We start from the raw sequence: 72,089 nt of genomic DNA on the forward strand, positions 1-72,089 counted from the left end.
TCCCTGAGCCACCTTCCTCTCCTGCCTCTATTTCTCCATCTATAAAATGGGATAATGATCCCCACCCCCACCCCCAGCAAGGATAGCATCAGATTAATGAGATGAAGCGATCTCGGGGCTCTGAGCTTCCTGTGAAAGGGTGGGGCCGGGAGCTGTGGGGCTGGGATGTGCCTGCTGCCCGTGACAATGTGGCTTTCCTTCCTGCTCCCTGGCACCCAGGAACCCTGAAAGGATACTCAGGCCCCCTGGGGTAAAGCCTGAAGGGGCATTGGAAAGGGTCAGGGTTCCAGGGTTCCAGACCGAAAGGGGAGAAAGGGTGATGCACATGCATTTGCCTCCGGGTCACTGGTTCCAATGGAGCCTGGCAGCTCTCAACTGAAACTTACTGCCATCTGCTCCATGACCTCAGTGCACCTGCTACTGTGCACACCGCCACTGGCAGCCCCAGCGGGCAAGCTGGCAGTGACGGAGGCTGAAAATGGGTCACTCCCAAGAGCCTCAAGAGGCACGAGGCGAACAGGGAGGGGCCCAGAACTTTCCTTCTAAAGTATGAGCTGTGAGAGTAGTGTGGGTGGTGAATGTTTTATCCACCAGGAAGCTTTGCAGACTCTCCGCCATCTCTCAGCTCTGGGTCCCAGCAAGCCATGCTATGTAGCATCCCCATTCCCAGGACCTGGGTGTCAGATAAATCAGAGCAGACCATAAAAGGGCACACGGTCAGTTTCCCATGATAATAAAAGCTGCTTATTAAGAGCCTGCAGTGTGCTCATTATGTGTGTCACTTTATGCAATCCCCAGCCCAAATCCAGGAGCTGTGTATGTTTATTTTCTTTACTTTTTTGTTGTTATTGTTAAAGATTTTATTTATTTATTCATGAGAGACAGAGTAAAGCAGAGACATAGGCCAAGGGAGACGTAGGTTCCTGCAGGGAGCCCGATGCAAGACTCAATCCCAGGACCCCAGGATCATGACCTGAGCCAAAGGCAGAGGCTCAACCATTGAGCCACACAGGTGCCCCTGTGTACATCAATTTACAGACAAAGAAACTGAAGCTTAGAGAGGCGTAGATAGTACCCAAAGGCACACAGCAATAGGTGATGGACCAGGATTTGAACTCAAGCAGTTGTTCAATGAGTACAGAGTTTCAGCTCTGGAGATGGAAGGCTGTGCAACAATGTGAACGTACTTAATGCCACTGAACCATACTGTATCCTTAAAATGTAGTTAAAGTGGTAACTTTTGTTATGTACATTTTACCAGAATACACTTAATAATGAAAGATATAATTCTCTAAGGAAAAAAGATATAAAGTGTAGAGTCCCTGGGGGACCCAGCAAATCCACTTACAGAGGTGATAATGAGCAAGTAGAAACAATATCCAGGTCCATCCAGAAGAGAAGGACCACATGGAGTGCGTTCATGCAGTGGAACGCTATAGAGCTCAGGTCTGCATCACTCACACAGAAAAGTCTCTTAGGAATATTGTTAAGCAAAAGAAAAAAAAATTAGCTTCAGACTTCTGCAGGCAGTATGCATCTACTTATTATGCAAGAATACTAAGGCATATACCAAGAGAAGTATCATTTTTTTAAAAGTATCTTTTTTTTTTCTTTTGGTTTGTGTATGTGTGTGGAGTCAGTTTTGTTTGTTTTGAAAACGTAAATTTGTTCCAATGTGATTGATATATTTGGGAACAATCTGAGCATAACCAAATTTTGTGTTTGCTCATGCATGATTTCATCCACAAAAAACACTGGGTCATTGCAGAAAATTGCACCCAGCTGAACTGCCCACACAGGAATACACCAAACAAACACCCCTCCAACACGTACCAGCTGCATCAGGGTGTGCTGCGAGCAAAGCCGCACCCCTCCACACCTGCTTTACAATTGTCTGATTTCAGACAAATCTCTTTCAACCGCTTCATAAGACTCCACAAGCTGCAACCCTTCTGATGCGACTTCCACAAAAGAAGTTCAAGACTTTTCCAAAGTCAAGTCCCCTATTTATGGTGCCGACTATATATTTCTTAACCATGTACTGTATAAAATGTTTTATTATTCTTATTAGGTTCCTGCTTTTTATATGTCACTGAGGTTTTGGAATATTGCCCTTAGCCCTATTTTTCTCAGAAGTCTTGTTTTTATTGTGCCATTTTGCATGGCCCAGTGATTTTAAGAATGCAGATGTCACATTTGAGCAGAATTGACCATACACATGTAATTTTTTTTCTAAAGACATATATGCGCCCATGCACATATATATATGCATGGATGTGTACATAGATGGAGTCAAAATTGATAAAGTGATAGCAGTTACTTTGGAGCCGTTATGGTTGAAGAAGGTAGCTGACAGGACTTCAGTCTTATCTCTGTAGATTGAACTTTCTACGAGAAGGGTCATTACATTTCACAATACGTACAAATATTGAAGTATGATTTTGGGCACCCAAAACGAATCTAATGTTGTATGTCAACTATACCTCAACAAAAATGCATTTCATCAATTCATTTAAAAAGAAGTGTTGTTAATTTTATTAATTATGTAGCTAAATTTTTTCATTTTAAAAAAAGGATCCACTATTCCATACCCAATGTACGCAGCCATGTTATCCACAACAGCCAAGAGGTGGAAAGAGCCCAAAAATCTGTCAAAATGTGATATATCCATACACTAGACTAGTATTCAGCCTTTAAAAAGAAGGAAATCCAGGCAGCCCCAGTGGCCCAGCAGTTTAGCACCAACTTCGGCCCAGGGTGTGATCCTGGAGACGCAGGATCGAGTCCCATGTCGGGCTCCCTGCATGGAGCCTGCTTCTCCCTCTGCCTCTCTCTCTCTCTCTCTCTCTCTCTCTCTCTCTCTCTCACTCTGTCTCTCACTCTGTCTCTCTCTCTTCTCTGTAATGAATAAGTAAAATCTTAAAAAAAAAAAAAAAGGAAATCCTATCACATACTACAATGTGGACTACTTGAGGACATCATGCTCAATCAAATCAGCCAGCTACAAAAACTAAAAATATTGTCTGATTCCACTTCTGCAAGGTCCCTGGAGTAGCCAGATTCATAGGGGACAGAAGGAAGAGTGGTGCTTGCCAGCGGCTGAGAGGAAGGAAGGATCAGGTGGTCTTTGTTATTTAATAGGTACAATTTTAATTTTGCAAGTTTTGGAGATCTGTCGCACAAATCCACCATATGACAAGACCAATATCCTTAACGCTTAGGTGGACTGAACCATCCACCTAAAAATGGTACATTTTAAGTTGTATGTTTTTTACCAAAATTTAAATTTTTAAAAAAAGAGTTCCACAGCAACAAATACACCACATGAAAAGTCCCTTTAATAAAGCGACACAAACAGAGGCTACATGAAAAAATACAGAACAGCCCATTTCCCACAGCTTCTACAACAATCTTTGGCCCTCTCTGTAAGAGAACATAAAACTAGCTGGTTAACCCTGGTTCATCAGCCCGTAGGGTTGGTTGGTTGATTGATTGGTCAAGGCCCAGTGCCCCAGTCAGAGGCTTAATATGAGACCAGAGTCAGGAGGGCGCCATAAATAACATGTTAACCACACGACTCTGTAGGACCAGGCATCCAGCTAAGCACGTCGTGGCTTTCGTCCTTCCAAATTCTCTGTGAAACCAGAGCCAGCCCGTCCTGTCCTAAGAAAGTGCCCCCCAAAAATTGACGACCCAGACGCACAAGCAGGAGAAGCATGGGACCCAAGGGCTACAGGTTATCCAGGGCCCGCAGACCCCACTCACCACCCGCAGATCCACCGGTGGCCGTGCCAGCTGCTCAGGGTGACATCGCATGCCTGCGTGCGTGTGTGCCTGCTGCATAGTGTGAGGACGGTTTTGGCAGGCCTGTGTGGGAAGCTTGCAGAACACCTGCCTCTGGGGTGTGTGGGGGCAGACCCTCTGCAGGGGCCCCGCTTCCCCAGGGGACCCCCAAGTAATCCTCAGACGTGCCCTGGGCCCCAGCCACCGCTTTCAGCGGCAATCAGAGTAATGGCCCGCATCTGCCACACTGATGAGCGGGTGGGCTGAAGAGATACCATTTCCAAGCACTTGTGCTTCCAGGGGAAGGAAAGGCAGCTCTCGCCAGCTCCATCCCTGCCAAGGGGATTGGGAAGCACTATTACTCACTCAGCCCTTCCCACCTCTTGGCCTGCCTGGCTCTCACTAGATTCGGCTGGCACCTCTTCCAGGAAGCCTCCCTGACCCCAGGGCTCCTACCCTCTGCTCCCAAAAGAAGTGCTCCTATTTGTATGTTCAGGCCCAGCACACTGCCTGGCATAGGGTAGGCTGGTTGAAACCAGCTAAACAAGACAGGAAGGAAGATGAATATAAAGCCACTGAGCTGGGGGTCAGAAGGGCTCATTGCGTCTGAGGCTGCTTACCCTTCTTGGAGAATCTGATTTAAAACAACGAAAACAGGGGCACCTGGGTGGTTCAGTGGCTGAGCGTCTGCCTTTAGCTCAGATCGTGATCCCAAGGTCCTGGGATCAAGTTCCGCATTGGGCTCCCCACAAGGAGCCTGCTTCTCCCTCTGCCTGTGTCTCTGCCTCTCTTTCTGGGTCTCTCATGAATAAATAAATAAATTTTTAAGAAAATAAAGTAAAGTAAAACAACAAAAATAAGTCAGACCCATCTCCTTACTTGTACATGCTCAAATACATACAGAACATTTCAGGCCCTGCCCTCACCACAGGACCCAGCAATTCTACTCCTGGCTACATACCCAAGAGAAATGAAAATGTGTCCCCAGAGAAACTTGCACATGAATGTTCACAGCCCCATTGATCCTAAGAACCAAAAAGTGGGAACAGCCACTTCTCAGATGTGTGGATAAACAAAACATGGTCTATCCATACAACAGAATAAAGAAACAAAGTACTGAAATAACATGGATGAGCCTCAAAGCATGATGTTAAGTGGAAAACATGTATAGAAAACGCCACATAGTGCACAATCTCATTTGTAAGAAATGTCTGGAACAGGCAAATCCATGGATATAGAAAATCAGTGGCTACCAGGGGATCGAATCCCACATCAGGCTCCTTGCACAGAGCTTGCTTCTCTCTCTGCGTCTCTCATGAATAAATAAATAAATAAACAAACAAACAAACAATTCAAGTTTTCCATCTTAAAGCCTCAGTTTTTCCATATGAAGAATTGGAGTTTGAGACAAGACATGATACTACCATATGATATAATTTACAATGGCACCTGGATGAGCCTTAATCAATTTTTATTCCAATAGTTGTTATCTTAGCACGTAGTAGAAAAAAAAAACTGGCAAATCAAACTGTAAGTGATACAGACTCAAGGATGCATATGCAAATGTTTTCCTTTTTAAAAATGCTTCATGAATGCTTGTCTTCCTCTATAAAAAACAAAAATCAAAACAAATTCTTGCATTTGCCGCACAAAAGCTAGAGGGGTTGAATTCATCTGTATCCTTTATTGGTGAGGAAACTCAGGCGTGCCAACCTTAAAATAGATGTTTATTTTTTTTCAAGTGAGTCAGTTCAGAGGAAAATATTAAGAGAATAATCCTACAGGTGGTGTAATCATGGGAAAAAAAAGGCCAAGAAAGAACATGACTAACCAGGGGAGTTCAAGACTCGCTGAGCAGCAGCTGTGACATGCGACCCTATGACAAAGTCTGGGCTTCCCCTGCTCCTAGCATGGTTATTTAGGGTTCCAGCCTAAAACACACCAGTCGAGATTGGCAACAAGACAGGTGGGCTCCCTCTCTCTGGGAAACACACAGACTTTTGTCTGCAAACGGCCCCACACCCCACACTATGGTTGCTCAGTGGCCTTGGAGGCCACCACTGGCCTCTCCACCTCCCTGCTGACCACCCGTCTCCCAGGCCCCCCACCCCTCCCACCCCCCATCTCCCAGAATACCTATACCATGAAGCCATGGGACAAGGCCAAATCCTGGCTGGCTGCCCCGCCGAGAGGGGCAGGGAGAGTCTAAGTGGAGGGTGGAGATGTATCCTCTCCGGGGGGAAGTGTCTCCCCTTAAACTGTGCCGAAAAAAGTCTTTAATTGAAGCCCAGGGGCATACCTCTCTGATGGTGGAATTTGAGGCCGTGTGACAGGTGGCAGGGGGAGACATTTGTGAGCCCTGGGGGACTTGCCAACATCTTCCAAGCACACCCCCGAGGCAGCTGCTGGCTTGTCCCACATTTGGGAAAGCACGTGGTTCTTTTCCTAAGCAAGTTCATTTCAGGGGGTGGACAAGTTCAGCCTGGCTGAGAGGGCTGGCAGCTTCCAACACTGCCAAACCACCACCACCACCCTCTGCCCCAGCCCAGCAAAGCTACCTTGCCACATGCCCTGTCCCTCTCAAGTTGATTTAAAAAAAAAAAAAAAAGCTTTTGGGGCCAACCAGACTTGAGTCTGAGTTAAGGCTCCTCCACTCACCAGCACTGTGGCCCTTCACCTTTCAGAGCCATGGGCAACTCGCCTCCAAGCCGGGGTGAGTACCTCCAGCCTTTCAGGGTTACGGCTGGGAATGGCCATGACCTGAGCCCAGCACAGCTGGCACACAGTAGGTGCTCAGCAAGTAGTCATTATTCTTTTAAGGAAACATGATTATTCTTTTGGACAGACTCCCATCGATCCGTGGCTTGGGAACCACAGACAGAACCCCACAAAATATAATCGTGTGTGTGTTTGTGTGTGTGTGTGTGTGTGTGTGCGCATGCACGTGTTTGGAGGTGGTAAGAGACAGAAAGACGAATGGATCAAGACAGAGAAGCAAATATATCACCAAAAATGTTTTTTGTACTTCGGGTTATTGAACCAGGCAACTGTACGACTTATCCCTGAAACTGATTTACAAACTACACACGACAGGGGAGATGAGCCTGATGCCCACTTCATTCTCCCCTGCACATCGCCACCCCCACCCCTGCCCAGAAACCAGGGCACTCCTTTGTACCTCCTCTTGATTTCGTTTGTCAAAAGCCGCAGTGAGAAGCGAGAATGAGGACAACCTTCAAACTGGCTGTTAGATTTAGCGAAGCAACTGGTCGCCCCATCGCTAATTAAGTTAATCCAGTGGGTTTGTCTTTGCTTTCCTTGCCTGATTTCCTCTTGCGGAATCAGCAGAGACACCAGAGAGAAAAGTGCATCCTACCCTGGCCAAGCAGGCCTTTCCTTCAGCTGACAAAATGCATTAACGCAATGGAGGAGGGAAGCTTTCCTCTCCGTGCAACCCAAGTCGTAAAAAACTTATTTTGCTTTCAGCTGACCGTATGGAGCATATGCCAGGGTAAACGGATCTACTTTCTGTGGCTTTGCCCCCACTCCCTTTCCTATGGTCGCCCCCCCCCACCCCCCGCTTCCCATGTTTGGGCAGTTTTGATATGTCATAACATCGTGTCTGTTTATCTGAAATATTTCCACTCAAAATGCTTGTTTCTTCAACCCCGCTGACATGTTGATGCAGCTCCTGACAGCTGAGTGACTGAGATTGAAATAAAATGTAAAGTAAACAGATTTGCATACAGTTTATACACAGCCTGGGTCTGCGGAAGCAGAGGAAATTAGGAGATGGAAATCTGGATTTCTTATCTCCCATCACCACCACCAGCCTCCCCCCCACCCCTTGCAAGGGCCCTGCCTTTGGGTTTTCCAGCTCTCTGCTCCTGGAATGCCTCAGGAGTTCAAGAAACTTCCTTCATGGTCTCTGCTTGATCTTCTCCCTTCCTGGGCTGGTGCTCTTGAAGGCCTGCCTACTTCTCCCGCAAATGTCTTCTCCCATGTGTTTTTGAGATAGGAGAGCTTTAGCCCGCGCCAGTCCGAACAAATGAGTTGTGTGAATGTGTATCGATGGAGCCTGTCCCTTTGTGAGGCCGTTTCTCTGGGATGGGGGGGTTCCAGTAAAACAGATCTCTCCTGGAGGACTCTTCTGAACTGGATTTTCCACACTGACTTTCTCACATATTCCTGAGCACTGCTCTGAGTAATTAAGATGGCCTGTCACACTGAGCTGTTCTCAACTCCTCTACGTCCTCAGAAGATGCAACTCCATCTATCTCCCGTTCCTTCCATTTTTCATGAAGGAGCCATAAAGCAGCACTCAGAGATCTGGCCGGTGCCTCCATCCCATGCCCATGGCAGACATGACTAATTGATCATGGCACTTTTTCTCACTAAGCCTCACACAGCCTCAGGAGCCTACTCAATGCTGCCTTCCAAGTAGCTACAAATTGATTCGTGTTGGCTCTCAAGATGCCGTGTTTGCAATCTCTCATTTAACCTGGCAGTTCTCAAAGTGGGGCCCCTGGAGTAGTAGCCTGGGCATCGCCTGGAGACTTGAGAGAAATATAAATTCTCAGGTCTCACCCCAGACCTACCTAGTAAATCAAAAACCCGCAGATGTGGCCAGTGGAGCCAGCTTGCACTGGATCACCAGAGCCACAGTGAGAACATTTACACCACGGACACTGGCTACAGGTCGGTCTTCTCCCCCAACCCCACCCCACCCACCCCATGCCCACCCCAGAGACTCTGTGGTTAACAACATTTACCAGACTACCGCTGGGTGGGGCCCAACTGTTTGTGTTTTAAGATGCTTTCCAAGGACTCTGAAGCCTCTGAAGCATGCAAAGATTTAAGAACCATAGCTCTAAGTAAAATCAGCAATTCTCAATCAGGATTATCTGGGGAGTTTTGGGAGCACGTTGATGTTAGGGCCACATTTCAGACCAATGAAGTCAGAATCTCTGGGGTGGGATCTGTGAGTACTTTTCAGAGGTCCTTGGGGATTTCTAATGAACAGTGACGTTTGATATCCACCAGTCAAACCAGTGCCTCTGGAGCTTTAACATGTGCCCACAACTTCTTCATCTTGTTAAAATGCAGATTTAGATTCCCAGGTGGCCAATGCGCTGGTCTGAGGACCACACTTTGAGTAGCCAGGCTACTATAAATGTCACTTACACTGTCCCTTCCCCAAATGCAGTCATCCTCGTGGATGCCCACCGGCAGATCCACCTTTATCCTTTGCCCTCAACAAAAAATTGGTCCTGACTCATCTGCCCGCCACATGGGTACATCTCAAAAGTGTATTTGCATAGGCTATAAAGAAAGGAGGATCAAGGCACAGCATTTGCCTATAGAAACCCAAAGGCGGCAAAAGGGCCGAAAGATGTACCTAGTCAAATATGTTTGCATACAGTTGGCAGGCCTTTGCCAGGACCCAAACTGCCCCCCACGTGGGCAGGGCCACAGTTGTAACTGGCCTAGAGGTTGGCAGAGCTGGGCATGGGGCAGGTGGCCAGCCTATGAAAGCAGTGCCTGTTCAACCACCTCTGCTTCCTGCTTCCAAAGCCCTCAACTCATAGATTGGGACCCTGTTGCAAGGAATCATTCCTTCATCCTTGCCCATTCTTGAGGGACTGGCTACAAGCAGGATGGGCAGCCAGGAGCTGGTCTTGCAGTCACACCACTGGTTAGAAGCCTCTTTCCCAGGGCAGGTGCTCATGGGCACCCTCAGACCCCGTGAGCAATACCAGATGGGAAAGCAGATAAGAAAGTCTACAGAAGGGATCCCTGGGTGGCGCCAATCGGGCTCCCAGTGCATGGAGCCTGCTTCTCCCTCTGCCTGTGTCTCTGCCTCTCTCTCTCTTTGTGTGTGTGTGTGTGACTACCATTAATAAATAAATAAATAAATAAATAAATAAATAAATAAATAAATGAAAGAAAGAAAGAAAGAAAGAAAGAAAGAAAGAAAGAAAGAAAGAAAGTCTACAGAAGCCTCATAAGTTTATTTAATCATGGGTTAAGTGATGCATCTGGGAGGCAGTGCACTCTCACACCTCCTGGCCTTGTCCCATGCCATTCCCTGCAACCAACCAAGATGCCATCCCTATTCCTATCCTTGTCATCATCGTACCAAACATGAACTGAGCACCTAAAATGTGGCACCGACTGGGTGGAGGATTTTACATGATTCGCTCACAAAAATGCCACCAAGTATTATCGTTAACCTTTTTAACAGATCAGGAAACAGACTTGAACAGAGAGAGTGGCTTTCCCATGGCTACATCACTTCTAAGTGACAGAGCCAGGATTGGACCTAGGTCAGCTGGACTCAAGAGCCAGGGTTTTCAAGAGCCAGGCTTTGTGGGTTTAGTCCAAGCATGCACTCCTCTAAGAGCTTTTCCAGGGCTACCCACTCTCAAATGCACCAACCCTCCTGTGTGTTCCCATAGCGCACTTTTCACTATCTCAATCACAGCACTTGCTGCTCAATCTTACATCATACCTCAGGGCCTTTGCATTTGCTGATCCTTCTACCTGGAATACTTTTTTCCAGAGTCTAAGGTCATCTCCTCATTCACATCTATATTGATTTTTTTTATGGCTGCTATAACAAATTACTAGAAACTTAGTGGCTTAAAACAGCACAACTTTAGGGGCACCTAGGTGGTTCAGTTGGTTAAGCATCCAACTCTTGGTTTTGGTTCAGGTCATGATCTCAGGGGCATGAGATCAAGCCCCATGTCTGGCTCTAGATTGAGCATGGTGCCTGCTTAAGATTCTCTCCCAGCATGCCTGAGTAGCTCAGTTGGTTAAGCATCTGTCTTCAGTTCAGGTCATGATCCTAGGGTCCTGGGATTGAGTCCTGCATCAGGCTCCCTGCTCAGTGGAGAGCCTGCTTCTCCCTCTCCTTCTGCCCCTCCCTCTGCTTGTGGTCATTCTCTCTCTCTCTCTCTCTCTCTCTCTCTCATAAATAAATAAACAAAATATTTAAAAAAAAATTCTCTCTCTCTCCCCCTCTGCCTCTCCCCTTGCTGTACTCATTCTCGCACTCTCCCTCTTAAATGTTTTTTTTAATTATTAAAAATTTAAAAATAAAAACTAAAAACCACACACTTTATTATCTTAGAGTCCTGGAGGTCAGAAATCTAAAATGGGTTGTCCAGGCTGCATTTCTCCTCCAGGTTCTAGGATACAATCTGTTTCCTTGCCTTCTCCAGCTTCTTTTCTTTTTAAGATTTTATTTATGTATTCATGAGAGACACAGAGAGAGGCAGAGACACAGGCAGAGGGAGAAGCAGGCTCCATGCAGGGAGACTGACCTGGGACTCCATCCCAGGTCTCCAGGATCAGGCCCTGGGCTGAAGGCGGCGCTAAACTGCTGAGCCACCTGGGCAGTCCCTTTCTTCAGCTTCTAGAGGCTTCTCACATTCCTTGGCTCCTGGCCCTGCATCACTGTGACCTCTGCTTCTGTCATTGCATCTCCTTGTCTGATTCTGATGCTCCTGTCCCCTTCTCATAAGTAACTTGTGATGATATTGACCTCCTCCCCATAATCCAGGATAATCCCTCCATTTAAGGTGCTTAACCTAATCCCATCTGCAAAGCCCTTCAAGCTCTGAAAGGTAATATATTCACAGGCTCCAGTGATTAGGAAGGAGACATTTTTGCAGGGCCATCATTAGGCTTACCAGAGGATGCCTGCATCTGATCCACGCCAGCGTCCTCCCTCGGTCTATCATCCTTCACTGCTCATATCCTCCAGAGCACGTGGCTACATTGGGGCATCCGGTAGCCCTGTCTATCTAAGATACTGACGGAGATAGACGGAGCTACTGGACTGTCAATCTCCATAATGAGAAGAGACACCACAAGGCAAAGACCTTGACCTTCATTGTTGACACCCAAGCATTTAGAACAAGGTAGGCACACCGTAGGTGCTCAATAAAGGTTTGCATGTGAATAATGGTTGATGTCACCAAGCAGAGTCCAACCTGCTTGTCCTGATTTACAGCTCTGTCTTCCAGGGTAGGGGTTGTGGGGGTCACTTAAATGGAAGAACCCGCCCTTCGGCCCCACTGTCCTGCATAATGGGAGAAACAGACAGAATTGGGGCCTCCATGTGCCCCTGCCTCCCACATCTGCCCGCAGGTCCACACAGCTGAAGAGTGTCCCAACACCCTGGGGGCTCTTGAGGGAGAAACTATAAACATGCAGAGGAAAATGGGGTGTTGGTGACGTAATTCCCTCCCTGAGTGAGCAAGCCTGTCCCCACCAGGCCACTCTGTCCCAGCTGTCCCAGCCCTGGGTTCTTTCCCAGCCTTGTCAAACAGCCCAGTGATTTAGCAAGAAAGCAAGTTCTCACCATGTTTGTCTGCACACCTCCTGGGCGTCCTGTCCCAGCACATGAGAGGAAATGAAACTCTTCCAGGACTGGTGACATGATTTTTTTTTTTCTGCCCTCAAATTTCCACCAACTCAAGTCCACCATCCCCCACCCCAGAGCTGGTCCTCAAAAATGATGTAGGAGAAAATGAAAGAAAAGCGAACAATTAAATCTGACTCTTGTATTTCTCTGATCAAAACCTTTCTGTGGGTCCCATTTTCCTGCCTTTGTCTCTTACCAGCTGTGTAGGTTTGGGCAAGTTGCTTAACCTCTCTGTGCCTCCATTTCCTTAATTAGGATATGGGATATTAACAGTATCTAACTTCATGGAGTTGTTACCAGAACAGAATGACCTGATATATAGCATTGAGGGGGGCACCTGGGTGGCTCAGTCAATTGAGCATCTGCCTTTGGCTCAGGTCCTGATCCTAACATCCTGGGATCCAGCCCCACACGAAGCTCCCTGCTCAGGGAGGAGTCTACTTCTCCCTCTCCTTCTCCCCTTGCTCGTGTTCACTCTCTTTGTCTCTCAAATAAATAAAATCTTTTTAAAAAAATTTTAAAAATAAAGCATTTAGCACAGTGCCCAGCACAGAAACAGCTCAAACACTGGGGAAAATAGTTTGATAGTTCCTCAAAAATTTAAACATAGAATTATATGACCCAGCAATTGCACTCTCAGGTAAATACCCAAGAGTAATGCAAACATATCCCCACTCATTGTATGTGAATGTTCATGGCAACACTCTTCCCAACAAGCAAAAGGTGGGAATAATCCAATGTCAATGATTTGGATACACAAAATGTGGTCCATCTGTTCAGTGGAATACTACCTATCTATAAAAAGGAATGAGGTACTAAAACACTAACATGGCTCCAACATGGATGAAGCTCGAAAACATGGCACCAAGTGAAAGAAGCCAGGCACAGAAGGTCACGTGTTGTAGGATTCCATTTATATGAAATGTTGGAGATGGGAAAATCTCAAGAAACAGAAAGAAGACTCGTGGTTTCCTAGGGCTGGGACGGGGGGACAGGGAGTGATTACTTAATGTGCATGGGGTGTTCTTTTGGGATAGTGAAGTTTTGACACTAGACAGAAATGGTAGATGCACAGCAGAGGAAAGGCACTAAATGCCACTGCATTATAGATTTTAAAGATGGTAAATTGCATATTGTGTGAATTTCACTTGAATTTCACAAAGTTAGCTCACATACCCAGTATTCAAGAACTGGCCCGTCTCTGTGTCACATTCTGGGGGTTCCCAATCTCTCCAGTCACATCTACCATGACCACCCCCTCTTCTTTACACTTCAGACATTCTAAGTTACAAATATAAATGATCATTTGGTGCCCTCTCCATTTCTAATAATAACTGTTCTATGAAGTCTGTTACATGTATTCTCAATAGAGTTAAGCCAGCTTGATTTTGTTTGTACTTGCTTTTGTTGTATTATATATTTTTTTTTATTTTTAAATTTTTATTTATTTATGATAGGCACACAGTGAGAGAGAGAGAGGCAGAGACACAGGCAGAGGGAGAAGCAGGCTCCATGCACCGGGAGCCCGATGTGGGATTCGATCCTGCGTCTCCAGGATCACGCCCTGGGCCAAAGGCAGGCGCCAAACCGCTGCGCCACCCAGGGATCCCTGTATTATATATTTTTATACAAAATTCTGTATACCTTTAATTTAGATGTGCCTCTTATGACCACATTTACTTAGATCTGAGCCAGAAAAAGGTGTAATTGTCATAACACAGCTGCCATTGCTGAGACTTTCCAAATGTCAGGCTAGGTGCTAAGTGGATTCTACTATTATTCTCAGCAACTGAGTCTCAGGGATGTTAAACAACTCCCCAGGGTTGTGTAGCTAGTAAGTAAAGGAGACTGGATTTGAACCCATGACTGACAGATTCCAGAACCCCAATTGCTAACTACTGTGCTATGTTACTTCTCCCACCCACCATATTTGTTCCTGATTGTCTCCTAGTTTAAGGTGTTCCTTTGATCCAAGACTTCTCAGCCTTGGCGCTAGTGACATTTTGGTCAAAAGGGATCATTGATAGTGGTAATTGATCACTGACAATTATTGGTAATTGATCATTCTAATGACTATTGATCATTCTTTGTTCTGAGGTTTGTCCTGTTCATTATGGGATATTTAAGATCATCCCTGACCTCTCTACCCACTGCATGTCAAGAGCACCCCCGGTTGTAAGAACCAAAACTGTCTCCAGACATTGTCAAATGTTAGTCAGAGGGGCAAAACCTCCCCTGGTTGAGAACCACTGTCTTGACTGAACACAATATCCCTGCTTATCTACCGAAGCAGACAGAGCCATGCCCCCAAAATACTCCATTTGCTCCCCTACATTTCCCACTTTCTTGTAGGAGGCTGATGCCTGATGACAAGTTCTAGCCAATGAACTGTGGGTAGAAGCTACATTTCAGGTTGAGGCAATGAAAAGTTTACCCAAGACCCCCCAGCCTCTCTTCTCTCCTATCATAGTGACCAAGAAGGCCAGGTCTCTATATGGCAGGGTTACAGGATGGCAGCACTTCTATCAGGCTGAGTCCTTGAACAACTGTGGGGAGCAGAGTTCTCACTGATCTGTATAGACACACAGGGCGTGCAAGAAGCTAACAACCTTTGTTGTATCAAGTGCTGAGATTCTGAGATCTATTTGTTACCCCATCATAACCTAGCCTGTCCTGATTAATACACATACCTCAGAAAAAGTCTTCTTCATCATTCAAATCCTAACTCAGAAGTTAACTCTCATGGGAGAAATGGGTTTTTTATTCTAAATCCTCCAGAAAAAGTTACATCCTCCTTCTTCCATATTCTTTTTGTTTAAGATTTTATTTATTTATTCATGAGAGACAGAGAGAGAGAGAGAGCAGCAGGCTCCACACAGGGAGCGTGTGATGTGTGATTCAATCCCGGGACTTCAGGATCATGCCCTGGGCCAAAGGCAGGCACTAAACTACTGAGTCACTCAGGGATCCCCACCATGTTCTATATTTTAGATACTTCTATTGATATTTTTATCATAAGACTATACATCTTCTAAAAGTCTCATCGTGGCCACACTACCATCCCTACAATCTTGTGGAAGAGGTGTGCTTAAGATAATTAGTACCATGTTACCATATTTCATCAGCCCACCGCTCTTCAGAATGGGAGTAGACCTTTGACCCTAGCTGAATCAATACACTCTTTCTCCCAGAAAACCAGAAACTCTGGACAATCTGGATCAGATACTGGAATTGAAAGCAATCATACATAGTTGGGGCTGGAGTGGCCATTGCTGTCCACTGGGGGCTGAATCAGAGACAACTACTCTTCAAAGAAAGAACAAGAACAAAGGAACAGACATACAGAGAGAAACAAAGGTCAGGTGCCATATGATCCTAGGGAGACAGAGTAAGTAAGAGCTAATCTTGGTCTTCCGGTTCCCCATTTGCATCCCTTCTGATGACAGCCTCATCAGTTTGTAGGAGCTTTTGTTTCTTACAAATAAGAAACCTTGATGATGACATTAATGATTATTTCTAGAGCAGGCTGCAATAGTTTTATTACTGCCCAGGGATCTTTTCCAGCCCTCTGACCACAGAATGGGCACATTCTCTATGCCTGGTCTATCACAGAACTCCACACTATGAGTGACTGGACAATGAAGATCACATGACCAAAATGAGGCCAATCAGTGCCCTTCTCTGGGATTCATACACTGCTGCTTCCCATATGGACCAAGATGCTGTTTAAAGATGCTGGAGGCCATCTCTCCTGTCACAAGGGAGGTGTTACAGTGGGAGCCTGAGATAATAATTCAGGCACAGGCCAATGAAAGAGGGAGAGGAAGAGAGAAACACAGCAAAAGAAGAGAAGGCAATGAATCCTGATTTCAGCCTCAGGCCCTGATCCCTGTCTTTCTTCTTTCCATCATGTAGGATGCCCTACTCTCCTCTCAAGGTATGTAAGCAGTTTTCAGAGTTAAGCAGATGGAATCGGTTTTTCTATTGATTGCTCACAATTAAAATGACTTGATCTTGTACATCTTTGTCTCCCTCATAGACTTTAGGTGTCTCAACACAAGAACTTAGTCCTATTCATCACTGCCCCCCAAGGTCTAGCAAGTAGATGTTGCCAGTGAATGTTACGGAACAAAGTTTTCGGACTCGTGGTGATGCTCAATATTCAACATATCAGGTTACCTCACAGTTTCATGAAAACACCTCTGACATCATAATGGAAGCTCCAAATTTCAGCATTTCAGAGGATGCCCTTGAATCAGACAGATGTGAGTTTGAATCCCAGCTCCTAGGCCTTGGGTGAGTTACATAGCCTCATTTTACTCATCTGCAAAATAGAGATATTAACAGTACCTACTCCAGAAGATTGTTGCAAAGATAAAATTATATGGTAAATGCAAAGTATTTTGGACAGTGCCTTACCCACAGTGTGCCCAATGCATATTAGATTTTATTAATATTATTGTTATTATTGCTATATGACTATTTCTTAAATCATTTAAAAAATATTCTGGCTCTTTCAATTCATGGGATCTTAACCTGAGCTTCAGGGAGAATTTGGGCAACCAATATTGCATTATATTTAGAGAACATGGACATATGGCATCATTGAGAGAAGAGAGAAGCTAACAGAGCTATTGTCCAATTCACCAAAGGCATCCAAGATCTTCAATTCTACTAGACATTCTCAAAATATCTATATGTGCCTGATCTAGCAATTCCACTTCTGGGTATATATGCCCAAAAGTACTAGAAGCAGAAACTTAAAACAGGTTTTCATATACAGGTATTCATAACAGCATTACTCACAATGGCCCAAAGGTGGTGGGGTGCCTGGGTGGCTCAGCACTTGAGCACCTGCCTTCAGCCCAGGGGTGTGATCTGAGTCCCGATATCGAGTCCTGCATCGGGCTCCCCGCATGAAGCCTGCTTCTCCCTCTGCCTGTGTCTCAGCCTCTCTCTGTGTGTCTCTCAAGAATGAATAAATAAAATCTTTAAAAAACAACAATAACAACAACAAAACGAAGGTGGAAAACATCCCAAATGTTCGTGGATAGATGGATAAACAAACACCATCTGTATATACACAGAAGAAGGAATTCTGGCTCCTGCTACAGCCTGGATAAACCCTGAAGACATGATGGTAAGTGAACTTAGCCAGTCACCAAAGGACAAGCATGAAATAATTCCACTGATATGGGGCAACCAGAGCCATCAGATCCATTGAGACGAAGTAGAAGAGCCTGGTTGTCCAGGGCTGGAGAGAGGAAATGGGAAGTTAGTGTTTCATGGGAGCAGACTCTCAGTTCAAGATGAAAAGGTATTGGAGACGGGCGGTGGTGATGGTTGCCGACAACGTGAATGTACATAATGCCATCAAAACGTATGCTTAAAAATAATGAAAATAATAAACTCTACATTATGTATATAGTTTACTACCATTGTTTTAAAGTGAAAAAAAAAAAAAAGGCCACCCATACACAGCAGCCCCATGTGTCTGGATCCCCCAATGATCTGCGTGGAGTGAAAAGAACCAAACGAAGCTCCCTCTTCAGTTGGCCCCACAGACCCAGGTCTTCCAAGATCATTCTGGGTTCAGCCAAGCCCCAAACACGTTTGGCCTGCAGCACTTCATTCCGGCTGTAATGAAATTACGTGTGTGTGCTTACAGGGAAAGGGAGTGGGTATGGTTTTAATTTCTTTACGCTCAGCCCTTCAGAATGCAGTAGGGTAGTTGCTGTTTGATGTCAGAGGCGCCCTGCATGGCCTTTGCATGAGCCTTGGTTCTCGAGGGGAACAAGAAACCAAGGTTAGCTCAGACTAAATTGTCTTGAAAGCCTGAGCGGAAAAGGGGCTCCGAACGTGGAACTTGCCAAGGGAACACATTCCCTCCTCCAAGTAGGCATGAAATAAGGATCTGGTTCCTGGGACCCAGGGGCTTCCCACAGAATTCAGAAACTCAGATTTGTTCCACAAAAATCTCAGGAGCATTGTGGTTGGAGAGGAGTTTAGGAAGAGGGAATAGAGAGAAGACCTTTACTGAAAACCTACTCGGGGTGCCAGGGACTTTAGAGAGATCCCCACAATCAAAAGTCTCCCATTTTTTCTGATGAGGAAACTAGGCTCAGAGAAGTCAATAGAGCAGATTAAGGCATTAAGTGGAACACCCTGGCTTGGACTCATGGTCTTTCCATAGGAACGTGTTTCACTTGCTATGGATAAATACCAAATCGCCCCCAAACTTGTGATGAAAAACAACTAGCATTTCATTATGCTCACAGATCCTGTGAGTTAGAAATTTATAAAAGTTACAGTGGGGGGGGGGGGGAGACACCTGGGTGGCTCAGTGGTTGAGTGTCTGCCTTTGGCTCAGGGTGTGATCCCAGTCTTTTGGGATTGAGTCCCGCATCGGGCTCCCTGCATGGAGCCTGCTTCTCCCTCTACCTGTGCCTCTCTCTGTGTGTCTCTCATGAATAAGTAAATAAAATCTTTAAAAAAAACAAAAGAAAAGAAAAGTTACAGTGGGTGTTAGGAGCTGAATGGTGTCCCGCCTGAAAAAAAAAAAAAAAAAACAACAACAACAAAACTAATAGGCTGTGGCCTTACTCCCAGTATCTCAGAATGTGATCTGGTTTGGAAATAGTCTTCGCAGAGGTAATCAGATTAAAAGGAGGTCCTTGGGGACACCCAGTCCAATATGACTGGTGTTCTTAGAGAGGGAGGAAATCGGGACACAGACTCACACACTCACACAGGAAAGACGATGTGAAGAGACAGGACAAGGAGGCCATGTAAAGATGGGAAGACTGAATGACGCATCTACAAGCCAAGGAATGCCAAGGAGTAGTAACAAACCACCGGAAGCTGGGAACAGGTAAGGAAGGACTCCTCTCCTACCCGTGTCAGAAGGTGCACGGCCCTACCAGGGTCTTGATCTTAAATTTCTGGCCTTCAGGACCCTGAGACAATAAAATTCCATCGTTTTAAGCAACCCACTTTGTGGCACTTCCATAGGGTAACCCTAGGAATCAAGCCCACAAAGGGCAAAGCTGAGAATTAGGGTACCAGGTCACCATACCCTCTCCAGCTCCACTCTTCTTTAATCTGCTTTACATATGGGATTTCTGCATGAGATTTTATTTGAAGAGCCATTTCCGTAGTTATAAAAGCACTTGCATGTTATGGGCGGGGAGGTGGAAACCGAGGTCCAAGAGGGCAGTGGGACTTGCCCAAGGTCGCCAATGACTGAGCAACAGTCTTAAGACAAGAAAGCAAGCTCCCTGGCTACGTTCCCTCTTTCCTTTCCATCCACCGCTCCCCTGGGGGGAGGCAAGCACATGGAGGTCGCTGTGCCATTCCGCGGCCCCTTTGCACGGCTCTGGTTCAGAAGTGGATCTTCCCCAGTCGGACCCCCGCCCCCCACTTGTCATCACTGCCCGAGAACAAAAGATGGTGCCCTGGTGGCAGGCGGGGCCAGGCTCCAAGGGCAGCCAGGCCCGAGGGCTGGCGCGGCGGCCCCCGGAGTGACCTTAGGAGCGCCCTCTGCGGAGGCCGGGCCGGGCCGGGGCGGGGGCGACCCTGATAGCCCGAGATCAAAGGCGCCCGGCAGCAGTGTCCGCTGAGAGGCGGCCAAGACAAGCGCGCGGCTTTATCTCCCCGCCGGCCGGGCCGGGAGCTGGGCCGGGAAAGCACCGCGGTGCCCGGGAACTATTTCTGGCGGCGCGGGCGGGTGGCTGCCCGTGGCCTGGGCGGCCCGGCTGGCTCAGGCGCTTCCACGGCCTCGCGGCCTTGCGCTTTGTCCCGCTCTTTGTTCCAGAACATTCCATGGTCGGAGATGCACCTGCACGCAGCTGCCCCTTGCCCCGGGCTCGCTCACGCTTTCCTTGCACCTTCCCCGGGACACACGCGCGCGCTCACACGCACGCACACACTCACACCTGCCCGGGGTTGCAATCTCCGAGCTCTCTGAAACACGAGTCCAGAGACAGCTGCCAATTAAAACAAAAAAAACTCCTTGCCTTCCTTTCAGCGATTATGAACTCGGGGCCCATTTCCACCAGCTGATGCCTGGGCCTTTTCTTGCGCGGTTGCAAGGAGGGGCGTGGAGGGGGTGCCTTCAAAGTGTCAACCCCTTCGTCTGCAGCTGGAGGAAACCCAGCCACTGCTCTTGCTCCAGTTGTGGCCTCTGGCAGCCAGGCAGCCCGCAACTGGCCAGTTGCAAAAACATCGATTGTAGGACTTCTGGAAAGGAGAAAGGAGGGATCTATCCTCTCAAGAGATTATCTGACAGATTCCAGAACCTTCCACATACCAAAAGTCTGAATTTCCCTCTCTATCCTGGAACTCACACCTGATGTCTCGGGTCCAGACTGGCTGTGGGGGAGAGGGAGAGGGACGTTGGTGTATACCTGTCACTTTCTGCCTCCAGCACCTGTAGTCTTTAGAATTTCATCCAAACAGCTGAGGTGGCAAGGACAGAAAAGGTGGGGGCGGTGGACCCAGCCAGAGACGGAAGATGGCTCCCAGGGAGCTACCCTGTTGCCCAGGAGCAAAGGGAAGGAACAATCATTTCTTAAGTCCCTGCTGTGTACTGGGTGCCTACTTCCTATGTGCAGTTGGGAGATGTCAAGGGCTCTTATCAGTGCCTGACACAGGATAAGCACTCCAGACCTTGCAACTATGTTTCTCTGTTTTAGCTACTGGTGGTGCAACTTTGCAGTGGATATTTTGTAAATGAGGAAAATGAAGGTCCAAGGGGTTTGGTGACAGCCACCTGAATACAGCCCTTAAATGCCAGCGCCTCCCCACTCTTCCTGTCCGTCAGCTGGCAAGGTGGCTGAGCAGGGGAAAATCATGTTGCATCCTTTTGCTTCTTCCACACAATGCAAAATCTTAGTTTCGGAAAGGTGCTTTTTCTAGTTTCCCTCAGGCCTAAATCAAAATTTCTGAGTATTATGTCTGAGTGGGCTCATACAGACCTTATAACCCAATCGCCTGGGTTAATCGCTACGGGTTAAAAGCAAACGGCACCAGGGGAAGGACAGAGAGGCCATGATTCATATACCCCTGGGTCAGTATCCCTTATCAGGGTGCCAGCTTCTCAGTGTTGCTTTGGAAGAACAAACGTCCTTTTATGGGAGATACTCATAGTGGAGCTGTCAATCATGACGTCACCACCAAAGGACAGGCTTATAGCCTGAGCTCAGCCCATCTGATGGGCTCCAAATCTGCATCCAAAGGCCTGAAGGTATGCAGCTCATTCTGGTCTGCAGCTGAGTGCCTGCATTCCTACCACCCAGCTCCCCCTGCTCCTGCTTCTTCAGAGACCTCATTCTTGTATTCCACAGGATCCCATATCCTTCCAGAAAATTCCTTCCTTGCATAAGTTTATGAGTCACTTTCTGCTCTATGCAGAGAATTACAAGCTTTATAGGTTAAAAATGGGCCAATATATTGGCAATATCATGTGCCATGTGTCCAGATCCCAATTCCAATTCATGAGAGGGTGACCCATACCAACCAGCAATTCTCCAGACACCAGCTGGGTGTTCTGCAATTTAACTCAATTCAGACACCGTCTACCTGGAGATAGCGTCAGACCCCACAGGTGGAAGGCACAATCCCACAAGCCTGCCCCTCCATGAAGATGCCAGCTGCAAATCCAGCTTGGTACCTGTGCTTCTGACTGACTGGCTATAAATTGGAGCAACGCCCTCCAAAACTGAGGATGTCAATCGCAAGCCCACGTGGTTACCTGTATTTCTGATCCACCTGCTATAAATCAGGGATTCCCATGACACCCCCACCCTCACCCCTCTATTTCGATCAACTGGCTAGCACAGCTCCCAGAACTCAGGAAACCCATTGTCTCACTAGGTTTCCAGTTTGTCATAAAAGGAGATAACTCAGGAACAGCCAGGTGGAAGAGATGCAGAGGGAAAGGTACAGGGAGATGCAGAGCTTCTGTGACCCCTCAAGAGAGGGTACCATCCTCCCCAAATCTTCATATGGTCACCAACTTGGAAGCCCTCAGTACCCTGTTCTTTTGGGGGTTTTGCAGAGGCTTCAGGACAGAGGCACAGCTGATTGAATCATTGGCCAGGTCTCTAGCTCCTGCACCCCCACACACACACACACACATACACCCACACAGCCCCAAACCCCTAGGTCACAGGGGTAAGAATTGAAAAGTTCCAACCCTCTAATCCCACAGCTGGCTTTCCTGGCCACCAGCCCCCACCCGTAGAACTTCCAAAAGTCACCTCATTCACATTACAAAAGACACCTTTATCGCCCTCATCAGTTAGGAAATTCCAAGGGTTTTAGAAGCTCTGTGCCAGAACCCGGGACAAAGACCAAATACATATTTCTTATTAGAAATTACAATATCACGCAGTTGCCAACACCGCCCTTTGCCTCACGGGGCCCTCATTTCTCGCTGGTTTTAGGTAGCCCTCCCATCCAAGATCTTAGTCACGGCTTTGGGAACGTAATGACTCCTATAACTCAGAAGTCTAGGAGTGGATGCTAGCCCTGGGCAGAGCTGGATCCATATACTCACTACACCAGCAGAATCTCCCTCCCCACCTCTCACTTAGTTGACTGTCTTCTGTTCAGGCTTTTTGCTCTTTGTGTCAAAGATCCTCAGAAGCTTGAAGCTAATACCCCATCAGTTGAGACAAAAAGGTGCTCCAGCTTCTGAACCATCCCATTTAAGAATCTCAGAAATGAATCTCCTTGTCCTAGCTTAGGCACACAGCCATCCATGAACCAATCGCCTTGGCCAGAAGTCAGAATGCTTGGATTGGTCAGGCATTGGTCATGTGCTCACCCCCCCACACACACATACAGGGATGGGGGTCAGCCTTACCCTAACTAATCACACAGAGCCGAGGAACAGTTTCTAGAAGGTGGCCATATGACCCTCTGGTGAGTTACATGTAAGGGGGACTCTATACACCCTGATGGTTCACAGTGTCAGAGGAGCAGAGTGTAATGTACAGATCTGCGTCATTCAGACCTGTCTGGAGCCTGCCTCCACCACTTTCCAGACCTTGGGCAAATGGCCATCTCACTGAATATCAGTTTTTTCATCTGCAAAGTGGAGAGAAAACAAGGATCAGCTCAGATTTCCAAGATTAGAAAGAATGCAAGTAGAAAAGGACATTTGTCACATAGAAGATGGTAAGATATTGTTGAATCCAGTTTTCAGTGCCCGTAAATGTCCTAATTCCTGCCTTCCAGAGGCATTTCTCTTGTCTTTCTCTGTCTTGTTTCTTCCTCATTTATATGTTGCTTTGCCTTTTTCTCCTTCCAGACAGCAGATACACACACACACACACACACACACACACACACACAGTCCAGCCCAAATAACAACACTTGCAGAAAACAGAGGAGGAAAATTCATTGATATCTAACTGTGAGCAACCAGACTAGTATAGTGGAAAATACGTAAAAGGCTTGGAGGAGGAAAGAGGATATTAAAATTGTTATTTTCCCAATCCTATCAAGACATCTCTTTAGCCCTAATGACAGGATGCGTAGCCCATCTGTCAAAAACTGCTGCATCTCCTAACAAAAACCAACTCAATTGAATGTCTGCTTGGTGAGAGCATAGGCTTGTAGGCTGAGGCTGCTGTCGGCCTTGTTCCAATTTTTTTTTTTTTTTTTGGCCTTTCTCTTTCTCCCCAAGGCAGTTTTTTTTGTCACTGTCTTTGTGGGATTCCCTTGTCCTTCTTCACATAAGAGTCAGCTAGGACCTTAGCCTGCATATACTGGGACAATGTACAGGGAAGTGGCTGGTGTCCCAACCCCACAGGCCCCAGGGTGCCATGTAAGGTCTGACCTGGATGCTGACCCCCCTAGCAGAGCCTATGTCTACTGCCGTTTCAAGTGGCCGGTGCTGGAGGCAATGATTGACTATGCAGGGGATGCTGGGATCTGCATTGTAAACAATATATGATTGAATCGACACTGGCCAGTGGTGGACAATGATGACGGGCTAATGGTATCTCCAGCCAATGGGAGAGAGCATGCCAGTTTCAGAGACTTCTTTGGGCACTTCCTTGAACCTCCAAAGCCTAGCTTGGAAGTCCAATCTATGATGGTTTTTAGGTGTGAGCTGGTTCTTGGAGCCCCGCTGGCTGAAGACGGACATCATCCAGGGGTTCTTGGATGAATATAGGGCTGGAACTCCACCATGCCCATGCCCAATTCACCTTACCCACATGCCTCAAGGTGTGACTCTCCCTCCCGCTTTGGAGGGGCAACACTAGAACACCAGCCACAGCGACAGGGAACAAGCAAAGCCTGGCGTCATACTTAACACACGGAAAGCTCACATCCTTGAACATCTGAAACCGAGTCAGAGGAACTTAGATTGATTAGATCCAAGGAAGAGACAGCTGGGGAACTTCAAATATTTTCCAAGCCAGTGGCGGCAAGAGATGAGCCTGGGGAGGGAGACATGGGTCAGATCTGGAAGGATTTGGACACTACCCTGGGCACACACGGGAGCCATTGCAGGGCTTAGAGCCAGAAAGCAAGAGTGAGATTTGCATTTCAGAAGAGCAGTCACATTGTGGGATGAAGAAAGAATGGGGGGAGGGGGCAGCAAGCATGGAAACAGCCAACCAATTAGAAGGCTCCTTCTAATTACAAGGATCCAGGTAAGAGAGGGAGGTGGCCTGAACCAAGACTGGGAAAAGAATGGAGACAGCTCCAAGGATTCAAGAAATAGAATTAGAGGGAGGCCTGGATAGCTCAGTGGTTGAGCATCTGCCTTCAGCTCAGGGTGTGATCCCGGGTCTGGGGATCCAGTCCCACATCTTCTCCCTCTGCCTATGTTTCCATCTCTTTTTCTGTGTCTCTCATAAATAAATGAATAAAATCTTAAAAAAAAATAAAAGAAATAGGATTAGAAAGCTAGGCAAATTCGTGCAGGTGAGATAAGGGGTGAACGCCTAAAAAGGCTCCTCCCTGGGAAGAGCTAGTCTAACCTATCCCCCTCCCTTTAGCTTCTCATATGCTAGGATCTGTTGAAATCTTTTTTCTTTTTAAGTTCTCGTGGACCTATTGTGACACTGCTCTGGGTGCAGCTCAAGCTGATAGATTCTGAAATCAGACTGGGCATGGTTATATTATTTAGGGTCTTCCTTAGAAGCAGGTGGAGGCTGGATGCACTTAATACTTCTCGTTGATCATCTACTTAGAAGGGGGTAAGAATGAAAGGGAAGAGGTTTTGAAGCCTCTAAAATGTTTAGCAACTCAGTACCCTGATCCAAGTAAGAAAGGAAATGATCTGAATGCAGCCCATGGCCATGGAGTCAGGAAAGCCCAAGCTGCAATTAGAGAGACATTGATCCATGCAGAGGAGAGAAAAAAATGCTTTCAGGATCCCAAAGCTGATCAACAGTACAAGCTGCTATGTTTATTTCTCCAGGGGATCTTATCCAGATTGTTCTAAGGCTGAGCAGGGCAAGAACTGAAAGCGTACCTGGGTGGGCAAATTCATCATCATGGAGTTAGCTGAGAGCTCACCACTCGCTCCAGATCACAAATGGAAACATTCCATATGGACACTGACCATCTTCCATGAGCAAGATAACTGACCATCCCAGTTTGTCAAGGACTTCCAATGCTAAAACAGAGAAAGTTCCAGGCAAGCCAGGATGAGTTGATCCCCTTACCCCTAAGCCCTCTACCCTAAGCCCCACTTTGAGCTCCTGTCACCATTTTGAATGGTATCCTTTTCAATGTAATTTCAAAAAAAAAAAAAAAAACATTATTAACCAATTTGGGATCAACTTTGTTGGGAAGGAAAGAAGATCAATTTGTTCAATTACATCTATTCAGGCCATCTTTTCCAATGGAAAGGACATTGGCGTAGTGACTACAATGGTGAGAGCCGGCTCCAAAGCAGGTGCAGTGGGTTTAAATCCTTGCTTTCCTCTATAAAATGGGAACGTTCATAATTCATGCCTCATATCTAAGAAACTGTATGGAAAGTGCTGACCACAGTGTCTGGCCTGTAGTAAGTATTCAAAACCATGAGCTGTTATTTTTAGTATATTCCATCTCACCCCACCCCAAACCCCAGTCCTCTTGATCGAAAGCTACTTAGAGCTTTTAATCTCTTTCTGGACATTTCCCATTTGGCAGAAGGCTTGGAGTAGCTTCCGATCCTCATCCTCCTACAAGGTGCCTTAACTGATAGAGTCCATTTATAAAGTTCCTCTTTGCAAATTTGTAACTGAGAAGATTTGGAAAACCTTTGACCAAGTGACTAACATGATGGAATAAGAAAGAGAAGCCTATTAATTGTGTCTTTCCTTAAGAAAGTATGGGTTATCTCCAAGGGAAGGGAGTTTTCTAAGAACCAGAAGACATTTGTTAACTGAGATAATGTATATAAAGAGCTTAAGCTGTGGTCAAAACAATGCTACCACCATATTATCTCCTGCCTAAACAATTGCAAGGAGCCCTCCTAGCTGGTCTACTGCTTCCGTCTTTTTGTCTTGGAGTCTGTTTTCTCCTTGCCCTGCAGCTAAGAGGGGATCATTAAAAAGGTAAGACAGCCCGGGGCACCTGCCTGACTCAGGTCAATATCTCAGGGTCCAGGGATCCAGCCCAGATCAGGATCCTTGCTCAGTGAGGAATCTGCTTCTGCTCCTCCTCCTCCCCCTGCTCGTGCTCTCTCTCTCTAAAATAAAATAAAATAAAATAGGTAAGATAGTCAAAAGCTAGAATCTGACCTGGTGAAATCAGCAAGAGAAAGGACAAATTGTGGTATGTCCATGCAAAAAAATGCATACAAGTTAGAGCACGTGTAAATCTCAAATGCCCTGTGCCGAGTGAAAGAAGCCTTACCCAAAAAAGTTCTGGAATACGCAACAGTAACAAGTGTGAAAAATCAGAACAGCGGTTCCCTGGAGGCAGGGCAAAGGGAAAAGAATGTGTAGATAATGTTCTCTACCTTGATAGGGGTGTGGGTGGCACAAGTATGTCAAAAATTCGTCCAAATTCAAAGAATGATACAATTTGTGCATTTCGCTGTGTGTAAATTTTCTCTTTAAAAAAAAATCCATAAACAAATATTGAGCTCCAGGATAGTGATATGCATGCCAAAGGGTTTGGGGGTGAAGTAACTGATCTTTGCAATATACTTTGAAATGCAACAAAACAATAGGATGAGTTGATAGCTGGGTAGAGGAGCAAATAAATGAGCAGATGTGTAGTAAAGCAACTAGAACAAAGTGTTGAGTGTAGAATCCACCGGGTTGCTGTATGGATGTTTCATACATTTTTTTCACCTTTTCTATAGGCATGAAATTTTTCATGATAAAATTTTGGTGTGTGTGGGGGGGGAAGCAGGATAGAAAAGGATATAGGTCACTCCTTAAAATAGCTTCCCCTTTCATTCAGATGGAAAGCTAAGCCCTTACAAGGCCATTGGGATCTAGGCCATCCGTTCCCATTTCTCCAAACTCATCTCCTGCCACCTGTTGAATAGTGTCCTTCTCCGTGGCAATCAGACCCTCTCGGCCATAGTACTTCCAGCCACCAAAGCCTCCTTGCTCTGCCTCAAACATCCGTACCATGTTCTGGCCTTGGCCTTCACATTCTCTGTTCCGTCTGCCTGGAACACTGTTCCCCTATATCTCACAAGTTTGATTCTCTGACTTCTACAGATCTCTGCCCCAATGCCATCTCTTTACTACTCGATATAAGATAGCACTCCCCACCTCCCAGTGTCTCTAGCCCCTTGCTTGTTTTAGGTGGTCTGGTTTCTAGCACCCACTGATCGAATATTCAGTTGTTTCCTGTCTATTCCTCCTCACAGCAACTAAGCACCTTGGCTGTTTCCTTGTGTTGTGTTAGCACCTGGAATGGCTCCTGGAAGGAGACAGCACTCAATCCAGGGCTTGGTAAGTGCCTGGCCCTGCGCTAAGCCATTTTCTTCTATTGTCTGGTTTCATCCTCCCAAGAAGACGATTGCTCTTTTCACAAATGAGAAAAATCATAGCTAGGAAGATTAAGTAATTTATCCACTGGCAAGTGTCAAGACTGGGAGAATCCAACCCAGATCTTTTGGTGCCAAAATTCAGAATGTTTCCATTTTGCCAGAGGGCAGAAAGGGTCCAGAAGAGGGAGCCAGATGGGGAAGGATGTGTCAGACTCTCACCAAGGCTGCCCTAACTGCAGATGTAAAGACCCAAGTGCCAGCAGATCTGGAAGCATCAAACTCTCAATCATAAAACTTCCAATGACACCTGGTGTCCCCTGTCCCCAGTCTATAAGAGTCCAATGGACTGACCAATGTTACTGGGCTTCCAACTTGATTAGCACTTCTATATCATGGTCTGTGTTCATCAATTGCCTTTCAGTGCAAAAATCATCTTAAGCTCCTCATCCAACATCCTTCTGTTTCCCCTTATACACGGGCTGTATATACACTGACCTTAACACAGAGAGTTTTTTAGTGAACAGATCACAGTTCTCATCCCATTGTGCAATATTCTTCTAAGTGCTCAAAAGGTTAGTTTTCTCCGTAAATAAATCGTTCCTATCTGACAATCAGGCTCATATATGGGAAAGAAAAGTCAAAATGTTTGCAATTATTCATAGATGATCAGTCAGTGAACAGGCATTCGAGGAGCAAGGGACATCTCAACGGTCCCCACACCTATGTTCTGAGCACCTCCTATGTGCATTGTACCAGGCAATAGGGGACCAGGAGGGAGGTGAGGAGTGTAGTAAGTTGCCTGCAGGGTTCGATCACCTCCTGTGTGACCCTGGCCAAGTTATTTGAACACACTGAAACTCAGTTGCCTCATCTGAAAAGTGGAGATAATTATACCTTCGTGAAAATGTTATCATTGTGAGGAACGCAAGAGACAATCTACATAAAGGGACCTAACATAGTGGCGAGGACCCAAGAGCTCGGGAAAAAGATGCTGGTTGCGTGCCTGCATCTCTCTCCCCTGTGACCCTCACTGCAAGGGGACCCTCAGACATGCCTGGGTAATTCTGACTTCTAAGCAGACTGGGTAAGTGCTCTGAGCAAGAAACTGACCACAAACTGTTTAGTCTTATGTTTAGGGATACTTACAAAGGAGATATTTTTAGCTCCTCCATTACAGATGCCAAAGCCAAAGTTCAGAGAAAATAAGTAACTTGGCCAAGATACTACCATTTCTAAATTTCAGAAGTCTCCTAGTTCTTATTGGTCTCCTAGTAGAGATGGAGTCCCATTGGGGAAATCCGGGAAGGCTACTTGGAGAAGGTGGTAGTCTTAAAGAATCTATCTTCACTGCATGAACATCTGTTTCCTCTCATACCAAACTTGGCTTCCCACTAGGAATCTGCATCCTGGATTCCGTAACCCACAGCTTCATGACTTTCTTCCCAGCTTTGGCTTTAGCCAAAGTGGGCACCAATCAGCAAAGATTCCCATTCCCTTCTTCTAAACATAAGTAACCCATTCAGATTCACGAGGACATCTATCCAACACCACCCATCCCCTTCTCACAATGTCCCCGCATCTAAAGAGATTTGAGAAAGATCCCTCTCGAAGACTCTTTGAGAACCACCCCCCACCCCCACCCCAGCTGGTCATGTCAGACTTCCTTTTTGTCACTTGGTGACAGGATTTTAAAAGGGTCAGGGGCGGGGCGAGGGGAAGAATTCAGCCAATACTAAGATACCGTCCTCAGGATGGATGACCTACCAGGCTATCATGAAAAATATGTGTGTTCCGGCTATTTACAATTACCTGTTTGTTTGGGAAAGATTTCTTCTCTTCCTTCCACGTCTCCTAGCTGTGTATGCGGTGAAAAGGATGGGGCTGGGTGTGTAAGACTTTTTTTTTTTTTTTTCCCCTCGGCTGTGTTTATCCACCCAAGAAAGTATTTTAAGTACTTTGTTTCCATTATGCTATTCTGAGCCCATTACTTGGTGGGGTGATTAAAGATTGCTTTTGGCAAGAGAAGAGAAGACAAAGTGTTTGTTACTTCCATGACTGTTAGCCTTTTCCAGGCAGTCTTCAAAGGGAAAAACATAAACACATGGCATACAAAATACATATTGGCTTCGTAATGGGAGCCCTGGAGAATGTCTGGCCCTTCACCTTTGCCTGGAATCTGAGTAGCTGGGACAGAAGGCATGAGAAGGACCCTTTCTAAGGCATCTTGGAGGCTCTTGATCTCTGGGCTCTTCTCTCTTCTTCATCTGTGTGTTCACTGATCCTTTTGCTTGGCTGGGGTCTTCCTGCAAGCTTCCCTACTACCCTTCCACCGGTATTTGGACGCGGCCATGGACAAGACAGGTGAGCTGTCTACTTTCACGAGGCTCAGGTCTAGTGCGATCCACAGATGTTAACCAAGGATGCTGCAGTGTGTTTCTGAGCAGTGATGAGTCGTAAGGTCGAGAAGAACAGGACGTGTCACGCACGGGTAGGGGAATAGGAAATCTGACTTTTTCTCGGGGTCAGGGAGAACGGGGAGGACTTGGGGAGTCAGGGAGGACTTCCCTGGATGTACAAATCGGAAACATAAGCAGACTCTGGGGAGGAAGGGGTCTTCTAGGCAAAAGCTGCCAGGAGAGAACAGGGTTTAGTCAAAGAAGGGAAAGCAATGGTGGTGGCAGGAACCCAGAGAACGAGGTCTGGGTTCGATGCTAGGGCCTCCCCACCCCGAGCATAACCACATAGTAGGTGTTAACTACAACCTAGTGGAAGTTAGGAGCGAAAGGCGTAATTGTCACCACTTACACAGGCAAATCCCTGCCTTAACGGCTGGGTGGCCCTTGGGCAAGACCTTTCACTGCTGTAGGTCTCCATTTCTTCATCTGTCAAATGGGTGTCATGAGTCCTCCCCCACGGGGCCTGTGCTACATGGCTGGAACTCAATAAACGTTAGCTTCCTTTTTCCTTCCCAATTATCTTTAATGAGTTCAACTTCCCTTGTTTCACTTAGCATCTTGGCAGACTTGCACGAAGCCAGAAAGCCCCATCATGGTCTCTGATCCATCGCTGGGAGGAATGAATGCCTCCGACCTGACCTGTCGGTCCCCTCAGCCAGAGGACCTCACTGCCCTGCAAGGTTGCTGCAATCATTCATCCCCCATCCCACCAGTTCAGATGGAGTCCTTTTGAAGTCAGCAGCTATCTCTCGCCTGGATCTCCAGGACATTAGCATCTCCCTGGGCTATCTCCCAGACTATTGTGACAAGCAGATGGGATAAAGGGTGGGTGAGGTCTCAGAGGCTCGTAAAAGCCCAGGATTCCTGTTCCCCCTCCCTCAGCTGGGGAGGAAACCTGCACCGGTCTAGATAGGGTTACAAGTTGTACAGATGCATTTTCCCTGAACTCATTTAACTCAACGGCCTCTCGGATTCAAAATGGCACCAACAAGTTCAGGCATGTCCAGGGCACTTAAATTGTCTGGGAATCTCTCTCTTCTGGAGCCAAGTGGGCAGCTTCAGAAACTCCAGCTTCTCAGGCAGAGCAAAAGCCCTGGCTGGTGCAGCCCATGTGCCTCCTCTGCTCCGAGGCATCCTGAGTGCCGGCACCAGGCCTGGTGCTTTTCAACACCCCTCTCCATCTGGGGGTCCCCACAATTCTCTGAGCAAGGGAGGAACCCTCCCATGTTTCCAGATTTCATCAACTGAGAAGTTCAGTAATTTACCCAAAGTCTCAGGAAGTGCAAGGGCAGAAGTCCTGATTGTGAACACCCTCAGCTCTTTGCTCTTTCATGGTGCCTTGAGGAAGGTCTCTTCCCTCCACTCCAAGGGTCAGATTACCTGGCACCTGAGGAGGCATCGTAGGGATGCTCAGGGCCAACGGGGGGCTTCCACGTTGGGGGTCTTTGCTCTAAATGCTGAATTTGGATTTCTGGAGACTCCCAGGCTACCAACAGTTCACTGATATCTTCCATCCTTCTATGGAGTCCTCTTCTTCTTTTTTTTAAATATTTTTATTTATTTATTCATGAGAGACACAGAGAGAGACAGAGACACAGGCAGAGGGAGAAGCAGGCTCCATGAAGAAGCCAGATGTGGGACTCAATCCCGGGTCTCCAGGATCACACCCTGAGCCAAAGGCAGACACTCAACCACTGGGCCACTCAGGTTGTCCCTGGAGTCTTCTTCTGATCCCAGTTGCCCTGCTAACCTCACCAGAGCTCTAGAAGGTACAATCACAATCACAATCATCATAATTGTCACCATTGATTAAGCTCTTGCTAAGCACTAGCCACTGAACCGAGCAATATATTTCCTCACGTAATGAGTTCAAGGATGCTACTCAGAATGGCCATCGGCAGCAGCATCCCCATTTCACAGAGCAGGAAACCGGGGTTCACAGAGGGAAAATTGTCACTCAAGACCACAAGCTAGCACATGGCAGGGTCAAAGCTGAGGTTTGGTCCGGCTGACCCCAAGCTCTCAGCCATCCACCCACTGACTGGTTCTGTCTCCACACTTTGGCAAAAGTCTTTGCCCAAGAAGATGGCACCCAAATCCAGTAAAATCCTGCCCTGCCAAACCCTGAGGCCCAAGCCAGGTTTGCACATTCCTCTCCACCTCCACCCCCCAGGGCTCAGTGTCCCCACCTGTAGAATAGGGAACCACACTAAGTGAGCCCCTAGGTCCAGCTCAAATCCTGATGAGTGCAAATCAACACAGAAGCAGAAGTTTCCAGTCTAGATCTCATCCCAGTTCTCTATCCTCCTTAGGGCATGTCTCTCTTCATGTGGGAACCGGGTGAGGATTTCAACAGATTCACCCTATTTCTCTTGCTGACTTCCAAGGGGCAAAAGAAAATGAAGTCACATGTGGGCCCCTTGACACTTATGAAGGTCCTCGTGTGTAACAAACACTATGCTACAGGACACAGTGTTGAACAGAGAGGCAAGGTCCCTGCCATGTGCCATCTGCCATCTTGGAGCTTTCTTTCTAGTTGGCAGAATGGGAATAAGGGAGGCAGATACTGAGCAAAGACATAGGAGATTTTCTGAGGTACATAAAACAAGCTAAAAGGCTGAGAAATGGTGGAAGGGCCACCTCTTCTGATGTGATGACCAGCCAAGGCCCTTCTGAGAAGAGGACATTTGTGGGAAGACTTGCTCATGGAAATCACCAGATGAAGGACAGGAAGAGCATCCAGGCGGAGGGAACAGCAAAGGAACACCCGTGCTTCAAGGTCAGAAGAAAGGTCACATGGCTGAGAGGGACAGAACCCAGGGGAGAAAAATGCAAGACGAGGTCAGAGGATGGCAGGAGCCAGATCACAGAGGATGCTATAGGTCACAGGACAGCTGGATTTTATTTTAGAACCATGGAAAGCCACTGGGGGGATCTTAAGAACTTTTTTCACTATCTTACAAAAGCAAATGATTTTAAGAAAGCCACACTCTTCCAAAGTGGCCACACCATTCTGTGTTCCCACCTGCAGTGAATGGGTGTTTCAGCTGCTTCACATCCCTGTCCACCCTTGGACTGGTGATGCTTTTTAATTTTAGCCATTGTGGTGGGTGAGTAGTGTTATCTCGGTATGGTTTTCATATTTATCTTCCCAATGACTATTAATGTTGAGTGCTTTCTAGTGAACTTTTTGACAGCTTACATATCTTCTTTTGTGAAGTGTTTGTTAAAATCTTTTGCCTGTTTTTAGGTCGCATCATCTGTCTTCTTATTCATGAGTTAGAGGACTTCTTTCAATATTCTGGATACATAGGGACACCTGGGTGGTTCAGTGGTTGAGCGTCTGCCTTCAGCTCAGGTCATGATCCCAAGGTCCTGGGATCAAGGCCCACATCAGGCTCCCTACAGGGAGCCTGCTTCTCCCTCTTTCTATGTCTCTGCCACTTTCTGTGTCTTTCATGAATAAAATCTTAAAAAAAAATTATTCTGGATACATGTTCTTTGTCAGATCAATGACGTACAGATATTTTCTCCCGGACTATGGCTTGCCTTTTCATTTTCTGAACAGGGTCTTTCTTCCTTCTTTTCTTTCTTTCCTTCCTTCTTTTTTTCTGAGATTCTATTTTTATTATTTTCTCTTTTTTAAGTTTTTATTTTAATTCCAGTTAGTTAACATACAGTTTCAGGTGTATGATATACTGATTCAACACTTCCATGCTTCACCCTTCTCAACAGGATCTTTCAAAGAGAAGTATTAAAGTCCTAACAAAGCCCCATTTATCACTTATTTGTATTTTATGATTTATATGCTTTCTGTGTCTTAAGAAATCTCTGCTTTATCCAATGTCACAAAGATTTCCTAGTGTACTTTCGTCTAGAAAGTACATAGTTATAACTCTTAGGTTTAGTTTTATTTTACGTCATTTACATTAAAGGCTTACAAATACACTTGCCATCTGTCTTGGCAATTCTGCTCTTAAGTATCTACCCAAGAAAAAAAATCTTGTGTCCGCAAAGTCTTACACTTGAATGTTCATATCTGCCATATTCACAACAGGCAAAAACTGAGAATAACCCAAATGACCATCCACAGGTGAATGGATATACTATTGTGCACCCATGTAATGAAATTCTACTTATCAATAAAAAGGAACCCACCATCAATCCATGCAATAATGTGGATATATCTCAAAAACATGATGCCGAGCAAAAGAACCTGGACATAAAGAGAGTTCACACTGGATGGTGCCACTAATTGAAACTCTAGAAATGACCAAGCTCATCTACAGAAATAGAAAGCAAATCAGTGGTTGCACAGGACCAGACTGTATAGATGGAGGCAGACAGGTGATGGGAAGGGCAGGAGGGAACTCTGTGTTGAAGAATGATCTAGGTCTTGATTGTGTTGGTGGTTACACAGATGTACACATTTATCAAAACTCATTGAACCATATTTCAGTGGGTATATTTAGTTTTATATAAATTATGCCTCAACAGAATGGACTTGAAAAATTCTTAAAGAGCAAAACAGAAGCTAGTGAAGAATGTGTCCAGGATGGGGATAAGGAGGAGAGTTAGACCACTGAGTCATCTAGACAGGAGATGAAGGTAGCTGGATCCAAGACAAGGAAACTGGTAGTTGTATTTGCTGTTGTGATTATTATTCTTATGTCATTGATGTTGCTTTCCTGCCTTGTTCTTCCATGAGCCAGGAGCAGCCTCTCATCTGTCAATGAGTGCATCATTTCCCTTCTCCATCGCCTACATTTTTCTCTTCTGGGTCATCCCTCAAGGTTATCACAGGCTGGACATTGCCGACAGCTGACGCACACACTCAGGAAACCGTGTCACAGTCAAGGTAACTCTAAGAGCACCGTGATGCCACCCCCAGGCTCCCAGGCCCCTACTCTCCTTTCCAGAAGTCCTCCTAGAGTTCAGGCCTGATTCATTGACAGCAGCTGATGCTATCTGAGAGTGACTTCTTCCCTCTTAGGGGACTAAAGTGTCCTCGGGCTTCTGCAGGGGAGTACCGCAAACTGAGGGGGACCCAAAACAGCCAAAATGTATTCTTGCACAGTCCTGGAGACAAGGAGTCAGAAATCAAGGTGTCGACAGGAGAGGTGGCTCCTTTTTGGAAGCAGTGAGGGAAAATTTGTTCCGTGCCTCTCTTAGCTTCTGGTGGTTGCTGGCACCTTGGCATTCCTTGGCTTTGTAGCTGCATAACTGTATCTCTGACTCTGCTTCCCCCACAGTGTTTTCCTCCCTGTGGGTGTCTGTGCTCAGTTCTCTCTCTTCTTATGAGGACACCAATCATTGGATGAGGGCCCACCCCAATCCAGTATGACCTCATCTTGACTCCATTATATCTGCAAAGATCCTACTTCCAAATCAGGTCACATTCACAGGTATCTATCTGGGTTAGCATTTTAACAGATCTTTTTGAGGGAAGTGATTCAACCTAGCACAGGAATCTTATTTTCCTCTAATATCAAGTAACGCAGTGCAGAAGGAAGCTCCAAGGGGAAGAGAGTGGGGTTGGGACCCTGGATTAGGAATCATGAAGAGCTGGGTTCAAATCCGGAGTATGCCCCTGACATGCTGTACAGTGCTACTCAACCTCTTACCTCTCTCTGGGACCTGATTTCACCATGTTGATTCCTGGCTGAATCACCAGACTCTTGGGAAGTAATGGATATGGTTAGCATTTATTGAGCACCTACAGTGTACCGTGCTAAGCACTGTACACATCTCATTTATTGAAACCTCATAATGACTGTAGGGGCAGATGACTTCACACAAATGATGAAATGGAGGCCTAGAGACCTCGGTAATTGGAGTCCCGCACATCCAGTCAATCCCCAAATACCTCTCAAGGGTCTGCTCCACTCTGCTTATTTTCTACTACAAGCTGTCATTATTTCTTACTTGGATTCAGAAATGGCCTCCAATCTCACCTTCACCCCAAATCTAGCCTGAAGCCAGAAAGACATTTTTTTTGCTAATGAAACTTCCTTGCATAAAACTCCTCAAAGGCTCATACCCTCAGGAAAAAAAAAACCTGAGGGGATCCCTGGGTGGCTCAGTGGTTTGGCACCTGCCTTCGGCCCACAGTGTGATCCTGAGGTCCTAGGATCGAGAGTCCCACATCGGGCTCCCTGCATGGACCCTGCTTCTCTCTCTACCTCTTTGTATCTCTCATGAATAAATAAATAAAATATTTTTTAAAAAAAGAAAAAGAAAAAAAGCCTGAATTCCCCTGGCAAGGCCAACCAGGCCCTATATGATCTGAGCCCAGCCAAGGTCCATCCTCATCTCTCCCTGCTCCCTTCCCCCAGGATGATATCTGCTCATCCTTCAAAATCCAGCTTAGGTGCTACTTCCTCCAGGAAATCTTTGCCTGCCCCTTAGGTATGAGTCAGGTCACCCAACTCAGTTCTCTGAAAACACTCTATATCATCATAACACAAAGTTTTTGTTGCCTTGTCTGTTAACAAGACAGCCTTGTTAACTTGTCCATCTCCCCCTGATAAAGGGGATATGCACAGGGCCTGGGTGGTTCATACTTGTCAAATATCAAATGCTACATTTGGCAAATTTGACATGTCAATGTCAAAGGTCATATTTGTCAAATGCCACACAACTACTAGTACATGGAGGAAAGATGGGATTAGAAGCCGCTGCTGGCAGGCTCCAGAGTTTGTGTTCTACTATCCCACACAGATATTGGAGAAGACACAAGAGTCTATTTGGATTAGCAGGCCCCAAAGAGAGTAGGCCCAAATGTACAAGAACCTGAAATGACAAACATACCTCCCCTTTCTTTCCCACATCCATGGCAGACATTGCTAATGGATCACAGCACTCCTTCTCACTGATCTCAGGCTCAGGAGAGCCCCAGCCAGGCTCTACCAGTTGATCCAAAGCAGCATCTGACATGGAGTCTATTTGCTGTCCAATATCTTCATTTGGCAGGCAAGGAAAATAGGCTAGAGAGAGAGCTGGCTTTCCCACTACCATGCACAAGTCCATGCGAAGGCAGGGATAGGATCTCCCCCTTTCCCCGCTCGGTGCTGTCCTGGCCTCTAAAGATCAGCTCCTCATGCTGTGTCATCTACCTACCCTCTGGACATCTTGAGAAAAAAGCATTCCCATGAAATTGGGGCCAGGTGTCTCACACAAGGGTGTGAGGGCAAGAAAATTGGGGATGGACCAAGAGACTGTCTTTCCTTTTCTTAAGTTGCCAGAGGTAACTCTGGAACTCTCTTTCCTGTGCCTCTAACCAGCCACCTGCCTGGCATGTGCTCATCACCACCACAGGAATCCAACACATGGGTACTGGCTGCAAACTCCTAGAGATATGCAGAATTTCCAGACCATAAAATGGAAGCCCTTCCAGGACATGCACAAAGGTCCATTTTTTTCAAAACCATTTTTTTAGGAGCACCTGGATGGTTCAGTTGGTTAAGCATCTGCCTTCGGCTCAGGTCATGATCGGAGTCCTGGGATCGAACCCGCGTTTGTGGGGGGGGAGGGTTCTCTGTTCAGTGGGGAATCTACTTCTACCTCTCTCTCTGCCCCTCCCCACAACTCATGCTTGTGTACACTCTCTCTCAAATAAATAAAATCTTTAAAAACATTTTTTTTTTAATTTTAGAGAAGGGGGATCCCTGGGTGGCTCAGCAGTTTAGCGTCTGCCCTTAGCCCGGGGTGTGATCTTGGAGTCCTGGGATCAAGTCCCACAGTGGGCTTCCTGCATGGAGCCTGCTTCTCCCTCTGCCTGTGTCTCTGCCTCTCTCTCTCTCTCTCTCTCTCTCTCTCTCTGTGTGTGTGTCTCTCTCATGAATAACTAAATAAAATAAATAAATAAATAAACTTTAGAGACCGTAGCTACAAAGATGAAAGCAGAATCCCGGTATACCCTTCACCCAGTTTCCCCTAACATTCTCATCTTGGGTGACCACAGGACCTTGCTCAAGGAAGAAATCAACACTGGTACAACACTATTAACTAAACTCCAGGTTTTATTCCAATTTCACCCATTTTTCTGTTCTAGGATCCAATCCAGAATACCCTGTTGCCTGGAGCACTTTCCCTCTCTGATAAATACCTTCCCTGGATTTCTCCCTTTTTGCTGGTAGCTAATCCCCTGTCACTCAGAAACGGATGTTTGCTTGCTGTTTTACTCTGCTCAGATTCACGGTACAGATTATAGTTTGGGAGAAGATTTGCCCAATGATTTCTAATATTGTAAACAATCCTTCTTCAACATGTTCATTTTTCCTCTTTTCTTTTTTAAAGTCTAGTTCACATCATCAAAATGGCCACTGGCACTTCCTGAAATATTTGGCAGAGCATTTTACTGTATTTCTTTAAAAAAAAAAAAAAAGTTCTGTTTTTTGTGTGTGTGTGTTTTTTTTTTTTAGCCATGCCCCCCCCCCCACCCAAACTTCGTTTGTTCTTTTATGACTAAGGATATTTATCTCCTGCCTGCTTTAGAAGTTTATGGGCTGCTTTTCCTTTGAATTCCAGGCCAAGGTCAGTAGCCTTTGGGTTGTGATGTCACAGTGTGTTACCTTGGTTACCACTATGACATCATTGGGCAAACCTGGGGGTTTGGTGGGGTAGTGGGGAGGTCTATGAAACAATCTCTTTCATCTGCAACCCATGAGGAAACTGCCACTGCTTTTGGAAAAAAGGTTTGGAGAAGTTGTACGAAGCTAAAGAGAAGAATTAATAAGATTTACTGCCCACCCCCCCAAACGCCACAGACCCCTAAAAGTCAGGCCACAATCAAAGGCTGCAGACTTCTGAAGGGAAGAAGCCAAAGGAACAAATGCATTCCGAGAAACCAGAACACCATGTTTGCAAAAAGACCATCAGTAAGCCACAAGAAGAAACACTCACGCATGCACGCACATGCGCACGCGCACACATTGACCCTATCAACCAAACTGTCCCTAAATGGAATGTATTTCACGAGGTGTCCCTCGGTCTTTAATCTAATCTAATCTGTCTCTCCCTCGGCATAAAAGCAAAAGTAAAGAGGAATTACAAGCTAGGAATGTTTGGTTTAAAAGGCTTTTTAATAAAAAAAGGAGAAAAGAAAAAAATACAAAAGCAGAGTGAACACTCAGTTTTCATGCCATTAAAACAGCATCTTGAAAAATGTTAATCTTTTTTCTTTTTCTTTTTCCTTAGGGTCAGGGGAAGGGGAAAAAAAGAATGTGTTTTTATTGTGAACATGTGTCAAGAGGACTCCGCCACATAAACTCGGTACCCACAATAAGTATATTTGTGTCGTAATTAATGTGAGATCAGAGAAGCAAGTTTTGCCAAAAGGCCGTTGTCAACATGGGATCTGTGATGTGGGTCAGGCATCCTGCTTTCCAAACGCGGTGTCCGCTGCGCTCGTAGTAATGAAGCGTTTTGTCATCTAACGACCAAGCCAGCAAGAGTGACTCCCAGACGGGATTATACCTAAAACACAGTTTCCAAATGTTCCTTCTTGGCAAATCTTTTAAAGAAACTCTATGCAAAAGGAATGTCAAGACATCTGTAATTAGATCTTAGAGAAAAGGATGGAAGACTGGGGGCCGGTTTATATTTTGTCTCTCCGAGACCCCGTGGAATTACCGGTCCTGGCTGTCAAGGGCCTTCTCCATCACGTGGCCCTGGGTCATCGATCTTCATGTTCCCTCTTCTGCCAGGGTCTCCAGTAACACTCTGGCGGTGCCAAGTCCCCTTTGGAAAGTTCACTGCAGCAGCTGTGAAGGCAGGAACAGTGAGCGGCCTCCCAACGGTCGTGGGCCAGGCCCGTGCTTAGAGCTCGGTGAGATGTCGTTTCTGGAGTTTTCGGCTTTGTTATGGGCCTGGAGGTCTTATTAAGAAAGCAGAGTGGAGCAGGTCTGTGGGCCCCGCGATCCCGTTTCAGAAGACCTCTGTGTTGCAGGGAAAACCGAAGGGGGAAGAGGAAGCCAACCAGGTTCCTCCCAAGACCATTCGTTTAAACTTTTCGGAGGGGCCCCCGGGGAAGGGCCTGCATAGTGGGGTGCGTGTCCACATCCCGCGCTGATGTGGGAAATGGGATTGAGTTTGCTTTCTGTATCGGCTCATGAGTGAACATGTTTCTGCACGCCTGTGGGTCTTTCCATGTGTTTGCAAGCAGGTCACGCCTCTCTGTGCATGTGATGGGGGGTGCTGCCTCTGAGCCTGTGGCTATGGGCTTTGCACACGCATGGGGGCATTCATAACTGATGTACATGCATGAAAGAGACACTGCAAAATATTCCGCAATTCACAGTACATTACACTTTCTTTTTCTCTTTTTCAACCAACAGGCTATCTGCAGACCTCTCAGCTCTCTGTCACCCAAATACCATCTTAGGGTGTTTGCAAAACAAAACACATCGTAAATCTCAAGAAGGGCTAGAACCTGGAGACTTTTAAAAAGAGAGAAAGGAGAGAGCAGGAAGGGGGGAAGGGAGGTGGCCAAGAGGGGCACTGTGATGAAGTCTCTGCCCTGTAATGAAGCACTTCCCCATGATTCCAACCTAGAAGCAATTTTCTCTTGGCACTAGGTGGGATCGATCCCAGTGTTTAGGGTTTCTTCTCTCTCTCCATCCCTCCCCTTCGCCACGCTAACAGTGAAGAACAGATGTGCCCCACTTTATAAATGCTGACCAGCTGGGGAGGCTGCAGCAGCGTCTACACAGCTTTTCCCAAATGCTGATGCCTGAGGAGGCCTCTGGGAGGAAGACTGGGGGTCTCTCAGACACATCTTGTGGCCTGCTTGCTTCCAGAAACTTCCTTGGGTTTCCCTGAAAGGGGAGCACTAAAAAAGTAAATAAATAAAACAGAGAATACCTAGAGCCTTTGCTTTGGGCATCTGGCAGCTACACTGATGTTCATAAAGACCCGAAATGCCAGACAGGCATTAATCCAGGCCTTCTGGACTGAGATGGGGCTGATGCGGGTGATAAGGATTCAGGACAGAGGCCTAAGGCCCGGCCTTGCCCTTAAATAAGTGTAAAGAGGCAAACTCTGACTATTGCACATGATGATTACTTTTTTCCCCTTCCAGGAGATTAAAAGGGCCATTTGTTTTCCTAAGTCTCAACCTGGCTTATCGGTCCATTTCGTGGGTCAGTTTGCAGTGTGTGCACTCTGAAGGACTGCCTGGAGAACACAAACACAAAGGCAGGAAACTCGATTCAACGCAGGCCTGGTGACATCTCTGGGTGTGTGTGTGTGTGTGTGTGTGTGCGCGCGCGCACGCACGTATGTGTATGTTTGTACAGAGGCTGACAACGTGTTCTCCTCAATCAGATCACTGCTCAGTAGACTTATTGTTTCTGCAGCTTTAGAAACAGCTGGAGGGATTGTATAAGAATCGCTTAAATAAAGCTGCTCATAAACTGTCCACTCCAGGGTTTGGGACAGAGATCAAATCTGCGCCATTGGGACTTTTTTTTTTTTTTTAAGACACTCTTCTCTGATTCTCCAAATGTGTTCATTTAATATTTGTTTCCGCCCCAACACACACACAACTTCTAATATGGGTGTAAAATACATAGAGAAAAGCACACGCAGCATAAATTTACCCAGCACCTAGATGTAAAAAAAGAAAAAAAGGCAATATCCCAGAGGCCTCAGAGCGCTGCTCGGCAATCTCTGTGTGTCCCCCTTCCCCAAAGGGCAGCCACCATTCTGTTCAGCTCTGCCTGGTTTTGTACTTTATATAAATGGACTCATGTAGTATCACACATTAGTATCTGGCTGCTTCTGTACAAAAATAAGTGTGTGAGAGTCTCCGGTGTTGCTCCGTACATTTGCAGATCACTGGTTTTCAGCCAGGGGGGTGGATCTCACGTCCCCAGGGGACTTTGGGCAGTGTCCAGAGACGTTTTTTTGGTTGTCACTCACAACAGGGGTGCCTTGGTGAATCCAAGTCGGGGATGTTGCTCCACGGCCTACAATGCACAGGGCAACCCTATCTAGCAGGGAATCAAGTGGCCCAGGACATCCATGGTGCTGTGCTGAGCTGGAAAACCCAAGCCGGGATCAATTGTTCTCCTGGCTGTGCTTTGATTCCTCTGAAACACCATTTTTAGAGCTTCCTGGATACTCACACAGGCACAGCAAAGTTAGCCTAAACCAAACTTCAAGTTCAAAGCTTTGACTCAGAGGCAAGTTTATTGACCTCTAGTTTTTATCGCCCAGGTGGGGGCAGGGAAGGTAGTGGAGGGAGGGGGGAGACGGGGTGGAGACAAGCAGGAAAACAAAAGGGGGCACAGAAGGGGGGAGGTCCTTAAAGATTTCTTAATCTTGTCTGGTGACGAATTCAACCCCAGAAGGTCCTAGCAAGCCACCCATGCTTCTTTGGCAAGCAGAGGAAGGAAATGACAGGGAAGAAAAAAAAAATCTCTCTTATGAACAGAGCCACACCGATGCGCACAGACATAAACAGACAACCACACAAGTCCAAACATATACCCCCCACGGCTCCGAACACACACGCACACGCGCACACACACGCACATACACACTCACCACCAGGCCCACGCTTGGACAGAGGACAAAAGAAAGACGAATGTTATTCTTAAAGAGACTTCTGTCCAAATCTGGCTACTTAAACAGTTAAGATGACTCTGGTCATGAAAATCCAGCCAAGGCAGGGACCCCAGCCTCGGTCACCGCTGTATACATATAACATACGCATATGGTCCTTGGGCCTCGGCCAGAGGCTCAACCTTAGCACTACTGCTATTTTGAAGCAGACCATTCTTTGTGGCAGGGGCTGTCCTGTGCATTGTGGGATGTGGGCCAGCATCCCGGGCCTCTATAAACTAGATGCACCCCCCCGTTGTGACAACTGAAATCATTTCTAGATATTGCCCAGTGTCCCACGGGGACATTGTCTGCAGTCCAGAACGACGGTCTAGCCCAGTGCTGGGCTCAGAGAAGTGGTCCCTGAATGAAATACTGGTTGACGGGACAGGTGAGCCCCTCACGTGCTTTCCCGAAATTAAATGGACACTCTGGGAGACTCATCTGATTTCTCTCTTCTTTGGCATCTGCCTAGACCAACAAAACACAGACAGAGATGGCCCCGGGCTCCCTCCCTATACTAGGGACCCCGGGGCTCCGAGGCCCAGGCCTGGGCCAGGTCGCAAGGGGTTCTGCAGGGACGGGGGGGGGCTGTCACTGCCATCATGACAGGCCTTGAAGAAGTGGCCCCCAGAGAGACGCCTATGCCACATGTGCTCTGCTGCCTGATTGAGGGACATTAATGCACTTTTCCGGACCCTGATTGAGTTTTAATTGTGTTTGGAACATTGTGCTCCCCACACACCAGCTGACTTTGCTGCCATGTTCAGAGTTGTGTTCATCTCTCCCTCCCCTATTTTCTCTGTGGGGGGCAGGGTGGTGTGTGTGTGGGGGGGTCTGAACCAGAAAGTGCTGCTGCAGAGTTATCCACACACCAACGGGGGCCGACTGGATGCCCCACATCTCCTGGGGGGACGCGTGGGTCTGCGGACAGGCTGGGAAGTGGGATTTCAGACCTCCTTAGGTTTAGGTTTGGTGTCCACTGTACATGGAAGACAGTGCTTAAAGGTCATACATTCATTCAGCAAATACCCTCTGAAGGTCAGCACACACCATGCAATGAGGTCAGAAAGATAAAACACTGGCCTGTTTCTCGCCTTCGAGCAGCAAGAGAAAACAAGAGTGACAGTTGTCCCTCTTACTCAGCACCAGGCACTGCTTGTTTCCACTTTGCAAATATCCACTCAGGGAATCTTCAAAATAACCCTCTGAGGTGGATCCTTTTATTACTCTCAACTTACAAGCAAGGAAATTGAAGCTTACTTAGGTAAAGTAACCTGGCCAGGGTGACGTGATTCTTATGTGACAGAGCCGGGGCTTGAACCAGAGCGGTGGCCAGCCATGCGTCTCAATCAGGAGCAGTTTGGGCCCCTAGAGGACACTGGGCAACGTCTGGAGACATTGGCGCTTGTCACCAGCTGGGGATGGGGAGCTCATGGCATCACAAAATGGTCATCGTGAACCTAGATCCGGTTCCAAGCTGCAGAGCCACAGCACACCTGACCATAGACACTCCCTCAATGGCTTCACATGTCACCCAGCTCATGATCTGTGGGACGGCAGGGTATAGAAAACCCTCCCAAGAAAAACTGGACTGTTGTCCAGTTCAAAACTGTCCTATGACGTGTAGTCAAAAGCAGAATCTTCGAGAGGCAGGAGGTTGATGCTCTTGGGAAAGGGACCCCAAATCAAGATGTAGCAGATACAGGCCACCAAAGAAATGCCTCCTAGAAGAATCTAACTCAGGCCAATCTTCGCCAGCCAGCACCTTCCAGACCTGTGAAATAACTAGGATTTAAGATGTGCTTGTGCCCTCCCTCGATTGAGTTTAATGGGCAGCCTCCTGGAAGCTGGGTATTCGGCACTGCGGAGCCCAGCACCAAATCCATTGTCATAGGAACAAGTACTTCTGATGAGCCAGCATTTTATGGACTAGAAGGCAACTTGACAGAAATGTCAAACGTTAAGTGCAAAGCCCAGTCCAGCATGGCAGAGTCTGGATGTGTCTCCCAAACCCAGAGCCCAGACCCAAATGGGAAGAGTTAGGGGCAGGGTCTGAAGATGGTAAGAGACAGGTGAGACACAGGAAGTCAGAGCAAACAGGGTCGGGGGTCGGGGGGTGGAGACGATGCCCCCAAACAGTTCCAGCTGTTGATAAAAACGTTTGCGATGCTATGACTACACCATGGGTTAACTGATCCAAACACCCATTCCCAACGTCCTTTCCCCTCCTGCCTCCTAAAATAAAAAAGAAAGAAAAGATTCGCTTTCCCTACCTCTTGGCAGCTAGAGTAAGCCATATGGCACAGTTTGGCCCCATAAAATGTATGCAGAAGTCTGTTGGGAAGAGAGTTTTGATTTCTTATCAAAGAGGAAGCTTCAGAAGAAAAGTCTTTTGGTGCCAGTCTTTTCTCCTTCCTGCCTTAATGCTGATGTGATGTCTGGAGCAGAAGCAGCTATCTTTGGACATGAGGAAGACAAGCACAAGAATAAAATGCCAAAATGCCAAGGTGGAGGGACAACCAAGAAAGCTGGGATCTTGACAATCTGGTTGGGCGGTTGGGTCAATTTCACCAGCAGCCCACCTCTGACTACACTCATTGTGTGAGAGAAATGAACCCTTCATTGTTTAAACTACCTTCAGCTGGGCTTGCACCTAATACAGTTCTTCTTAGCAGATTCTTGTCTTTCTCTACAGAGTTGTTGACAGGAGTGGATCACCTTTGCCTGATGAGCTGTGGGCGAGACACAAATCCCACCTGATAAAGTGTTGGCAACACATCGTCTGAGGAGGACTTTATGAACATGGCAAACAACCTAAACTGTCCAACCGCAGGGGATGTATTCGCTAACCCGCAGTGCATCCTGATAATGGAATCCCCAACTCTGTACCCACCCCCCGAGAAATAATGATGTAGAGACAAATTCGATGACATGCTATGTCATTAAGATTTTTTGAAAGCAGGTTAGCAAACAATAGGGAAAGAGCTATCTAGAAAGACGTTCACTGCTAAGTAAATGGGGGTTGCAATTTGGATTTTTGTTGTTACTGTTCTTGTTGACCATTATTTAAATATTTTACAGTGAGCATATATAATTTTTGCAAATGAAAAGAGTCATGTGCAATATGCAATATGATCTTATTGTCACTTAAAATGCATTTACTATACACTGAAAGATAGTCTATAGATACTATAGACTGGAAAGATACACGGGAAAATATGAATAGTTAGCCCCATGTGGTGGGATTACAGGTGATTTTCATTTTCTTCTTTTTCCTTATCTGCCTTTTCTACGTTTTTCGATAATGAATATATATGACCTGTTTAATTTTTCAAGTTCTGTTTCTGAAGAGCTGCTCATCTCATTATGTTTGCCAAAGCCTCAAAACCTCCACTGGGAAATATTTTTAATCCAATCAAGATCTTCTTGTCCTGGCAACAAACTCAGGGACTGTGCGCTGTGATGTTAAGTAAGTATCTGGGAGGATGTGAAATTAGGAGACAGTTGAGTCCCCCATTTCTGGTCATTGTCAACTTTATGAAGCTGGCAGCCTAAAGGACTCCCTAAACTTCTTAATCCAACCTGTTGGTGTTGCCTTTAAACCCCAAAGCAAAAGAGAGAGTGATAAGAGGGAAATCCCACCTTCTGATACCAGAGATAAGAAATTCTCCTTCTCTTCTCCTTGCAGATAAATCATGCTGACCCACCCTCTGTGGAACCTTTTGGAAGAAGAACCATAAAAATATGGCAGGCCAAAGCATTTGCAGGATGATGGGATGATGCAAGGACAGAAAAATATACGATCAATTTAGCAGAGGTGGCTGTCAGTCTGGGGGCCCTCCAGAGTTCAAGCATGCCCATAAAAGAACTCAACAACCCAATGACTCCCCTGGGAGAAAGAGATCTCCCTCCAAATCCAACCTGTCACCTAACATCGGTGAGCAGGCATGTCCTGGGAGAGCAGCAATTGGTTTAACGGCGTCTGAAGGAGCCGGGGATGGCAGGAGAAAGGCCAGGAGTGGACAGAGGGGTCTTCTCCAGTGATTTAGGGCTCCGGGTCTTCCAAAACAAAGTCCCCCTGGTGCCCCAGGGGTCCTGGAAAAGTCAGCCCAGAAAGGGACAAGCATGGAAAACAAAACTCCCCGGGTTGGGGTCGGGGAGACTGTGAGGGTCCAGTTGCTGCTGTCTCATAGAACTAACACACAGGCCTCGAACATGCGTGACCTCTGGTTCACATCAGCGCCGCTGATCAAAAGGAAGCAACTCACCCCACCCCGCCCAGGCCTCCTCGTCCGCCCGGGGAGGATTCAAAGCTACTGGCCCCGTGGCTGGTGTGGCTTCCATTAACCCAGGGGCTGGTGTTGCGGACTTCTCGAAAAGTTGAATATCAAACACAATGAATCACGAGAAACCAAGAGTGCAGGCCAGCCCAGTGACCTTTAGAGCAAGATAATATTACTCAAAAGGAACATAGTTGTGGAACTGTTAAGATAAACAGGACTGGTGCAAGGGCCCTTCCATTCTGACTTCAGAAAACCGTCTAGAGAGTCTTGGGAGGTGGGCCGGCTCTCCTCACCCCCTTCCCCTGCTTCCTCCAGCCTCTACCTGCCTAGGGAGGCACCGATCTTTCATCCTTTCCTAGAGAACCCCTGGCAAGGATGGTGCCACACTGGGGGTGGGGACCGCAAGTGCTTGGGAGAACATTGTCCGTAATGAGTTCCTCGTCTGCCCAGGTGTTTACAGCATGGAGACCAAGGAAATGTTCATCTTGGTTTCCTGCGTGCTGCTCCGGGCACAAGTAACTATCAATATCCCTTCCCTGGCACCCACCATGGTCCTGAAATATAATAGGCAACCGAAAAGAGCACATGCATGTGCGTGTGCGTGTGTGTGTGTGTGTGCGTGAATTCCCATCTCTCTCTCTCTCTCTCTCTCTCTCTTTTTAATATTCAGCTTCTGCATTGCCCAAAGTTTTGCATGGAAATAGATACAGGGTATTTTGAGATCTAGACGGAATCCTCACTTCAAGAGCTCAGATCGGTTTCAGGCAGTGCCTGGGTTCAGCGAGAGGCCAGTCTAGCCAGAAACGTAAACCAATTCCAGCCAGGGCTAGGTGAATACTCACCAGACAGACGTATTGGCCCCTCGTAGACTCTGCTCGAACGCACACACCGGAGCACGCACCTCGCATGCACACACACACACACACACACACACACACACAGAGCACGCTCACACACACATGCACGCACACATTCATTTTGTGCTTAGCTGTCATAAAACTGAAGACACTTATATGAGGGTGAAAGGTCAGGACGGGGGGAGACATTATTTTCTGTTATTAATTACACCTTATCCATTCTACATGTGCTGCACTCTTCTTAGATAAAGTTACCGTTCTATTTTATTAGGAAGCCTCCGGGATCGTGTAAAGGGGGATTTTGGACTGAGACAAAGGAAATCGCAGTTGGGGGAAGGGGCTCATTTGTTCTGCTCAGAGGCAGAGCCAGTCTCCTTCTAGGGCCACTTCCCGGACTAAATCTGCACATTCTTGGAATAGCTCACTCTGCAAATGCTAAATGAACCTGGTCCCCAAATCAGCTCAGCCCTGAGTGCGCTAGGCTGTGGGTTTCCTGAAGGAAAGGAGAAAGAGGTGAAGGGGAGAGGGAGGGTGGGGTGAACAGGCCAGCCAGACTGCTGCTGGGTTCAAAGACAGAGAGGAGGCTAGCCAGGGTGGGGGTGGGGCGGGCCAGGGGACCTGAAAGTTCAAGTCCACGTCCCGGTCATCCTTGCCTGTCCTGCAACTGAGCAGCCACTGGGTATGGGTGGGGGGTGAGGGGGGGGGTTCTTCATTCGAGTGGGAACGAGCGCTGAGGATGGAGTGCTGGGTGGGTAGGCAGATGGAGGACCCGGCAGGAGGGACCCTTGGCCCCTTCACCCAAATGGAGGAGGAAACTGGAATAATCCACCATAGGAAGGAAGGAAGCAGGACTCCAGGGAAGTGACAAAATGACAAGATAAGAAGGAGGCAGTCTCGCTCCCAGGATGAGATGAGGGAACCCCCCCGCCCCCCCCCCGAAAAGACCCAGCAGGACAAAGCCTGGATTTAAACCTTGGCTCCCCCTGTCTCGTTGGGCAAGGCTCTTGTTCTACCCAAGCCTCAGTTTCCCCCATGCGGAAAGCAGGAGAAATAACATCAACAGTGGCCCCACCACCACAGCCACGGGAGCGCGTTTACACGAGCATCAGGAGAGCGTGTCCTCCTGTGATGCTGTAAGATAACATAATGGGAAGCGCATCGGAGCCATGAATCACGGTGCAGATATAATTTATTGATATTAATATGATCTGCCCTGTCCTTCCCCAGCCCCCCCACACTGCCAGCAGGAGTCTGTGCTCTGTCATCGTGCACTTGAAGACAGGTTGTTTTGTCCCTTCTCTCTTCTAGTTTCTAATCACGATGTTCTAATTCTCCAGCTGAGGTTGAATTCAATTCTCGGCCAGAGCTGGCTGCCATATATTACCCCCTGTCCGGGACAGCAATCTGGCTTCTGTCTTCTAGACACGGGACAGCGCCATGTGCCCGTGGTTACTACAGGCCAGGCGCCGGGCCCTCGGGGCTCTAGCACTGGGGATCCCACTCAGGGCCCTCAGAAGTATTCCTATCTTCCCCATTTAACACACGAGAAGGCTGAGTTTCAAGGAATGCAGCCTGATTTCACCCCAAGGGTGGCTCACTCCGAACGGGCATGTTCTTCTGTCTCCTGAACATTCAGCATCATTCCCCAGGGTCTTCGGACACCTCCATCAGGCAGGCCGCCCAGCTGTTAACTCTAAGGTTCAAGAACTGGGGGGCCTTGGAGGAGCATGCCCTGCTGTCTGGAGTTCAGCTGAGCACTAGCCAACCCTCCTGATGCTGATTTCAACCAACAGGCCAGAGGAAGAGGAGGAGGAGGAGGAGGAGGAGGAGGAGGAGGAGGAGGAGGAGGGAGACACAGAGGAGGAGGAGGGGGAGGCAGCCTGCGGTTGGAGTGTCTCTATCAGCCCATCAGAATGTCTCCTGGGGGTTTGGCCGGGAATTCAGGCCTGGGCCTCACCGGGAGTCCTGCCAATGGAGCCAGGGCCCTGGTTCCCTTTGATCCTCTCCACGGACCATCCCTCCCCTGACGCAATCCAGCCCTGCAGCCCCGATGCCTCCTGTGTGATAGCCCAGCAGTGTCCCTGAGGGTGCCGGGCCGGGTTGGGGTGGTGGGTGGGGGAGACAACTCAGAAGGCCTGGTGATGCTGGTAGGGAATTCCATATCCTTGAGGAGGAACAAAAGTCAATATCCTTACATTTCAAGCATCGGATCTGCCCACTTGTTCCCCGTTTCTTGCTCCGTGGAGCATGTGTGACCCTGTCTTTGGGTTTCGTTTCTCTTTGCACGTGTGGTCTGGTATGTCTGACCCTCTCCTGCTCCCTCCCTCTGACTCTTTCCTTCCTTTCCCTGTCCCTCCCTTTGTCCCCTACTGTCCCTTTGGTGCCTTTGGAGACCCTTAACCTCTGGCTTCCTCCTCTCTCTGTCCTGCTCCCTGCAGTGTGCGCTCGCTCTCTCTCTCTCTCTCAGTCTCTGCCTCACTCCCTGATTCTCTGCTTCCTTCCTTTCTCTCTCTTGGGGCTCCTCTCACCCCATCTCTGCCTCTCTTTCTGCCCACATGGGCTGTCCCCCCAGGGCACCAGGAGAGCCCGGTCACTCCACCCATCAGCTCAGCAGGAGCAGCTGCAGCAGCCACGTACCTGTGGCTTGCCTTGGTGAGGTTCACTCCAACCCAGAGCCCACCCGAGGCACACAGGTTTGGGTGACCTTGTCCAAAGCCTCAGCCATCTTCTCTCCATCACTAAGAACCTCTCTGGGCTTACAAGATCATTCCTGGTATCTGAACCCACCGCTGGGAGAGAACACACTGCCTGATGGGGATTCTGGGGAGGTTTGCTACATGGGCATGAGCAGCCTCCACTATTCCTGAGAACCTTCTGGTGCTAATCAACTTCCAACTCACTATCCCAACATTCCTGAGGGTTGCCAAGCCCCTGCTTGCAAATTGGCTCTAAGTGATCCATAAATGAATGAATGAATGAATGAATGAATGAATAAATCAATCCTGTTTCCACCAGTCATCACAGCCCAAAACGTTCCTTTGGCTAAAGGTTGGAGCTCATCTACATTTTGAAACTTTTTGAACCAAACGTATCCACACCTATGGAGGACCAGGGTCTCCCCCGCAACAGCAGCACCACCCCCAACACACACATTTATCTGTCTGTGAAGGATCTACCAACAAGCCATTGAGCCATTTCCCTAATCTTTCTGTGAATTTACATTTCTCAATAGCCCAGTGAATCTTATGTATCCTATTATTATAAACCAGAAAGCTGAGATTCAGGTCAACACAGTGACTTGTCCAAGGTCATACAGCCAGGACAATGGGCATCCTGCTGAGGATCCTTTTCACCTATAGGAAAGACAAAAATAGGAAACTTGCCTGAATTTTGATTTTTTTTCCCAATCGATCCCTGTTTTCACTGATTTGCATTTAAACTAGGTTTTGTTTCCATGCCAAGCATATTCAGTCCTTTCCACTTCCAGAAACCATACCAGTGCAGAAACTGAATTTCTGTTCTCTAGAAAATGGCTTTTTTTCTTTTTTGGCTTGAAAGTACTGTTTCTCCTCCATTTAGGGGCAGGAGGCATTCCGGATATTTAGCTTTTGGAAGGCAAATTTGGCATCCGGGATTGTTTTCTGCCTTGTTAAACTTTTCAGAAACTGTATCACTTTTAAACAGCCTGGGGGGCTCCCCCTTAGCCCCCCAAGCCCCTCTCCAAAAGACCCTCTGTATGAGCCCACACGTTCCCTCATCCCATCTGTCAGAGGCTGAAGCCAAACACGTCCTAGGAAAAGCCAGAGAGGAAGAGGCGAGGCCAGGAGAGAGATGTCTAATCATCACAAAACCTTTGAAAAGTATCTTGAGCAAATCGAGTTTGTCTAAAACGCATCCAGCATTTAACATTTAATAGGAACTCATCAACTTAATGCACCACATGCGCCGGGTAAATGGATCCTTCCCCTTTAAGGGCCTGTTGACGTTAGGTGAAGGAGAAAAACAGTTGTTATGATTCAGAATCTCAGGATGAACCCAATTAATCAATGCTGAGATGATTTGAATCATGTGGCAAATGCTTGGTCACCTCTCTGATATCCTATCCCCATCCCTCGGAAGACGCAGACATGATTGATGTCACCTGTGACCACCACGTCTCCAGGCGAGACCCCCCCAAACTCCGCAGACAGAGAAACAAATTAGATCCAAAGGCCTGGGATCAGTTTCAGAGGGGACAGGCCCTGGCGGGGGAGGGGACGGTCTGGGTTGGGGGAGGGGCTGGGGGTGCCTGGCCTGGGCTGTCTGTCACATAGAGGCCAGACCATATGGAGGCTGGGAGAGAAGGGGCGCCCAAGGATGGGGTGGCAAGAGCCTCCACCCAGTCGCAAGGCACTCGGCTGGCAGGGCACTGAGCACGCCTGCATCTTGGAGGGCTTTTCTTTTTCTAATTTTATTTATTTATTATTATTATTTTTTTTTAGTGTAAAAATAATTGCTAGAGGTTCCCCTGACTCTTAGGGTTACAGTCAGGCGTGTCTACCCTTGGCCTTGGCTGGGAGGAAATGGATTCGGGAGGGAGAGGGTGGGAGAGAGTATTAATCAGAGTTATTTTGATTGCTTTCAATGTCTCTGCCTGTTACACACGTGCGTGTGTGGCACACACACACACACGCCTCTGTGACCGCCGCCCACCCTGGATATCCACCTCCTGTCCCACCAGCTCTCCATCACCACTGTCTCCAACACTTTTTCTATCAGCCTCCAGTGCCTTCTTTCCCATTCTGCCACCAGAGAATGGAAGGTGGGGTAGGGGGCTCTTCAGCGTGCCTGTGATGCCTTGGCTTCTGAGAACAGACCCGCAGCATCCACCTGTCCGCTGTTTTTACCCTACTCCAAATCATTTTGCAGCTTATCAACCACACAGTAGGTCCCTCTGTCTCCTTCCTCCTTCCTCCTTCCCCTCCTATCTCATTCTTTTGTGTGTGTGTGTGTGTGTGTGTGTGCCCTTCTCTCTTTTGTGTCTTTTATCTTCCCCTTCCTCTCCTGCCACCCTTCTTTCATTCATTCATTCATTCATTCATTCAACCCGCACTCGCAGAGTGCTGCGGACACCTCCTTCCTGGGCCCCCAGGAAAGACAGAGATAAGGTCCCCACACTCTCGTGAGTTTCTGGGAAAGAGAAGTAGGATGAGAAAGCCAGCATTTCTCACCCACATCCACGCCTGCCATGCTGTTGAATAAATAGTCCGTGCCTCGAGCGCTGTCTTGCAAGATCCCCTACCTCAGAGCCTTTGCCAACACCGGGCTTTCACCAAGAGCACGGCCCAGAATCCTTGAGGCCAATCTACTCTTCCATCTCGCCAGGCCCTGGGATGCCTCCCCAGGATGTCTTCCCGAACCACCCAGACACCACCAAGCTCTTCCTCCTCTGAAGTCACTGGAAGTACAAGACTGCCAGAACCCTGCTTGTTTTGTACATGTTTTCTCCCCTGCACCCAGCCCCTAACCCGGTGCCCAGGACACAACAGGTGCTCTCGACATCTGTTGGATACCAGACTGAATGAAGATCGCTGCACAAACTAACTCTCACCGCTCTACGATGGGCTCTTTTGAAAAAATATAATAACACCTTGCCTCCTTCTGGAAAGGTTTTCAAATTATTTACAACGCAGATTGTTGGGGCCCCAATGAGGTGGATTCAGGAGTGCAGGGATGTGGCCGTGGAACCTGCATTTTAACAACATTCCTAGGGGTTGCTGATGCACATATCAGCGTCCCCTGGCCAGTCTTTAAGAAGCTCTACCATGGACAATGGGGAGCCATGGAAGGTGTGGGAGCAAGGGCATGACTTTATCAGTATGGGACTTAAATAGGGCTGCAGTCTGGGAGATGAAGTGGTGAACCCCGGGGGTGGTGGGAGAGACGTGTTGGGAGACAGCATGGGGGTAGAAAGTGTCAGAACTGTCTTGTGAGCTTAGAGGCAGAAATCTTCTCAGCAGGAGTGTTAGGGGACCTACAGCGTGTTTATTTGGGGTATTTCAGGGAGGCTTTCTGGGCTTCACCACTTCATGGGAGGAAGGGCCATTAACAAGAAGAAATTGACAGATCACAAGGCTGGAATGTGCGTGGTGGAGGGAAGAAAGGAAAGATATGCCCCCTTGCCTTCTTCCCTCTTCACTTCCGAAAGCCCCTTAGCAGGCCCCCAAACCTCTAATCCCAGCGGCAACCCCCACCCCAACCTGTAGGGTCTGGAGGGACCAGACTCCCGGCTTCTACCCTCCCAGGGTGCTCGCAACAGCATCTGGCCATGGACCCTGGGCTCTGGCCGGCGGCATCTGTTTGCAATGTTCGACTCAGTAGTTTTATTTCTGCTCAGCGGTATAATATAAACTATCTTGTTACACGGCAGGCAGGCTGGGCACAGAGCCGGGCCGCTCTGCAATCCTGCTGCAGGACCAAAGCAAAGCTTAAATGAGCTGGTGGGCTCAGGCAAGGCCCTTTCTGCGTGGGGAAAGCAGTCAGGAAATGGCTGCTTTGGAAAGTTCTCCTCGGCCTGGGCCTCTGCTGTGTGATTCCCAGGGCAGCTCCTGGCTGACCCCTGGAATCTGCACCACCCACAACACCCATGTGGGTGCACACGTCCCTGCGTGCACATGTGCGCGCACACACACGGACATACACACTTCACATCCCACTTCCTGTCCATTTCTGGAGGCTGCACAGATAGATGAGAACTATTTGCTATAAGGATGGATGTTGGGTACAAGGTTGAGTTCTGGAGTCAGCCTGCCTTGGTGTCAGTTCTTGCCGTATGATGTTGGGCCAATGCCTTCACCTCCCCTGGTCTCAGTTTCTTCATCTGTATAACGGGATCACAGTAATTCCCCACCCCAATGACCCAGGGCTGTTCGGAGATCTTCCACGAGGCAATCTCTGCAAAGCGCTCAGCACGGCACCCTGTGTGTGGTGCATGCTCCAGAAACACTAGCTGTTATTACAACCATTGGGATGTTTGAAACAAAATGCAAAGAAAGATCAGCTGGTATTGGGAGCAGCTACTGGTATGGTCATTATGCTCAACCCAGAGTGAAGGAGATGTGCCTCCTCCCCACTCCCCACAGACCCCTTTTGCAGCAGATGATGGGGTCCCCAACTTGGGAGAAGAGACAGGCAGGCCCCTGTCTGACTCCTCAAAGAAACAGATATGGGGGACCGTTCTGAGACATGATGGGGAAACAGGACCCCCGGCCCTCTGATTTCTCATACCCATGGTTGAGGGTAAAGAAAAGGCAGAGTATACACTGAGAGGCCTGACCTGCCCCACATTCACAGACACTAAAGACGGGTGCTCTTGACTCTGACCACCCCGAGGTGCTGGACATCACCATGCACAGACCCTGGATCTGGACATTCCCAAAGTCAGAAGGGTAGTCCCTCAGCCCTGGACACTGAGGGACAGTCCCAGTGCCCACTCCCCAGCTCCCTCCCTCTGGCTCACCCCTCTGCTGGGTGCCCTGGCACCCCCGCCTCTGGGGGGGGGGCGAGAGAGGCATCTTCCCTTTCTTTTTCTATCCCTGGTGAATACCAAGCCCAGCACTCCAGGTTGGGTAGGTGCTCAACAAATGCTGAATGTGTGTGTATGCACACGTGTGTGCTACACTGAGTGAAGCATGTATGTTGTCTGTTGGACTTACATGAGGGTGTGTGCGTGGGTGTGGGGAGGACATGGGGAGGGTGCGTGCCTATGCACACACACGTGTGACCCTGCAGCAGGTTGTGGATTCTCTGAGTGCCCAGTGGGTGACTAGCGGAAGCCCTGCCCAGCTGCAGACAGCCTGGCCACCACACACTGGGGTGCCCACCTAGACCTGATGCAGTGAAATTTGAAAATTAAAGGTGGGGATGGGGGCTGATGTCGGGAGGTCATGAAAAACCACTTAGAAAAGCCACTTTATCTGAAAAGGAAACTAAGTCCACTACAAACCGTGGCAAAGACCCTTACACTTGGGGTGAGTGTGAGGGGGTGGAGAGAGAGGTCTTCAGACCCAGGACCAACTGGGCCGGGACAGTCGGGGGCCCCACGCATCAGATAACCTCAGATCCCTGCCCTGAAATGAATGAATTTACATCGATTTGGCTTTCTGTCCACTGTCGGCTACAAACCACATCAATGGTTGTCTGTCTCCACTACCCCTGCTCCTTGCCTCTCTGTCTCTCCTGTGGTTGTGCTTCCTTCTCGGTCTCTCTGCAGCCCTCCTGTCTCTACTTCCTATCTCCCCGGGTCTCTCCAGGCGCCTCCTTGGCCTTCTGCCTCTGAGTTTCTCCCTCCAACTGCCAACCTCCAAACCTGCCTCTGTCTCTTCCTCCTGGGTGCTTTTCCCCCCTGGATCTGGAGCTGCCTATCTCCAACCTCTGTCTGAGTCTCCTCTGCAGGCACTGGTCTCCGGGGATTTCCCTCCCTGCCCCCTGTGCGTGCTGGCAGCCCGCCCCAACTGCCCCAACAACAGCGACAGCAGGCCTGGGGATCATCCATCAGCGGCCCTGCCCGATCCAGCGCCGGCCCCTTTGTGAGCGGCTCCCTCCCCTGCACTGCCCACCCCCAGGACTTGCTTTTTCTTTCTCCTTCCCAGGCCCGCAAAAGCCAGGGCGTCTCTCCAGCCCAGAAAGTGGAAAAATGTGCACCCACAGGGAGGCCGAGGATGAGCATCAGAGCTGGACCACCCCTCGCGTAAACCCTGGGACCATTAGGGAGACATCCCCCATGGCCACTGCCGCCACCCGGGCCTCTGCTGCTCAAAGCTCTGCTGGGCAGCCCCTAGCAGCAGCAGCAGTCTGGGTAAGGTCAAATCCAAGGCCATGGGAGGCCTGACCTGAGTGGCCTTGGCCAAGCAAGTGTTCCTCTCTGGCTCGGGGTCCTCATTCAGCTGTAAGTGGAGGGTCAGTGGTCTATCCAGACTGTCTGCCCCCTGCCTCCAGCCGGTGCCCAGCCCGCAGAGATGTTGATAGCACTGCCTGAAATCCACAGTAGGGCTCCTGAAAGGCTCCTCCCTGCTAAGCCTTCAGGCAGCCTCCATCTGCTGCCTTGGGCACTATCCTCTCTCAACCCACCCTCTCCCATTTCCTGGAGCCCATAAGGAAAACCTGAGATTTCTACAGTGAAAAGTTCAGTTCCCCCTGCAGAGTCACTAGGAATAGAAATAGCTCAATAAATCAGCCCCAAAACATTCATCAGCAAATTTCTGGAGCTATCGACCACACAGTACAGGTGATACCAGTCGTTGCAGGAACAATGCACTTCCTGGGACTCTGGCTTTGAGTACCTGTGATCACACCAAGGATGGCCCAGCTCTGTGCCAGATTTAGGCCAGGGAGATGCAGGATCACAAACTGCAACAGAGCTGGCTTATAGAAAGGGCTAGAGGGGATCCCTGGGTGGCGCAGCGGTTTGGCACCTGCCTTTGGCCCAGGGCATGATCCTGGAGACCCAGGATCGAATCCCACATCAGGCTCCCGGTGCATGGAGCCTGCTTCTCCCTCTGCCTATGTCTCTGCCTCTCTCTTTCTCTGTATGACTATCATAAATAATAAAAAAAAATAGAAAGGGCTAGAGAAGGTCTAGTCCCTAAATAACAGCAGTAATAATAATAATAATAATAATGAAGGAGGAGGAAGAGAAGGGTGAGTTGAGTGGGGGTATGCTGTGTCTATGTGGGTCTAGAATCGGTACTTACATAAACTGCTCTGAATGAATATTTATGCAGGCATTATCAGGCAATCTGCCAGGGCCAAGCCTAATCCCTCCAGCCAAGCCCTTAGCCCTGTAGCCCATGACCTTGGGCTCAACGCCTGGTGAAAAGGAGGCCTTAGAAGAATCCCAATGATGGGGTTAGCAGCCCACTTCTTGTGTAGAAGCCCATAAAACCCATCTTTGGGCTGGTGTCAAGAGGCCTTTGAGGTGCCTGCCAAAGAAAGAGCATTTGTTTCTTTGAGCCTCTCATTGTCATTCACCCTCCAGAAATCTGGGGACCTTGATTTCACAGAACGTCAGGTCTGGGGACCAGTTCTGCTGGGCTCTGAATCGGCTTTTTGGCCCATGGCTTCATGAGCCTCTCAGAATGTCAGGATCATCGAGTGTCTTCGTAATTAAATAATCTAACCCCCTGTATCACCGTGACTCTGCAGTTAGAGAAACTGAGGCCCAGAGAGAGGACTAGCCTGCACAAAGTCACACAGTAATTTGAGTACAGAAGGAAAACCTAGGCCTGTCTCCCTTGCTTCTTTTTACAGAGCTTCAGCAAGTATCCTGGCCCAGGAGGGAGATGGTGAGGGGCAGACCGCTTGGCTTCCACGTTTGTGTCCCTCCTGACTTGATGTGGGACTTCACGTCATGCTCTACCTCTCACCAGGCCTCAGTTTCTCTATTTGGAGGGTAGCTAGAATGACTGCCCCAAGATCTGCTCATTCTATTCTGCAGCCTGTATCAGAGAAAATCAGAACTGACTGCCATCAGAATGTGCCACATTTCCAAGAAGTGAGCTCCCAGCCAGAGCCTCTTCCCTACTCCGGTTCTGGACTCCCTACCTGATTGGGTCTGTGACTTTGAACAAATGATTTAACCTGTCTATGTCCTTTAAAGGGATGAACTGAACAAACCGAACATCCCTACCTGCAGGGCTGTTGATATGTAAAAAGAACTATGCATCAGGCATAGCATAGTAGGTGCTCAATAAATGCTTGCTACTGTTATTATTTTTATTCTTTTATAATATTTTTTTAAAAAAGATTTTATTTATTTATTCATGAGAAACACACAGAGGCAGAGACATAGGCAGACAGAGAGGCAGGCTCCCTGCAGGGAGCTCGATGCAGGACTCCATCTTAAGATTCCAGGATCATGTCCTGAGCCCAAGGCAGCTGCTCAACCACTGAGCCAACCCAGGTGCTCCTATTATTTTTATTCTTATTAGCAATACCTGATAGGTTTCTCCCATCCCCAATTTTAAGACCTCCCTCCCAGATCTGACCTAGAATCTGCTCCCCAACTAAGAGGAGGTAGGGTCCATTGGGAGATGGAAGGTGGACAGCCCTTAGCTTGCAGACTAGTGCCCCTGGCTAGCTGCCCAGAGCCAAGGCTATGCACCCCAGTGGTGGCTGCCTTTGAAGCCACCGCCTTACGTAACTCCTTGCCCCCCCATCTTCCTGTTTGTCCCCAGAGTGACCTTGGGGAAGAAAACAGAGTGCAGGGTCAGTAAGCCTGGGATTTCTTTCACATGACTCAGGATAATGTTGGAAAAAGCTCTCCAAAGGCGAATAGTGGTGCTTAGGAGTGTTTGTGCCTGAGTTCAAATCCTGACTCCAGGAGCGCCTGGGTGGCTTGGTGGATTAACCATGGACTCTTGATCTCACCTCAGGTCTGGATCTCAGGGTTCCAGCCCCATATTGGGTTCCGTGCTGGACTGGGAGTCCACTTAAAAAAATAAAAATTAAAAATCCAGACTCCAGCTCTTCCTTGCTCTGTGACCGTGGACAGGTGACAACCTTTCTGCACCTTGATTTTCCTATGTGCCATGTGGCCACTACACAACTCACAAAGGCATTATGAAAAATATTTGTGACAGGTGAATGAGTAGAAGGTTCAGAACAGTGGTTGGCACATAATTGCTGCTTATCAAAGGGCAGTTGTTATATGTATTTAATAATGTTATATTAAGTCATAACTAATAATTATTGTTTTAAAAAAAAAGCGTGCTCAAAATTGGACTTGAATTCCAACAGGGTGGCTGAGAAACTGACTTCATGGCTCAAGCCTGTTTCCCTCATTTGAAACATGACCGTAACACCTCCCGGCCGGAAACGGGCTGAAAATTGAATGAGGACTAACGTGGAAAGGGCAGGACTGGACACTTAGGAAGCTCACTTCTGCTAAGCCCCAGCCCTTTCACGTCTCCACTACCTTCCTCTGGGGACTTCCAATTCGGGTTAGGGAATGTGCATGCACGTGCACACGCACAATTCCTTAGGGAAAAGGTCCGCGGAGGGAACCGTCCCCTCCCCCGACTCGCCCCCAAAGGGTCTGAAGGCGCCGTCTGAAAAGCTCGGATCCACCGGAACAGCCTCCGCCTCCCCTCACGGGTGTAGACCGAGATTCGCGGGGACAGGAGGGAGGAAGAATGTTTGCGCAGCCTTCAAACGACTTGGCAGGCCACAAGAGAGAAAAGGCCGCTCCGGGGAGAGTTCAAATTGAAATTACACGGAGTGGAGAACGTGCAGATCAGCTCTGAAGCTCATAAAAAAAAAAAAAAAAAAAAAAGCGAGGTGACTGAGAAGAACAAACACGCCTCCAGAGGGAAAATGGAAAAGTTCATAAAACGCGCTCTTCAAAGCCTTGGCCAGGAGTGCGGGGGAGGGGCCGGGCAGTGGCCTGGGGACAAGGCCGCGGCCCCCTGGGCTGTTCCCATCCCGGTCGGGAGGGGAGAAACTGGCCTGGCCGCCCTCGCCGGGTCTCGGGCACCCCGGGAGGTCACGCCTCCCCGCCCTCCACGCCTCCCCCGACGCGCCTCCACCGGGAGGCGGGAAGAGGTGGAGAGATGCCGGGCGGGGCTGGGGGACCCACCCACGGGGACCCGCCCACCCACCCAGCCGGCCGAAGGTCCTGGCCCGGGGTCTAGGAAAGCTGGGTCCTGCAAGGTAGGCAGGGGCTAGATCGCTGGCTCAGTGGACCCTCCGCGGCAGGTCGGGCACTGTTGGCATTTGGTCAAAGAACGCGTGGAAAGCCTGCGGAACCCTCCGGGGCGGGGCAGGCTCTGCTGCCAGCCGGTGGTCGCGACCTCAGACGGCTTCGGCTGCGGAGGAGGCCGCGGTCGGCCCGGCCCCACCCAGCGCGCCCTGCGCCCTGCGCCCTGCGCCCCGCGCCCCGCGCTCTCGGCGGCCCGGCCCTGCTCCCGGGTCAGCATCGCGCTCAGCCCTCTGCGCGGTTCGCTAGCGTTACAAACAGGCCACCGCTCCCGGGCGCTTTGCATCACTCCCAGCCTCAGCCTGGACCTGAAGCTCACGCCCCGCTCGCACTACCCCAGGTCACCCCAAGGGCGGTATTGTCCTAAAAGGTCCGGGGCGTCCCGCATCCCCAGCAGCCGCGAGCCCGCGCGCGCACCCGCCTGCTTCTCTCGCTCCGGATTCGGGATTCGTCCTCGGAGCGGCCGAGCCAGGAACTTTCTCCGAGCTACTGACCTGAGCAATGCTGGGAACTGGTCCCGACGCTGGACTCTGGAGCTTCCGCGGAGCTTCTACAAGCCTCTGGCCTCATTCGAGCCGCAGTGATCCCGCAAGGTCGGGGAAATTGAGGCTCGCGAAAGTTAGGGGACCCCCAGAGGCAGGCTCCCTGGAAGAGACCAAGTTGGCCAGAACGCAGAGTTACGGCCTTCAGATCGGAGTGGGCACGTCCTGAGGCGCCTCTCTGACCTCCTCCAACTGGGTCGTGCCCAGTGGTCCATCCTGCTGAGAAACGCAGCCTCTGACCCAGGAAGCCCAATGGGGGGAGGGCTGCTGATTTCCCTCATCCTCATCCTCACCGGGTTGGGGCCAATTTCTCCCACGAACGCGCTACGCCCTCTCCGCCCCTCCCCCTCCATTCCTTCCAGCCCCCAACCGAGCTTCTCAGAATTTCTTGACCAACACCTGGAAACTACCAAGGAAATCCAACCCTCGCTCCGAAGCCTGTGCCTATATCCATTGCATCACTGACCCTCAACCTTAAGAGGGAACTACAGTCACCTGGAGGGCTCTGCTGCAACCAGGTGTCCGGGCCCCACCCCCGGAGCCCCGGAGCCGCAGGTCTGCGGTGGGGCCGGAGAATTTGCATTTCTAACAGGTTCCCCGGGGCCCGCGACGCCGGTGCTGCCGCTACCGGAATACGTTTTGAAAGCCAGCCCTCGACCTGCAGGGCTGATGCTCAGTGGCTCGTACCTGACGTCCACGTGCGGGGATGCCAGGCTTCTCAATCCCCAGCACCACAAGGCTGCCCACGCAGTCAGCGCCTCAGGAATACTTGGGCCTAATTGTGAATGCTAAATGCCGTCACCCAGTACAGATATTTGATGTGTGCCTGGCACTTTTCTGGGCGCATTAGAAGTAGCAGTTTAACACCAACCAGGACAAATGCCAAAACAGAGCCTCAGAACGGGGATGCCGGGCACTGGGAAAGTCTTGTTGTGAAGCCAAGAGCTGCCCGGTGCTTAGCAACCAGTCTTCTCCAGTAACCTGGGGCTAAGTATCTTAACGGGAAGGACCAGGAAGGCTGCCTCTCTAGGCAGGCAAGAGTAGAAAAGAGAAGCCCTGAACCTCCGGGCTCCCCACACCCTGGAATGTGCACTCCTAGCACCCACCTTGCACCTGCTTTGGTCAGCCCATCTAGTTATCCCGAGGCTGGGAGGGACCCAGCACGCCCAGAGCCACACTTTCTGTCCTGGAGTTGCCCATAACCTTTCTGAAAGTTCCAGAACCCTCTACCAGTGCTTAGGGGTTTCAGATACCAGAGGATTCCAGGGTTTACGTTAAGAGGCATACCTATCTAGTCAGCAGGGGGTGGGGTGGAGGATCTTCCAAGTGAGGCACAGCATCACCTGGAAACTGGTGATAGCACCGGGGTAGCACACGGTGAGGAAAAGGGTCCCCTGGAGAGCTGAGGGCACCCCCTCTTACAACCTCCAGGTGGGGACCCCCTCCTCCTCTAGTGATGGGGCCAAGCAAGCTCCTGTGTTCAAACTGCATTTCATCCCTGAGTTCTGCACACAGCTCGGGCGTTCCTGGGCCACGTCGTAAAAAAATTTACAAGACTATGTTAAACTGGCAGTAAAAACAATTAACTTTAATGGTACCTCGGGTGGGTGGCTGGGTGGGTCAGAGGGAGGGCCCGTGCTTCCTCCTCTCCTGACCTGGAAGCCAGGTAAGAGAAGGGACCTGCTGTCAGGCAGGCCTTTGGGTTCAGAAGTTCAAGGTTAAATCTAGAAAAGGGCAGAGCATACGGGCCTGCAGGGGTGAGTTCAAGTCCCCCTTGACAGTTGCCAGCTGAGTGACCCTGAAGAAGCCTCTTAACCACTCTGAGACTCACTATGCTCATCTATGAAATGGGAAAGTATAAAACATCTATTAAAATGGGAATTGATTTTTTTTAAAAAAATCTCCTTGGCAACTGGAGGGTATTATGCTGAGTGGAGTAAGTCAATCAATCGGAGAAGGACAAACAGGGTATGTTCTCATTCATTTGGGGAATATGAATAATAGTGAAAGGGAATATAAGGGAAGGGAGAAGAAATGTGTGGGAAATATCAGAAAGGGAGACAGAACATAAAGACTCCTAACTCTGGGAAAAGAATTAGGGGTGGTGGAGGGGGAGGAGGGCGGGGGGTGGGGGTGAATGGGTGACAGGCACTGAAGGAGACACTTGACGGGATGAGCACTGGGTGTTATTCTGTATGTTGGTAAATCGAACACCAATAAAAATTAATTTATTAAAAAAAAATCTCCTTGGCGTTGTAAGGATTGCAAGTGACAGTTATTTTGTAAGCACCTCCCACCACACCTGGCTGTTAGGTAGGTGGCTACATAGATAGATATATGGACACATTTATTAAGCATGTTTGTTTAATAAATGACAAATGTTAGTTTCTGGAGCACTTGGGCTCCCTGGGTGTAGAGTGAAGTGGAAATCCCAGGCTGTTTTGCTGAGACTGGAGCCCCCTTGTTCAGAACCCCGATTTGGCCAGCATCACTTACAGGTACTTTTCCTGCTAAAACTGACCTCCTTGTCCACTCAGTGACCCTGGAAGTGACCCCATGCTCAGGCGGCCTGGAGCCCCAGGCTTTGAAACTGACCTGGATTCCTGGAGAACTGGCAAGGAAATGAGAGTGGCCAGGGGGCGGCGACAGGGCCTCTGCTCCCATGTGACCTAGTCCAGTCCGGAAAGCCCTAATTCTGCAGGTCCCCTTGACCTGGAGATAATTAACCATCCATTTCAGGGAAACCTCTGGCTGTTTGTGTGTGGCCCTCACTGCCAACCAGGGCTGGGGAAGAGATGCCCCTGCCTGGAGACTGCCCACAGGAGGAAACCACCCATTGACCTGTTTCTCTGCCCTGAGCAATCAGTAGGGAAATAGGAGGGTGGGGGGAAATGTCCCCCTCTCCTAGGGGCTAGTTCTCCATGCTGCAGGGGAGGCTGGCCTGGTGTAAGACCCACACTCCTTGCTAGGACCCTCTTCAGGCAGCCATCCATGAGGCCTCTGGCTCTGCCCCTCTCTGGGCCACAACCTGGTGGCACCCTGAGCCCTGGTATGGAACCACTGCCCTCGGGCTCAAGGAATCCCACCCACATCAGAGCATGCCCCCTGCCATTCTTTTTTGAGTAACAACATCCATTCAGAGTCCATTTCTATTTATTCTGTATCCCTCACCCCCAGCAGATATTTGTGCCCATTCGTTTCAGGCACTTAAACAAAGTTAAAAGGCTGGCATGATGATCCAGGGTAAGGCGGTATGCTCGCTAACTTTTTGATAGGGCTAAAGGGTGCCCAGATAGTTGGTAAAACGTTATCTTTCAGTGTATCTGTGAGGGTGTTTCCAGAAGAGGTTAGCATTTGAACTATTGGACCGGCTAAATAAGACAGCCCTCACCAGTGTGGATGGGCATCATGTAAGCTGCTGAGGGTCCCCCCTAAAACAGAGAGGAGGAAGAGGAAGAGCAAATTTCCTCTCTGCTTGTACTAAGACAGCCACGTTTTCTTGCCCTCAGGCATCACTGTTTCTGGTTCTCAGGCCCTGGATCCTTGACTGGGACCTACATCATCAACCCCCAGTCTGTAGACCTTCAGACTTGGACTGAATTACACCAGCAGCTCCCCTGCATCTCCAGCTGACAGATGGCAGATCATGGGACTTCACAGCCTCCATAAGCATGTGAACCAATTCCTATAATAAATCCCATTGCCATGAGGTGAATCCCAACCATAGGAAGAGGCCATGGGAGTTGTTGCAATCAACTATCCCAGCTCAGCCCAGCCTCTGAGTCAGCCAGCTCCGGTGCCAGACAGGTGAATGAGCCAGGCTTCAGGTGTGAGAACTGTCCTCCCCCTGTTCGAATCACTCCCAGCCATTCAGACACCATGGAGCAGAGGCAGGCTATCCCTGCTGTTCTCTGTCCAAATTCCTGGCCCATAGAATTTGTGAGCGTAATGAGTTAGTTGTCTTTAGGCCACTAAGTCCTGGGTGGTTTGTTACAGAACAATAGATAACCAATAACCAGTACAGTGGCCTTCCTCAAAGGGAGCTTCACTTTCCCCATCTGCAAAATGTGGATATGAACACCTTCCAAAGTTGATCCTGGAAGTGAATGGGCTCAAATAGCAAAAGGACCAGGCACAGAGGCCCACTGGACTCAGGAGGTTAGGACATGCCGTGCAGCTCTCAGAGAACTGCGCACCCTGAGATTCTTGACACCTGGACCGCCTGCTCCATCTCACCAAACCCAGAGAAACTCGATCAACACCTCCTCCAGATCTCATGTCCAAAAGGAGCCCCACACACTGCATACACCCCGCCACCACCAACTCTCCTTTGCATTCCCATCAAAGAATTTGTTTCCAGACGGCAAGCCTGCCAACAGCAGAAATAAATCACAACTGGGAAGTACATGAACATGAACATTATCCAGAGAGGAACAATTCAGCAAATGTTTCTCCCCCTTCCTCACTCCTTCCAAACTAATAACAATTCAATTATTTGGCTGCCACTGTAAATGATGAAACACCATGTGGCATCCCTGCGTGGGAAGGGGGAAAGCTTTGGGAAAGGAGATGAAAACTGGCCAAGAGGACACACAGAGAATCACAGAAAGGAAAAGAAAAATAATAATAATAGGAGGGGGTGTTCCTCTCTGAATTGGGGAAAATAATAACACTGATCACCATCACCATCATTGGCATAACCCTTTGTTATATGATGCTCTTACATCCATTATTGTCTTGACCCTTGAGAAAGCCAGAGAGGTTGACTGGGAGGATGTAACCCATGCCCATGGAACAGAGACAGGAAGTGGTGCTCAGAAAAGCAGCCAGGTGAGGCAAAAGGAGCACCCAGTCTGCAGGAAGAAAAAGCTGATTTGTTCACATATTCCACAACCATTTTAAAAACCAGTTATATATTGGTCACAAGACCAGGTTCTGGGGATACATTGGTGAACAAAATAAACAAGAATGCCTGTGGAGTTTACTTGCCAATTTGAAGAGAAGTATAATTTTTTAAATGAACATAGTAAGTAGAGGTGAAGGTAAATGGCTCCTTACAAGGCAAGAAGGGCCACAATAAAAACAAAAGCAAGGCAGGAAGGATGGGAGGGAGAGGATTGCACTCTTTGATGGAGTGGACATCGAAGACCCCAGCCTATGAGCAAAGGCTATAAAGATGCGAAGAAATCCATCCCTCAGCAGTATGGGGGAAGGGCAGCAGGCAGGGAAATAGCCAGGTCAGGGCACAGAGGTGGGAGGTGCTTGCAAGTTCTAGGATCAGCAAGGAGGTCAGCTGGGTAGAAGCAAAGGGAACAAAGGGAGAGGGAGTAGTAGACAAGGAGGTCAGAGAGGTAATGGAGAACCAATCAGGCCAATGTGAGGTCTTTGCTGTTTGCTCTCAATGAGACGGGAGCCATGGGAAGGTTTAAAGCAAGGGAGGAACAGCATCTGACTTGGGCTTTCAGAGGCTTCCTCCAGCTGCCGTTGAGAAGAGCCTGTGGCAGGGAGACTAGCTAAGACAACATCCCGGGTATGGATGACAGTGGCTTAAACTTGAGTGGAACAGGTTAACGTGGGAAGAAGTGGTTGGATTAGAAATGCATTTTTGAAGACAAGTCCAATAGGACCTGTGCCTGCTACATCCCAACTCCTTGAACAGTGCCTGTATCCCAGCAGGTTTCAATAACCAGATGTAGAAAGAATAAAGTGGACTGTTGGAGAGGATCTTTTCAATGAGATAAGCTCAAAAGCTGAAGTTTAAAGGTAAGAAGACAAAGAAAGGGCTAGGACATCCAGCAGAGGGTGGCCCCACTGATTCTTGCCCCCCAGTAGTCACACCCCATCTAATCTCCTCCCACATCAGATAGGACCAACTTGCATTCCTAATAGGATCCTGCAAAAATGACAAAGTGTGGCTTCCAAAGCTAGGACACAAAAGACATTGCAGCTTCCACCTTCTTTACCCTGAATCTCTCACTCAGGGGAAACCAGCATATTTTCCTGAAGCCACTCAAGCAGCCTATGGAGAGACCCACAGGGAGAGAAACTGAGCCTTCCTGCTGAAAGCCAGCACCTATGTGAACGTATCCTGAGTGTGAATGAGCCATCTCGCAATTGGATCCAATGGCCACAGCTGAGCCTTCCAATGACAGCAACCCCGACCAACTTATGAGTGCCCCTTTGTGAGACCTTGAGCCAGATCTGTCCAGCCAAGATATGCCATCCTGACCCACAGAAGCACGTGACATCATAAAACCTTACTGTTGGGGGCTTCAGTGGTTTAGCGCTGCCTTCGGCCCAGGGCGTGATCCTGGAGACCCGGGATCAAGTCCCACGTTGGGCTCCTTGCATGGAGCCTGCTTCTCCCTCTGCCTGTGTCTCTGCCTCTCCCTCTCTCTGTGTCTCTCATGAATAAATAAATAACATATTTATTTATATTTTTTTAAATAACATATTTAAAAAAAAAACCTTACTGTTGTTTTAAGTCTCAGGTTAAGGATAATTTGTTACACAGCAGTAGCTAACTGATACAGTGCCCAGAGTTAAGGAAGAAACAAACCAACAAGGTGGTTTAACCTTACATGTGCAAGAAAGAAAAACAGGAGGTGGTGATGGGCATTAAGGATGAGATGAGTACTGGATGTTATACTATATGATGACAAATTGAATTTAAATAAAATATTAAGAAAAAAAAGAAAAAGAAAAGTAAGAGGGTAAGGAAAGGGCCTGGCAAAGATGTGGAAAGCCTTGCAGACCACATGAAGGACCACATGAAGGATTTTACTATAAGTGTGAGGGGAAGTTATTTATCAAAGGGGTTTTGGTCAGGGAACAATATGACCTACATTTACAGTCTCAAGGTCTTCTGAAAATTGATAGGAGAGGGGCAGGAAATCACAAGGAGGCTCACGGTCTCCAGGGAGGCAACGAGGGTGGCTGTCAAGTTTGAAAGAAGCAGGCATACCAGAGGTGGAGTTCGAAGGCCAGCCCAACCAAATCAGGTGAGAGTTTGGATTACAGGAGACAGAGCAGGAGAGCAGAAGTCCTGAGAAAGAAGTGAGGCCCTTCCCAGGAAATTGTCGGACCAGAGAAAGAAGTTTCCAGAGGAGAGTGCTAAGAGTTGTGCTGGGGACATCAGAGATGTTGGCTGTCCTGGAGAGGCTGATTCCCAAGGAATTTTTATGCCTAGAACAGATGAGGGAGGGGCTCACAATTTAGCAAAAAGCTGCCACTGAAAGTCATAGAACCACATGGGGACATCGAACAGGGACACAGTAGTGAGAAGAGAACTAGAAAATGTTGAAAGATTTCCCAATATTGGGAGATTAAGGAGGGCAAGGAGCATCCTCCCAGAAGACATGGGAGGAAACAGAGACACGGAGGGGGGTCCCCAAGGCTGACTTGAAAGGACCACAGGGCAATTTGGGGCACCTGATAGAAATAAAAATGCTCTAGAGGCACCTGGGTGGCTCAGTGGTTGAGCATCTACCTTCAGCTCAGGGTGTGATCCCAGGGTCCGGGATCAAGTCCCGCATCGGGCTCCCTGCATGGAGCCTGCCTCCCTCTGCCTGTGTCTCTGCCTCTCTCTCTCTGTGTCTCTCATGAATAAATAAATAAATCTTAAAAAAAAAAAAAAGAGGGATCCCTGGGTGGCGCAGCGGTTTGGCGCCTGACTTTGGCCCAGGGCGCGATCCTGGAGTCCCGGGATCGAGTCCCACGTCGGGCTCCCGGTGCATGGAGCCTGCTTCTCCCTCTGCCTCTCTCTCTCTCTCTCTATGTCTATCATAAATAAATAAATAAATAAATAAATAAATAAATAAATAAATAGACAAATAAATAAATAAATAAATAAATAAATAAATAAATAAATAAATAAATAAATAAATCTTTAAAAAAAAAAAAGAAAGAAATGCTCTTGATCCCGATCCTGGTGGTAGTGATGTGATTATATGTATTTATCAAACTCCTTGAACCATATACACACAAAAAGCTGAATTTTGTTGTATATAAATTACCCCTCATTTAAAAAAAAAGTTCTAGAGCTATAAGAACACTCATGCATGCTAAGACAAGTGACGCTGTAAGAGAGGGAGAAATTAGTGATGCTTCGGAGAAAAGGTTGAGTAAAAGAAATCATTGGAAGCCCAGTTCCACCACTTACCAGCTGAGCGACCTTAAGCAAGCCCATCTCTGGACCTCAGTCTCTGCATCTGTAAAATGGGTGTCTTTTCCTTAGAGTTGTTTTCGGAGATTATGAGATGATGTACGTCAAGTGTTTCCCACGGTGGCTGGCTTAGCTAAGTGCCCTGCGAATCTCAATTGCTCCTTCCCTTCCCCTCCTGAAAAAACAAGTTCCATCAGGTGCGCCCAATCACCAAATTTGTATTCCAGTCTTAGGAATTAATAGACTACAGGACAAGCGATGAGGCCAACCCTAACCACCCCACAGGGTGCCTTCTGAGTGCCCGGCACTATGCCAACCTCTTCCATGCACTACCTCATTCCCTCATTCTTCCTCCTCATCATGCTGAGGCCAGTAATTACCATCACCACGCCAACCTCAAAGCCTCTGGCCTCTCAAATTCCCGTGACGTGATGTCACGAAGTAAGTCCCAGCTGTCACTTCCAGTCCCCTAGGAGAGGCCACAGATATGCAGTTTGCCCAAGAGACAGCAAGAACCCAAGGATATCCTGGTGGAAGCCGCAGAGTCCTGTCCCTTGGATGGACCCTGGAAAAAGAAACCCCGGTTGCTGTCCACAGTGACCTGTCTGAACCAGAGCTCAGCAGGTTCTCACTCTGACATCCCTGGCTGCATAGGATTTCTCAGTGCCTCATTTTCCCCATCTGTAAAATGGGGATAATGATCACACCTCCCTAATAGGGCTGACCTAAGAATAAAGTTATTTGTACATGTGAGATGCTTAGACCCTTATAGCCAAAGCTATGAGGCAAGCTTGCCTGCTTTTGCCATAATGAGATCCTCTAGGGAAGCAGGTTGGGGGGGGTGGAAGGGCAGAGAAGGAAGGAAGGGAGGGAGGGACGGAAAGAGGGAGGGTGGGAGGAAGGAGAAAGTGAACTTCCATATGGCAAGAGACATAGGCTGGAGACACAACCTGCATCTGTCAGTGAACAACAGGGAGATTTGCAGCCTCAAAATAGGCCTGTGGGACAGCAAGCGAGACCCCTGTTCAAGACCTGACAGTGATCCCGGTGGCAGTCTTCCCTATTGCCATTGTTCTTGCACGTTTGTCCCTGATGTTCACACAGTGAGAGCCGGGAGGTGCGTGCACATTGGTCCCTGCGGGCAGTGCAGGACAGGCTTCCAAGGAAATTGCTGTTTTTTGTAGATCGAACATAACTGACCACCAGCAATTTCATAAGGTGAAATTGAATAAGGTGAAATATATTATTTCATATAATTTTGGAACTGAAAAAAATAATAATGACTCTAAGTATGTTTGTTATGGTCTCAGTTGTGTCCTTCCCTCCTGTTCCCTCCCCCCTCCCTGCCTCTGGGATTCCCATGTGGAAGCCCTAACTCCCAGAACCTCAGCATGGGGCTGTATTTGGAGGTCGGGTCTTTAAAGAGGTGATAACATTAGAGGAGGTCTTTAGGGTGGCCCTAATGCAATCTGACAGGTGTCCTTAGAAGAGATTAGGGCCCACAGAGAGACACCGGGGCGTGCGTGCACAGAAGGTCAACCACGTACAGAGAAACAAGAAGGTGGCCACCTGCAAACCAAGGAGAGGCCTCAGGGGAAACTGACCCCACCAGCCCCATTACCTCGGACTTCCAGTCTTCAGGACAGCATTTGTGTCGTTCAAGCCACTTCGTTTGTAGCATTTTGTTATGGCAGCCCGAGCAAACGAATACAATTTTTTGATTAAGTAAACTGTCCTAAAAAGGTGGCTATAGGTCCAAAGAGGAATCCAAATGCCCGCTGACCCCTCTCCCTGCATGCCAGCCCGCGCTCATCACCCACTCCTCACACCTCCTATTCCCTGCTGGCCCTCGGGCCTCCTGGTTTCTTCACCACCTGGAGCAGTGACGTGGAGACCTGGCCCATCTCAAACAGGAGAGAGGACATCCTGGACTCACCTTGAATCACACAGAGTGTAGGGAACGTGGTGTGGTTCTGGTGACTGTCTCGTCACAGACATATTCATACCCGAGAGCTTCGTATCCCTTTGCCTAGCGCCCCATAGGCTACCAAGACTGGGTTGGCCCCGGCCCACCAAGACTTGGGTTTCCCTCTTGGCCCTCCCATTTCCTCGGTGGCTGGCCCTGGGCAAGTTAAATCTCCCAGCCTCTCTAGTCTCGATCAGCACAGGAGGCACAGAAATACCTATAGCTCAGGGCTTTGTGGAAGTTTGAATCCGACAAGGACAAAAGCCCATCACAGGGCACCTGGAAGGCACGCAGTGAA

This window comes from Nyctereutes procyonoides, unplaced genomic scaffold, assembly GCF_905146905.1.
Source record: "Nyctereutes procyonoides isolate TBG_1078 unplaced genomic scaffold, NYPRO_anot_genome, whole genome shotgun sequence".
NCBI classification, from domain to species: domain Eukaryota; kingdom Metazoa; phylum Chordata; class Mammalia; order Carnivora; family Canidae; genus Nyctereutes; species Nyctereutes procyonoides.